The 72,089-nt window shown below is 36.2% G+C and overlaps 1 long non-coding RNA gene and 1 pseudogene across 2 annotated transcripts; one reads left to right on the forward strand and one right to left on the reverse strand.

The window, feature by feature from the left end:
- Window positions 1-33,582: 33,582 nt before the first annotated feature.
- Window positions 33,583-37,717, reverse strand: LOC130459837 (uncharacterized). 2 transcript variants are annotated; one of them, XR_008919505.1, is made up of 8 exons: window positions 37,279-37,717; window positions 36,626-36,695; window positions 36,430-36,478; window positions 36,209-36,275; window positions 35,607-35,707; window positions 34,783-34,842; window positions 34,465-34,546; window positions 33,583-34,128 (listed from the first exon to the last, which is right to left on the reverse strand). It is a non-coding gene; the product is annotated as an uncharacterized lncRNA (long non-coding RNA). The 2 variants fall into 2 exon arrangements; XR_008919504.1 differs by having other exon boundaries at window positions 37,268-37,716.
- Window positions 37,718-65,829: 28,112 nt separating this feature from the next.
- On the forward strand, window positions 65,830-65,930 carry LOC130460290 (uncharacterized; annotated as a pseudogene).
- Window positions 65,931-72,089: the final 6,159 nt, after the last annotated feature.

The raw sequence follows: 72,089 nt of genomic DNA on the forward strand, positions 1-72,089 counted from the left end.
GTACCATGTTTTCGTTTCCGGCAACATCTACGACTTGGATAATATTTATATTTCCGATACGATCCATATTTCCGTTTCCGGCAATATCATCGTTTCCGGAGTATTCATTTCTTGCCTTTGACGATCTCAGCTCCCACTGAAACCAAGATCCGTCGATTCCGAATATCCATAGATGGAGTATTTAATTCCATTAAATACTTGATCCGTTTACGTACTATTTGTGTGACCCTACGGGTTCAGTCAAGAGTAAGCTGTGGATTAATATCATTAATTCCACTTGAACTGAAGCGGCCTCTAGCTAGGCATTCAGCTCACTTGATCTCACTGAATTATTAACTTGTTAATTAATACTGAACCTCATTTATTAGACTTAACATTAAATGCATACTTGGACCAAGGGCATTATTTCCTTCAGTCTCCCACTTGTCCTTAGGGACAAGTGTGCATTTCCTAATTCCTTTGTCGCTCGATGCTTGCTCTTGAACATAAGGTAAGACTTGTCATCCTTATTACGTCCAGAGGTGTTTCTCGGTTTCAGAGTTCAACTGATCAAATAAACAGATAATCATAACCTATGATTCATCCGAGCACGACCATGCATTTTACAGTTTCTAGCTCTCCGAGTGGCCTTGTACAACTTTTAAGCATCTCATCCCGATTTATGGGAGGACGATCCCAATCTTGCGATCTTGAGATTAGACTTCGTTTGATAGGTGATTACCTGAGCGTTGCCTTTATAGCCTCCTTTTACGGTGCGATGGTTGGTCAACGTCAAAGTAAGCAGTTCTCAAACAAGTAATCTCAAATCACTCAGGTATTGAGGATTTATTGTCTAATAATTTTAATGAAATTTACTTATGACAGATTTTCATCTCTTACAGTAAAGTTTCATAGGTCTGTCCGATACTAGCCTTCCCAAAGTAAGTATCTATGCAAATGATTACGACATTTCCATGTCCACATAGTTCAACAAACAGAACTACTAGTCATCTTGCATTCTAGTCGTCTAACGTTTTCTATGCGTCCATCTTTATAGAAAACTCCGACCAGGGACCTTTTTCAACTTTTGACATTCAAGTTCACTTGATAGACATTTCTTAGTCACAGGACTTGTCCTGACAGTCTATCTTGAATATATCATCAAATTGAAGGGACTCATCATTTAATACTAAACCAAGATTAAATGGAATATGAAAATACATTTCATATATGATAAATGTTCAACACCAATGTTTTACTACCATTGGCCTCAAACCCATCTTTAAAACAGTTCATGGAATTCAAAGCTATGCTTGATTTCCAGTGCTACAATGTGAGTGTTGCATCTCACTTGTTGCATAGGTTTAGTTATCATGTTTTGCCAATCTTAATATCCTTTCATCGAATGTTCGTCGAGATAGGATGATAAGATCTTTTGAGTTTGTTTATTATGTGATCTAGTCTTTCTTACTTCGATAGTGGTTCTACGCATTTTGCAATGAAGAACCATCAAGTCAGCAGACATGTGATCTCCCCAAGTTCAGTGAAGAACTCTTTAACATAAACAACCCTGTTTCATTGCTTCTTAGGCAATAATTACTTTTACTTCAACTGTATAGGTTGCTAGTGATGCTTTGTTTGGATTTACTTATCCAATCAGTTCACAGATATGTGGAAGATTTTCCATTTGTATCTTAGAACATAGAAATTAATATTTAATTTCCCACGCAACAACTCATGGTCTCCAATCCATGTTGCCATTTTTTAAAACACGATGCTCTGTAGCTCGTCCTTGTCAATGGTTAACTCCAAAGGAATCTTGCTTGATCCTTTGCTAGTGTTTATGCGTGTAGCATCAATATTTAGCATATCTTTATTTCCTTGAATCAAGAACTATTCCTATCTACCTTTTTAAGTACCATAAGTATTCTTGATCTCAATCTAGTTGATCTTCACTTAGATCAATAGAGATTGGTATATGTTCGTCATGCCTAAAGTCATACGATACGTTTTTGGAGATCCTCATATTATATCATACATGATAAATTCCTTTGCAGAATAATTCCCAATTTAATTCGATTCATGTAACTTTAGCTCATTCTAGTTTCAGTAGATACTAAATCCAGCTAAATTCTTTGACATATAATACAGGTTAAGAATCTTACTTAGATCCTTTGATGTTTAACTTAGTAAATGCTTATACATTGTCCAAACATCCTTTACTTAGATTTATTCATATGGATCGAATATCTCCAATGGAGTCTTTCGTGTTTGATTTAGTAAATGCCATTACTTAATCTAAAACAATATCATAAGATCTTTGTAAATAGATCTTAATACCTAGTATGTACTAAGTTTCGCCTTGGTCCATCATTGATGAATAATTTTAAATCTAAGTCATTAGCATTTGAATGTTATTTCACAATAGAGAGATATGTGTGTGATACACATAGGACCAATTAAGTTTTACGTACTCCCACTAAGCTTCTTATATATCTATAAGAATCATATACATTTTATGAAACTAAAATACTTATTAGCTTCACTAAAATACAATTCCAATTCCCAATTGCTTGCTTAAATCTGTACTTAGATTTCATAAGCTAGCTTTCCTTTTCAAGCATTTATTTGGATCCACAAATCCAATGACATACCATGTACATAGTTTATTCCAACATTTGATTGAGGAATACGTTTTGTCATCCAATTGCCATATGTACCAATATGCAATCATTTCTTGATTTATAGACTTGAGCATTATGATTATGCATGAGGTTTCAACACAATCCATGCCATGAATTTGCTTGTAACCTTTAGCAACTAATCTAGCTTTGTGTGTGAACACAATTCCATGTTTGATGGTTTTTATCCTTAAACGGACTTGCAACAAATAGGTGTGAAACTATTCTTGTAAATCAACAAAACATCAATTTTGTAATCAAAACATTGGTTATGTTTTATGGCCTTTAACCATCTAAAACATTTGAGTCTATATATGGCCTCTAACCATTTTAGGGAATCTAGGTTTCGTCAAAGCTTTCTTACAAGTCATAAACTCATTAATCTACATGATAATAGTTTGACTGCAAGTTGTAGGTTTCTTCACTATCAAATAGAAGAATCGCATAGTGACCTGAACTCCATGTTTCTTCACTATCTAATAGAAGAATCTCATAGTTTCAGTGACTTGAACTCTATGCCTACTAGGGTATAGAACATCGATCAAACAATAGAATATCAACAGCCACTTGAAAGTCCTTTGAATATTCTGTTCTCCTTGAAGCACTTGTAAAGTCTTCTAAGAGATGTCTATTCTTTAAAAGCCACTTCTAAAGTCCTTAAAGAATACGTGTTCGGATTTTCTAAAGAACTTCGGAAAGCCTCCGGAATGTCCGTTTATGTTTGTTGTTCGCCTCGAAGACTTTCGAGGTCTATTTTCTCCCACTTGTCATTTTGGAAACGAATCTCCAAAAGGACATCATTTCGAGCAAACAAACATTATGTTCTCAAAAATTCGTGGTAGAAACAATACCCTTGTGTCTCATTTGAATAAATCACAATGAAACATATATCTATTCTTAGGCCTTAGTTTGTCGAATGACAAACACTAAGCTCCCACTGAGTTTAGGAACTCTTTAGATATATTATGAAAAGATATTCTGAAATTACTTTTCAATAGCTTTGACGAATTTGGTTTAGTTTGGTGGTAGTTGAGAATTTTGTTTTAGAAATTATAGGAAAGGTCTTTATGATTCATCATTGATCGAATCAAGTACTAATTGACTTCGATCATTCCAACTTAGATATGCCATATCTTATGGAGCTAGATCTTGAAATTACAACACACAATCATTGATGATCATTTTGGTCTTAAGTAATCATTAACATGATCTATCCTAGATATTTATGATTTCTTACCATGCGGATTTTGTACTTCTGAATCTTTGAACTAGCCAAACGGATTCAAACTTATATCACTTTGAGTAAATAAACCTATATTCACTCAAATCTATGTGAAATAATAAAGTCATAAAATCTTTCTTTAGCTTTTAACTCTATCGTCTAGGCGTTCTAACAATAGTTCATATCTTTTGTTACTTTCAACAAGTAAGACTAGTTTGTCTTGAATTGATCTAGAAATCAATCAACTTTCAAAAGTCCATCAAAATAGAGCTTATGAATGTTAACTTGTTTATATGGTCTAAGCAACAATGCTAAAGGTTTGTGGAACTCAAATCAAGAGATTGATTTGAACCTAGTAAAGTTCTTGTTGTTAAAGAGTTGTTTGTTTTAATCAAGCATATTGACTCAGCCCGTAGATGACCATTTCATTCAAATAAACAAACAAACATTGTTTTTGTTTTTCTTGAATGTGAGTCTTTCTGTGTTTGAAACAGAAATTTAGGTATGCTGATTATGGAACAAAATAGCCATTAAGTTCCAGCCTTTGAAAGGACTTAAAACAAACTAGATGACCCTACAACTAATGTAGCATTGCCATGCTTCATTTCCCACTTGTAGGGCAATAGTGTAGCCTAGCTTCCATTGTTTGAGTTATTACCGAAGTAAAAACCTCAAGCGGTATATGATACCAAGGAAGTTTGATTGCTAGGTCACTTCTCTTTAAACATAAACTTATAGGTAGAAATGGAATCGTAAATTCCTTTCATTTGTTCCTTGTCTTCCTATTTCTTGTACCCTTTCTTATAGTCTTAAGAATTGACTTCTCTAGTGTTGACTTTTATACTTTGTTAGACATGTCCAATGTCACTCCATTTGATTTATGTTGAATATTTTGTTTCAACTAGATGATCTTACCAGAAGCTTCTAAAGTTCTCTAAGCATCGATTTATTCGAATGTCTAGGGACTAGACTCATTCGAGGATTTAAGTGGAAAAAGGTTTTAGGTTGTTAACCATTGGTAAAGCTAAGCGTTTAAACTCAATGCTTTATGATCTCAAAACTACAGTGTATTTTGAATTCACAAGCACCAATTGGTTTTCCATTCGACTTTGATACTCGAAAACAACCATAAAAGTCACTAAAAGAAACGTACATTTTAAATTGCTCATTTTCTCTCATTTCCGTGAATCGTTCTTGGATTCTCTACCAATCGAGGAAATTTACTCTTACCTTTCTAAAAGGATTTACTGCAGTGCAAGATATTTAATTATAAACAATAATTAAAACATACATTGAAGCATGCAAAGTCTAAACATTTATCATGAATAATAACTTGAAAATTAAAGCAATCATGCAATTCAAACAAGTTATTAGCATTTTATTCGAATTTATTGTTCCGGCAGGTGTGAATAAAATGATTCCAAGACCCTAAAACCCATTGAAGAATTAAGCACATTATGTATTTAGACTCAATTCTAAAATCTTTTAGGTAAGCAAAAGCCTTTTGCTAATAGTCTAGAAACTACTCTTGGTTGATAGGTACGTCTAAGAACTTATTAGGTAAACCTATCGATTTTGCCACGACATAAAAGGACTCCTTACTTATATCGTTGAGTTTCACCAAAAATAACATGTACTCACATTATTTGTGTACCTTACCCCTTTAGTATCGATAAGTAACACCTCGCTATGGCGGAAAACTATTACTAAGATCGATGTAAAGGATATCCAAGTAAGTGTTATTTTGGCATGGCACCTTTTAACTCAATTTTTAAGTTTGGAACTTAAGGCTCTTACTATGTTGGTTAGATTTTAAGTGAACTAAAATCCTTAATCATGCAACATAATCAAGCTTCGATCTCATGCATATTTAAGACATATTTAAAAGCAATAAATAACTTAAAGCATGCATAAGATAAATGTGATCTAGTATGACCCGACTTCATCTTGAAGCTTCAACTTCAAAGTCCGTCTTGAAAATGGTTGGAAATTTTGTCTTGAATTTCACCGTGGGAGGCGCCATTTTCTTCAAATAGGATAAGCTATAATTAAACTAATTACAACTATTTGATGGTACGCAGACCATATTTGAATTTAAAAAACAAATTTGGTGCTTTAGACCAATTACATTCAAATTAATGGTACGCATACCATATTTTCTATCCTATTTGGGCCATACTAGTCACTTCATAACCTGCAAAACAGTACATATACAATATATACCATTCATCCATTCAATATCATGAATGGCCCACAAAATTGGTTAGTTAAAACACATTGTATGCATCACATAAATATTTGCAGCAATTAATCAAGGGCATCAATAATCTACTAATTATTCAGTCCTTATTAATTCTAATCAAGTTGTTTACCCTTAAAGGATTTGTAGACCTAATCAAGAGTTTATGACTAAAATTGCTCCCACTTAAACCAATAAATTCATATGCTTTACTAATTTTAAACATAAAAATGTATTTCTAGTCCAACCGGAAACATACAAATTTAATTAAAATTCAAAGCTCATATAAATTTATAATTGAATCCATTTATTTAATTTATTTTTCCGTTGAATTAAACGAATTTAAATTAATTCAAGGTTTAATTTTAGTAAAATAATTAGTATAAATAAAATTTATAATAATTATAATATTCAAAATTAAAATCCGAGAAGATAATTTAAATTATTAATTTTAAAATTAATTAAATTATTTCCGAACTGAAAATTTCAAATTAAAATTCAAAACGACTCAATCGTAACACGACGAGCACTTGGGCTTGCGCCCAAGCCCCGTCGACCGATCGTACAACACCACGCAAGCAGGCCACACGCAACGCAGCAAGCACAGGCCACGCTGCGCGCAGCCCGCTCGCTCGTCGCGCCTGCTTGCTTCGTGTCTGCTTGCTTCGCTGGGCGCGGCAGCGAGCGCTGTGGCGCAGCACGCTTGCTGCCCACACGTGTCTGCTCGCTGGCTTGCGCCTTGGCCCATGGCCCTTGCCTACTTGCCCAATGTGCGCACAACACTCGACACAAGGGCAGCGTGCTGCCTTGTGCTCGTGTGCCATGGCTCTTGCTCGATGCATTGTACCGCATGGGCGACGAGCTCCCTTGCTCGTCGTCGCGTGCCCGCACTATACCACACCCCTTAAGGGTAACACGTAGCGTCCATTGCTTTGTGCGTGCAAGATTTATGGGCGTGTTATATAAAAATTTAAAATTTTAATTCAAAATTAATGACAAATTAATAAATCATATTAATTTCATAATTTTAGGGCGAAAAATCGAAAATTTATTAATCAATTAATTTCCGATTAACATGGATTCAAATCTAGGTCATAAAAATTAAAAAATTAACATAAATTAACAATTTTTATGGTGGATTTTAATCATGGATACCTAATTAAATTATTAATTAATTATGAAAAACAAATCAATTCTTAATTATTCGAATTTCAACAAATTAATCATAATTACAAATTAGGTTGTATAATTAACAAGTCTAGGCATTCAAAGTTGTTAAACATATACTGTAAGTCAATCAAAAACTCAAGATTTATCAACAAGAATCGCAAATATTCAATTTAACATTTTAAATTTACAAACTTTTGCGTTCGAAAAACTAAAACCTCCGGAAAGGCATAGTTAGGCTTCGAATTTGGGAATTCTGGGTTCGGCCGAAAAATATTGTTTTTGTCAAAATTTTAGAATGCTTTTTACATGCGGAATTGACATAAAATCACTCGATTTGGATGAGTAACGAAGAAACTGCCGAAAAACTGCGTACATATAATTAAATAAACGCAATTTGCAATGAATTACTAAAATTAATCACCGCTTTAATTCTTTGCAAATTTGTAAAATTTAACCATGTTCATGCAATTTAGATTATGAAAATAATAAGAGGCTCGTGATACCACTGTTAGGTTATGATACATATGAATAAACATAAATCATGCGAAAAAAAACATAAAGCCAGGAAACATATTATTTACACATAATCATTTAGCATAATTCAGATGCATACACTTTGTAGCGTGCCCTCCCTAGCTGCGCCCGAACCGAACAAGAACAAGTCTTTAGGACTCCAAGTGTCGTCCCTCCGTAGATAGTCCATAGCACGCCCGGATCCGCCTTAAGATTGACCAACTAGAATCGCCCTTAAGGTACTATAAATTTCGGCTAAATAGGGCAAGTGTTTGTGGCTGATTTTTGCTTGAAAATCATACCTTTGAGTACTTCAATCCTCGATGTAAATATGTGACCCTAGACACCTATTTATAGAGTTATGGAAAAGGACTTGGAATCCTATTAGGATACCAATTTATTTAATTAGAATTTTATCAAAACTCTATTAAACAAATTCTATCTTTATTAGGATTAGGATTTAATCATATGACGAATTCCGATAGCATTAGGATTCGTCACAAACACGAGCACACACACACGCATGCACGCCCGCACGCAGGCCTTGCAGCCCACGCCGAGCGCACAGCGCATGGGCCTTGCTTCGCAGCCCATCTTGCTTTGTCGTGCGCGCGCGCCAAGGCTTGCCTGGGCCTGGCCTTGCGCTGGGCCTGGTCGAGCACTTGGCGTGGATGCGTGTGGCTTGCTGGGCGTCGTCCTGGCCTCGTGCTGGGCCTTCGTCTAGCAAGCCTCATCCGATGCTAATTCGTACGATACGCTTTCCGATTAAATTCCCGATTCCGGAATTCATTTCCGATACGAACAATATTTAATATTTCCGATTCCGAAATTAATTTCCGTTTCGAACAAATATTTAACATTTCCGTTTCCGGAATTATTTTCCGATTCCGATAATATTTCCGATTCTGAGAATATTTCCGTTTCCGGCAATATTTCCGATTCCGGCAATATTTCCATTTCCAATAATATTTTCCGATACGTACCATGTTTCTGTTTCCGGCAACATCTACGACTTGGATAATATTTATATTTCCGATACGATCCATATTTCTGTTTCCGGCAATATCATCGTTTCCGGAGTATTCATTTCTTGCCTTTGAAGATCTCAGCTACCAGTGAAACCAAGATCCGTCGATTCCGAATATCCATAGATGGAGTATTTAATTCCATTAAATACTTGATCCGTTTACGTACTATTTGTGTGACCCTACGGGTTCAGTCAAGAGTAAGCTGTGGATTAATATCATTACTTCCACTTTAACTAAAGCGGCCTAGAGCTAGGCATCCAGCTCACTTGATCTCACTGAATTATTAACTTTTTAATTAATACTGAACCGCATTTATTAGACTTAACATTAAATTCATACTTGGACCAAGGGAATTATTTCCTTCAACATACTGCTTATTTGAAACGACATCCTAAGCTGGAATTTGTAAAGGCTTGGCTTGGAAAGTGTTTCTCAATGAAAGGCTTAGGAGAGGCACAATACATATTGGGCATCAGGATCTATAGGGATAGATGTAAGAGGATGATTGGACGACTAAGCCAAATCACTTACATTGACAAAGTGCTCGCTAGGTTAAGTATTATGGAAGCCAAGAGAGGCCATCTACCCATGTCACATGGCATATATCTAAGCAAGACTTAGTATCCCAAGACATCTGATGAGCGTAGAAAGATGAGTAGAATTCCATATGCTACGGATATTGGATCTATCATGTATGCTATGATTTGCACAAGGTCGGATGTTTCGTTTGCACTCAGTGCAACGAGCAGGTACCAGTCATATCCAGGTGAGGCGCATAGGACTGCTGCCAAGAATATTCTAAAATACACGAACAGGACAAAGGATCAATTTCTAGCCTATAGTGGTACAGATGAGCTGATTGTTAAAGGCTATACGGACGTAAGCTTTCAAACTGACAGAGATGATTCAGATCACAGTCTGGTTTTGTGTTATGCCTTAATGGCGGAGCAGTAAGCTGGAAATGTTCTAAGCAAAGCACTATTGCGGATTCTACAATTGAAGCCGAGTACATTGCTGCCTCAGAAGTAGAAAAGGACGCTGTTTGGATTCGAAAGTTCATCGAAGAACTTGGGGTTTTCCCCTCCATAAAAGGACCAATGACTTTATATTGCGACAATAGTGGATCCATTGCCCTGGAAAAGGAGCCTAGGAGCCACCAAAAGTCCAAGCACGTACTGCGGCGATTTCACATACTTCGAGAAATCGTTGAACGGAAAGAAATCGAGATTTACAAGTTTGGAATTGGCGACAACGTCGCGGATCCATTGACTAAACCGTTGCCACAAGTAAAACACAACGCACATGTAGCAACCATGGGAATCAAGCATATTGGAGAATGGCTTTGATTTTCTACGTTTTTTTTTAGGACATGTGTTAGATCTGTGTTTAAAACAATTGGTTTAACCACTTCATATTTATGAAATTCTTTATTTCATATTCATTTAATTTTGGTTAAGTTTTAAATGAAAAGTCAAGTGATTCAAATTATTCAAATGGGATGTCAAGATGGATTCTTTGACAAAGAAACACCCATAAGTGAAATTAAATATTGAAGTAACAAAGGATCCCTAATCCAGGTCATTGAAAGGTTGGACAGCCAATGACTAATGAAGATTAGATTGCAAGTAGATTTTTAGTTCAGTTTCTTGAACTAGACGGGCATGTTATGTCTGAAAATCTTTTTCATAGGTACTTATTGGATCTTGTATCGGATGGACCATGAGAACACTTTAAGAGATTAAAGTCATGTCATAAGTAGTTCTCATTAATGGTGATTAGAACTATTCCACAAAACATGAGTAATTATGATTTCTCATTTGAAGATTAGTTCACTTTGATGCTCGCTAAACGTCACACCGTAAAAGGAGACTATAAAAGCAGTTATTAGGCGCACTATGAATCAAAGTGATTGTTCATAGATTGCAAGACTGGATTGTCCTCCTATATTTGATAGGATATGGTGTTGTTGTGTAACATGTCCTCTCAGAGAGTTAGATACTGTCATAATGCATGGCCGTGCTCAGAATGGTTAAGGCTTAACCTTCTGTAAAAGTTTAACAGTTGAACTCAGTAATCCGAGAAACACTTCTGGACCTAATAAGGATGGTCTGGATCTTACCTTATGTTCATTAAGTAACACTAAGCGACAAAGGAATGTGAATGCCCACTTGTCTGAATGACAAGTAGGAGTATGAAGAAAATATCTCCTTCACGCAATGTGCATTAGTTTAATACCAAAGGTTCTGATTAATTACGAACAATTAATTCAGTGAGATCAAGTGATCTTAACAGCTGGCTGGAGCAATGTTTCCGATCAGTGAGTTCTAATACATATTAGGCTCACAACTTACTCTTGACTGAACCAATGAGATCACACCATTGGCATGTAACAAATCACCGGAATAAACGAATCGGAAATTCATTTAATAGATTTCCGGGAAAATAGTTCGGAAAACACAAATATACGATATGACATTGGATGGGAATTGTATATCGTATTGCGTATATTCGTAAGCTAGGCGAAATGAATAATCCTATAGTACGACATCGGATCGTCAAGTACTATACGATAAATAATCCTATAGTACGACATAGGCATTGGACGCAAATACGAGAAGGCAACATTGTCGGCCCAACGAGCAAAGGCGCGAAAGCGCCCAAGGCCCACTAGGCGCAGTAGCGAGCCAACGCGCAGAGGTCCAAGTCTCTGGCTGAGCTCGCGGGAGTGCACGGATCAGCAGCAGCAGCGCACACAACACGACCTAAGGCCCAGCACCTGTGTGGATGTGCGTGTGGGCTTGCGTGGGGATTGCTGGCCTGTTCTTGGCCCTTGTGCCTTGGCCGTTAATTTTCTAACCTAAGGGTTATAACATTAATCCAAAACAAGTTGTTTTTACCACACTACCCTAATCAGACTCTAACCTAAGGCAAGAGAAACCCTTAACTCTCTCTGTACGTCCATTAGAATTGTTCTTCCCTAAAGCATACTATCTTTAGTGACTTCTAAGCAATCGATCTCAAGACGGATCTGAACGTGTCGGTGAACCATGTAGAGGAACGACATCTGGAGTTCTTATTCATGTTCGTGATACGTTAAACTAGGCAAAACACGCTACAAATGTAAGTATTGCTTGATCTGTACTTTATACATGCTTTATGGCTTTGGGGTTATTCCACTATCATGTTATACATTTAACTTTAAACCCCTACAGACCCATTATTTAATAAACTACAAAATTAAATGGGAAAATGAAATTTAATTTATTTCTATGAATGGTTAACCATAATGTTTTACAAAAGTATTCAAAACTTAAAATTTTCAAACATTGAAAGATATCAAAGACATTCTCCAATATGCTTGATTCACATAGATGCTTTGTGCGAGTTGTGCTTCCCTTGTGGCAGAGATTTTGTCAATGGATCTGAGATGTTGTCATCGATTCTAATCTTGCTCATCTCGACTTCTTTTCTTTCAACGAATTCTCGTAGAAGGTGAAATCTACGAAGTACATGTTTGACTCTTTGGTGGTGTCTAGGATTCTTTGCCGGTGCAATAACTCCATTATTGTCACAATATAGAGGTATTGGTCCTTTAATAGAGGGTACTACGTAAATACACCAAGCTCACCAATGAACTTCCTTAGCCAAATTGATTCCTTTGCTACTTCATGTGCAACAATGTACTCCGCTTCATTTGTAGAACCCGCAATAGTGCTTTGCTTGGCACTTTTCCAACCTACTACTCCTACGTTTATGCAAAAGAAAAACCAAGACTATGATCTGAAATTATCTTTGTCGGTTTGAAAGCTCGTGTCTATATAGCCTTTAACAATCAATTCATCATCTCCACCATAAACCAGGAAATCATCTTTGTGCCTTTTAAGGTACTTCAAAATGTTCTTGGCAGCAGTCCAATGTGCCTCTCTTGGGCCTGACTGGTATTTACTCGTAGCAATGAGTACATACGAAACATCTTGGCATGTATATATCATAACATACATTATTGAACCAATCAATGATGCATATGGTATCTTACTCGTCGTCTTCGCTCATCTGGAGTTTTGGACACTAAGTCTTGCTAAGAGTCATTCCATGAGACATGGGTAGGTAGCCTCTCTTGGAGTCAGCCATTTTGAACCTATCAAGTACCTTATTGATATAAGTACTTTGACTAATTCCAATCAACTTCTTAGATCTATCTCTGTAGATCTTGATGCCCAGTATGTACTGAGACTATCCTAGATCCTTTATCGAAAAACATTTCCCAAGCCAAATCTTACAAAGTTCAACATAGGAATGTCATTTCCGATAAGTAATATGTCATCGACATATAATACTAGGAAACCAATCTTGCTCCCACTGACCTTCTTGTATACACAAGATTCGTCTGCGTTCTTGATGAAGCCAAAGTCACTGATTGCTTCATCAAAACGTATATTCCAGCTCCTTGACGCTTGCTTTAATCCATAAATGAATTTATTAAGCTTGCATACCTTTTTAGCATTCTTTGGATCCTCAAAACCCTCAGGTTATGTCATAAACACAGTTTCTGCTAAAACATCGTTTAAGAAAGCGGTTTTGACATCTATTTTCCATACTTCATAATCGTGATATGCATCGATTGCTAACGTTATCCGAATAGACTTTAGCATTGCAACTGGTGAAAATGTTTCTTCGTGATCAACACTGTGGACATGCCTGTATCCTTTTGCAACCAATCAAGATTTGAAAACTTCTAGTTTTCCGTCCTTGTCCTTTTTCAAATTGGAAACCCATTTGCTTCTATGGCTTGGTAGCCATTTGGAAATTGACCCAAACCCAATCTTGGTTTTCAGACATGGAGTCTAATTCAGATTACATGGCTTCTAGACATTGCTGGGAGATACGGCTCGTCATATCTTGTTTGTAAGTCGCAGGTTCATCGCTTTCCAACAATAGAACTTCATGGCTCTAAGACATTAAAATACATACGTATCTTTCTGGATGAGACCTATACCTTGGCGATCTACGCGAGGCAACAACTCCAATTGGTTCTTGAACCTCACCAGATACTTCTAAAGATCTATAAGTTTCAACATGAATATCATCTTGATTATTCTCTAGAGTTTGTTGTTTGACTGGAGGTTTTTCGAGGTCTACTTTTCTCCCACTTGTCATTTTGGAAATGCGTTGTCTTTCCAAAAAGATACCATCTCGAGCAACAAACACCTTTTTCTCAAATGTATTGTAGAAGTAATACCCTTTTGTTTCCTTTAAATAGCCCACAAAGATACATTTGTCAGATTTCGGTTGAAGTTTGTCTGTAATTAATCGTTTGACATATGCTTCCCAACCCCAACTCTTAAGAAAACATACTTTTGGAGGCTTTTCAGTCCATAGTTCATATGGAGTCTTTTCCACAGCTTTTTACGGAGCTCTATTTAGTGTGACTGCAGCTGTATTTATTTCATGTCCCCAAAATTCTATTGGAAGTTAGTCTTGACCCATCATTTAGAGAACCATGTCTAGCAAGGTTCTATTCCTCCATTCCGTCACACTGTTCCATTGTGGTGTTCCAGGAGGAATCAATTCTGACAAGATTACACAATCTTTGAGATGCTCATCAAATTCGTAGCTCAGGTATTCACCACCTCTGTCAGACCGCAGTGATTTGATCTTATTGACTAGTTGATTCTCTACTTCACTCTGAAATTCCTTGAATTTGGCAAAGGATTCAGGCTTGTGCTTCATTAGGTAGATATAACAATATCTACTGAAGTCGTCAGTAAAAGTGATAAATTAGTTGACACCACCTCTAGCATCTGAACTCATTGGTCCACATACATCTATATGGATTAAACTCAATAGTTCATTTCCTCTTTCTCCAACTTTAGATAAAGGTTCCTTTGTCATTTTGCCAAGTAAACATGATTCACATTCACCATAATCCTCTATGTAAAATGGTTCTAGAATTCCTTTTTTCTGAAGTGTTTCCATGCGTTTCATGTTAATATGGCCTAATCGACAATGCCACAGATATGTGAATCATTTGTTTTGGCCCTTTTAGTATTTATGTTATAAACACTTTGTCGTGATCTAACACATAAAGTCCATTTACTAATATTGCAGATCCATAAAACATTTCTTTAAACTAAAACGAGCAACTATTGTCTTTTATTTCAAAATGAAAGCCCTTAGCATCCAAGCAAGAAATAGAAATAAGGTTTTTTAGTAATACTTTGAACGTGGAAACACTCTTCCAGTTCCAAAACTATCCTAGAGGGCAACGACAAATGATAAGTGCCTACAGCTAATGCAACATTCCTTTCTCTATTTCCCACTCGTAGGTCGACTTCTCCCTTTCTAAGCCTTCTACTTCTTATTATTCCCTATGGATTGGAACATAAGTGTGAGAAACAACCTGTATCTAATACCAAGGAAATTGAATTAGCAAGTTTACAGTCTATAACGAAAATACCTGAAGATGGAATAATTATTCCGTTCTTCTTATCTTCCATTAGTTTGAGGCAATCCCTTTTGTAATAGCTAATTCCATCACAATAGAGACACTTTGAAGTGGATTTTTCCTGCGTTGCCTACCTCATACGATTTGACTCTGCATTGCCCTTGGACTCTCCACCTTTCTTGAATGTTCTCCCTTTAGCCTTGAGTAAATCCTTGTCTTCATAGTCGAGTACTATTTTAGCAGAGTGAACAAGCCGAATAAACTCACCAACGGTTTCTTCTCTTGGTTCACTCATGTAAAGTATCTTGAAGCGAATAAACCCATCATGAAGTGAATTAAGTAAGATGGAGACAACCATCCTCTCGCTCATTGGTGATCCTAGTGGACTCAAGATTTCAAACAATGATAGCATGTAGTTCACATGATCTCTTAGTGGATTACCAACCCTTTCTTTAGAGCGAAGGATCCGAGCATGCGTTTCTTGGAATTCCATCCCGAAACATCTGTTTTGCGAATCAACCTTCAATCCTTTCATTGATTAGATCAACTCATGGACATTTAGGTGTCTTTTCTCCGTGCTTCCACGACAGATATCCCTCAAATTCTTGATGAGCATATAAGTTTGTAAGCCACAAACCTCCTATGCCAATCACTAGGGATGTTGCTCAGCATGAGACTCATAACCTTCTTGAGATCCGCTTCCCATGAGGCATGTCTTTCAGGGGTCATGTGTCTTGCATAAGAGCTTGGAATAGGTTTGAAGAGTGCATACTCAATGTCATTGAGTTTTACCACCTCAACAAGCTTCCTCTCCCATTCAAGAAAATTTGTTAGGTTCAACTTGATCATAAGTTCCCAACCGATGATGATGTTTTGATTGAATGCCATAGTTCAGAAACTACAATTGATAAGAATAAACAAGTAAATAACCATTCATACATGCTCTTAATAAAATTAAATTCAAACAATCATGAACAATTCAAAGTTATTAAGCATTTTATTCAAGTTTAAGTGTTCCGTTAGGTGTGAATAAAATGAATTCAAGATCCTCAAAACCATTTAAGAACAAAGCATGCTTTGGCTTGTCTTAATTCTAAAACATTTTAGGTAAGCAAATCCGTTGCTAATAGTGTAGGAGCTACTCTTGGTTGATAGGTACGTCTAACTACTTATTAGGAAAACCTATCCCATTTGCCACGACATAAAAGGACTCCTTACATATATCTTTGAGTTCAACCAAAATAAACTTGTACTCACAACTAATGTGTACTTTACCCAAAAAAAATCAAGAAGTGACACCTCGCTTTGGCGGAAAACTATCACTAACTTGACATAAAGGTGAGAAAGTAAGTGTTATTTTTGAATGACACCTTTTAACTCAATTTTAAACTTTGGAACTTAAGGCTTTTACTATGTTAGTTAGATTTTAAGTGAACTAAAATCCTTAATCATGCAACATAGGTAAACCATAATCTCATGCATAATATAACGAAATTTTTAAAGCAATAAATATCTTAAAACATGTATAAGATAAAATTTGTGATCTAGTATGGCCCGACTTCATCTTGAAGCTTCTACTTCAAACTCCATCTTGAAAATGGATTGGAAACTCCGTTTTTGAATTTCACCATGGGAGGCGCAATTTTCACCAAATACGATTTACAAAAAATTAATGGTACGTAGACCATATTTTAAAAAAAACCATGGTACTTTTGACCAAATATTACATTCAAATTTAATGATATGTAGACCATATTTTCTATCCTATTTGGGCGATACTATTTACTTTCTGCAACCTGCAAAATAATATATTTACAGTATACCATTCACCCCTTCATTTATCAATGAATGGCCCACTTAGCAAGTTAGCAGAAAATATGCATCAAATAATAATTGCAGCAACTAATTAAGGCTTAAGAAATCCACCAATTATTTGACCTTATTAGTTATAATCGAGTTTATTAATCCTAAGGTAGTAAGGACCTAATCAAGATTTTAACCAATATAAATAAAAGCTTCCACTAAAACCAAGATTTATATGCTTTACTAATTTTAAAAATAAAAATGTTTTTCCAAGTCCAATCGGAAAAAACATATTTAATTAAAATTAATCATAATTTATTCAAGGTTTTAATTTTAATAAATAATTAGTATAAAATTAATTATAATAATTAAACTAATAAAAATAAATTCCGAGAAAAAATTATAAGCACGAAATAAATTTAATCAAATTCGTCTCTTAACGAAAATTAAAATTATTATTGGGCCACGGCAAGGCAATGAGCACGAAGCCCATCCCCACCTAGGCCACACATGTGCACCAACAACCACGCTAGCTCGCCCAGCGCTTGCTGGCCCGCATATCACTCGTCGCGCACAGCAACGCAACAGGCAGCAGCGAAGCAGTGCTCCCTGGCTCCCTTGCTCGCGCGCTGGGCAGAGGGGCTAGGCGTTGCGCGCACGCGAGTTCCCTTGCTCAGCGTCTCGCTCGCCCACCCTTTGTGCGTTGCTTGTCGCCCTTGGCTCCACACACACAGGCAAACACAATAGTTGTTGTGCGCACCCATGCTACTCGCCATCACACAACTCAGTACACAACACGAGCATCCATCGCTCATACACTGTGCACCCAAGCCAGCAACAACGCCAATGAAAGGGCTTCATACGTTCGTGGCCCTTGCGGCTTTTTTCATATGTGAAAGATTGTGAATGAATTATAAAATTACATATTTTATATTTTTTTCAAAAAATTATGAAAAATTAATAAATCATATTAATTTCATAAATATTTAGGTGATGAATCGAAAAATTCATTAATTAAAACAACTTTCCGATTACATGAACTTTGGGGATTAAAACTAGCGTTCATAAAATTATAAAGATTCCAACTTTAACAAATTATAGGTGGTCTTTTAGTCATTAGATACCAATTAAATTATTAATTAATTATGAACATCAAAAGAATTTCCAAATTATTTGAAATTCAACAAATTAATTATAAATACAAATTAGCTAGCATAGTTAACGAATATAAATATTAAAATTGTTAATTATACACAGTAGTGTAGACATCTAATTCGTGTATCCCCTAATGGGATGATGACGAAACCATTATCTTTGCTAGGTGGTTGGTGCAACTCCGTGCGGAAGTCCCAATTGCCAAGATATATTCCAAAATCCAATATCCAAAGTCCAACTCCCGAGTCCATTCCCATTTCGGAATTCGGTATAAAATTCAATTTCCAAAACTCAAGTTCAAAATCCAAACACAATCTCACCTAATGGACCTCTCCATTGGTTTTACAAGGCCATTTCAAATCAAAATGGGCGTCGATCTACAAATCCGAGCATGTTGGGCCCCGTCTTGTAAAACCGAGTCCAGATTCAATTCCCGAATACAAAAAGGTGGTTTTTTAGCCGCAATCCTTTTCCTTAATCTCCAAGCAAAGAGCTCAAACTCAAATCCTACAAAAGGTATGATGCCAACTATCAAAGGGATAGTGTCGTCGTCCTTTTTTGTCGGCTTCTGCCACATGTTATTAGCGTTGGGTGCTGCTCAGGCGCCAGGCGTTGGCCTGCTTGTCCTGTAGCAGGTTAATCTCCTATATAAACCCCTTATTTCCACCGGACAAGAGGGAGAGATTTTGAATACAAGGTCGTAATCAAGAAATTTCCTCTCAACAAAAATCAATACAAAATACAATTCAATCTTCAAAACTTCAAGAATCCTACAATTTTTCTAATATCAAGAGCAATTGGGAGTTCAAATCGGAGGCATAACCTAACCCTAAAAAGGCGATGTGGTTTTGCACCTAAACGGTGTTGTACGCATTACAATAATTATTTTTCAACTTGTAATGATGCTTTACTTGTTTATTGCATCATCACCCAACATGTTAAATAAAACAAAATAAAAAAAGGTTACATCACGCTTAACAAAGATATTTTTTGGACAAACCAGCCTTAGGTTCCTTAAATTAACTATAAAGCAAAGTGACCACGTACAAGTAGAAATTTCAATGATTCTAAAATGCATGATTCAACCAACCTAGTGCCATGATTAGGATTTCGCAAAACAATCCTTGTCTTTTATCCGAATGTATTTCTGAAAACCTACCAAAAATAAGTGGTTCGTTCTCGTACCCGAATCTCACACATTCGGTTTCATGATTCAATGCCTTGTCCATAAAAAGAGTCAACTTTGTTCCTTCCAAACGGGACGCTTAATATGATTGGTGGCGACTCCATCAAAGTCCAATATTTGAAAGTCGTAGGGGTCTTTATGTAGACTTTTATATATTGAGTTTAGATATTTTAAATGTTCAAAACCGGTTAACGTTGGACAACTCTAGATTTTGGCTCCCTTTGATCTGTTGGGGTTGTAAAAACCATGTCAAAACTACCAGTTTTCCTCTTCAATAAACCGGGCAAAGTTTAGGTCTTTGATGAGTCCTAATCGAAGTTCAACAAAATTCCCTTAACTTGCATTTCGAAATTCAAAAATACCAATTTTATGAAAAGCAAAGTAGGTCATTTATTAATTGAAGATTATTAAACAAGAGTAGAAAATATTAATTTTTAATATAATTAAAACTATAATTATGCATTTGAAAAACTAAAAAAGACAAAAAGTGAAAGTTAGGCTTCGAACATGGGAATTCTGGGTTCGGCCGAAAATATCCCAATTTTGTCAAAATTTTAAAACGTCGTTTACATGCGGAATTCACTATAAAAACATAACTTTCGGATGATTATTGAAAAAACTGCCCGAAAATCCGACGTATATATAATTAAATAATCGAATGAATTTGCAATTAATTACACCAAATTAATTGACCCCTTTAATTCTTTGCAAATTTATATAATTAATCCATATTAATGTAACTTATTATGCAATTAGTTAGAGGCTAGTGATACCACTCTTAGGTTATGAAGAATTTAATGTCATGTGGAAAAACCATAAATGCCAGAATCCAAATTACATGCACATAATCATTTAGCATAATTTAGTGAACATACTTTGTGATGCGTGTCTTCCCTTGCTTCTCCCGAACTGAACAAGAACAAGTTAGAACGCCAAACCTCTTCCCTCCATAGAAAGTCCACAATACGTTAGGATCCTCCTTAGATTGTACTAACTAGGATATAAAATAAGGTTTATGATTTCGGTATATCACTTTTAGGTGATAGGCAAAGTGGATTGATTTGCGTGTTCTAATTCATGACCATATGCCATATAATTATAGAAAATAGGAATATCCCTATGAGCCAAAACCCTATAACGAATTAGGCAAGTTTTGGGAATTCACCAAAACCCAAAACCCTATAACGAATTAGGAAAGTTTTGGGAATTCACCAAAACCCAAAACCCTAAAACATTAGGGTTTTTCGGCTGCTTGCATGGCAACAAAACCGCCCAGCCGTGGCCTTGCTCGCATAGGCCCAGCCTCGTTGGCCAAGTAATAGGCGCAGCAACGCTGGCCCGTGTGCTAGGCGCAGCAGCGCTGGCCCATGCACGCTGGCCAGTAGCGCTAGCCTAGTTGCTAGTGCGCTGGCTCGCTTGCCAGAATACTAGGCGCTGCGCTTCGGCCCATCGATGGATGGGTCATTGATTCGTGCGATGGTCTGTCGCTCGTTTCGAGCTTCCGATTTGTTTTTCCAATTCCGAAAACTATTTACGATTCGAACAATATTTACGTTTTCCATTTCCTGATTTCGACAATATTTCCGATTAAGGTAATATTTCCGAATCCGGCAATATTTTTATTTCCGATAATATTTCCGATACGAACCATGTTTCTGTTCCGGTAATATATTCGACTTCTATAATATTTATATTTCCGTTATGAGCCATATTTATGTTATCGATATTATCTTCATTTCCGGCAAATATTCTTTTCTCTGCGTTTTGAAAGTTTATTTAGCTCCCATTGAAACCAACATCTATCATTTCCGAATATCCACACTTAGAGTATTTACTGAATACAATATTCACCTAAATACGTGATCGGTTCACGTACTATTTGTGTGACCCTACGGGTTCAGTCAAGAGTAAGTTGTGGCATTAATAACATTAGTTCCACTTGAACTGAAGCGACCACTAGCTAAGCATTCAGATCACTTGATCTCACTGAATAATTAACTTGCTTAATTAATACTGAACCGCATTTGTTAGACTTAGCATTAAATACATTAAATGCATACTTGGACCAAGGGAATTATTTTGCTTCATGAAAAAGTAACCTATATGTTTTAGCTAATCAGCCAAATAGGGTCGCTAACCTATGCTACTCCTCATGCCGTCAATCGATTAGTCTTTTCTGACATGTTTGTCAGCAGATTGGAGTCAATATTTATTGATGTCTTTTGTAATTCAGTGATTAGCAGATATTTAGTTAAGCTTTAGATTATTTATGATAAATTATGGAACTACTCAGTACAAATGTTTGGTCGTTTAGGATGGCACTTACCAAGGTTTTTGCCGTTTATTTGGCACTTATATAACATTCTATAGAGACGGCTTTTAGCCACTTTTTTTAGTCTTGCCGGCAACGTATTCTACGGGGTCTGTGGGGCTTAACATTTTTTCTCAAGGGGTTACTTCTGCGTGTTTCCTTTTGACGCCCGCCTCGACCTGTTCTTTCTTCCATGTCGTCAGGTTGAGGGTACTTAGATAACAATCTCTTGCTTGCTGATGATCACCATGAATAGTCCTAATCTTTCTGTCGTTGCATACATACTTCATTAGAATTAGATGGTTGACTACTACCACCTTGATTTTGTTTATTCTTGGACGGCACAATATGACATTGTATGTCGTTAGATATTTAACAATTAGGAAGTTCACATTCATTTTGATGTCGTCATTGCGTCCTCCCATCCTTACGGATAATGATATAAAACCTATTGGGTGAAAGATGCTTCCTCCAAAACCAATGATGAGAAAATGGATCCTTTCAGTTGTCTTTGGATCATGAGCTAAATGACTCAAGCACTCAACACTCATAATGTCGGACGAGCTTCCAGTGTCGACGAGTATACGCCTTACGCTTATATTAGAGATCGTGAGTTCTATGACCAATGGGTCATCAAGTGGGGTAGCTATTCGTCCACCATCAGACTCACAAATTTCTATTCTTGGGAAAGGGTCCATTGGTGAATTTCCTGAGAGCATCACCTGTCGGAATAGCTTAAAGTGATCGGAACAGCTGACTTGAGCAATGCTTCCGATCAGTGAGTTCTAATCCTAATTAGGGTCACAGCTTACTCTTGGCTAAACCTATAAAGTCACACCATTGCAAGACGGATCTGAACGTGTCGGTGAACCAAGTAGGGGAATGACATTTGGAGTTGTTGTTCTTGTTCGTGATTCGTTGAACTAGAGAAAACATGCTACAAACGTAAGTAATGGTTGATCTGTACTTTATACATGCTTCCTGGCTTTGGGGTTATTCCGCTATCATGTTATGTATTTAACTGTAAACCCCTATAGTGGTATCATGAGCTACATGTATTTAAAGTACTTATTAACATGTTATTATGTTTGTGATTATGTCGAAATTTTTAGAATTAATTCGTAACTTTTCGAATGTTTGTCTTGATTATTGGATGAATCGTTGAAAAAAACTTCTATGTTCATAAATTGTCGAAATTTCGATATTTCTGACCCAAATCTGATTGGAAACGGCATTTTAAGATCATATAACGAGAAAAGAATCTCAAAAATAGGCCCCGGAGTGCGATTTTTTGGGCGTTTTTGTTAATTAAGGAAATAAATCGTTAAATTTGGAAAAAAATGCAATTATTTGCTCGACCTAATGAACTTGGAATTAATTCAAAATTTTCCCTACTGTTCTTTGGTATATTATGAACTTATGGTAATTTTCCCTACCTAATTTAATGAATTTTAGATCGAAAAATAATTTTATTAATTGGTATGATCTGAATTTTTATTTAGGTGAGACGGGGAATATGATTTCATGGTAAAATTGAAAATTACAAAATTCTTGGATTAAAATTTTGATTGGATTCGTTAATTTTAATCGATCACCTAAATCAAATTTGATTAAAATCTAATTTTTAAATGTTTAGAACGATTTAAAATTTTTCATTGGATTATCAAAATCATTCAAATTTTTGTTGGTGTTCATCGTACGTTAAATTTCAATATATGTTAGCCAAGATTTATAAATTTCACGAATTGGATTGTTTGAGATTTAATAAAGTCGCCCATTTTATCATTTTTCGTAATTAAAATGATTAGTTTGGTTAATATTATGAAAAATAATTTTCGTGCAATTTTCGTTTTGGTTATTAAAAATTCATTATAATTTTAATAACAATCGGACGAGCAGCCGCTTGCACGAAGCCAGGGTTGTTGTCCGTGCGAGACAAAAGGGGAAGGCACGCACACGAAGGCAGCAATGGGCGATGGCCTTATGTGCAGTGCCTGCTTGGTGCGACAAGGGTGTGGCTGCGCGCAGATCTGGGCGAAGCCTCAGTCGAGCTTGCGGCACGCCGGACGCCCAGGCCAGCAAGCGCTAGGTCGAGGGTGCTGAGAAGCGACGCGAGCAGCAGCAGCAGCATGGGCGCGAGTGCATGTGCGATGTGATGCCTTCGTGCCTACACGTTGGGCCTTGTGCCTTCGCGTGGGTGCGTTAGTGCGATTGCACTGGGCGTTGATGGGTTGGGCGCTTGCCTAGCCCACAATGCACATGATTGTGCGGTTTTTGCTTCGTTTTATTTCAAGGCCCAATTTTTGGGCATTTGGGCTTTTTTTGCATGAAGGGGCTAACGGTGGACTTTTTTACTATTTTATTTTATTTGACTTGGGCAGAGCCGCGAGTTTAATTAAAATTATATGGTCCTAATTAAATATTGGTTTAAGTGGGAGTCGTATAAATGAAATTATTTAAAATAATTATTTTTAATTATTTTTCGTAGGGCACCTTTATATTAATTAAATTAATTTTTGATTAGAATAATTCTAAGGATTAATAATTCGGAATTGATTAATCTTTTAGGACGCGTTTACTTGAAAGTGGTTTTTTAATAAATCATGTAATTATTTGCATAATTTAAATGGGTCATTCGTTTTAGGACACGAATGGATGAATGCATATATATTATTTTATATATTGCAGGTATTGAACGTGACTAGTATGGCTAATCTAGGATAGTTAAATACGGTTTGGGTACCGTTTTATCTTTGAATGTAATGTTTTAAATATGGTCTGTATACCATTGAAGTTTTGATGTAATAATTAGATTATTAAGTTCAAGTTCTTCTAGATTATTTAAAATTTTAAGTTAGCTTTTGAATGCAGTTCAAGAGGATGCCAAGCTAACTTGGTGAAGGGAATATTGGATGCTTCAAGACCAAGTTTTGGGCCATACTAGTTCACCAAAGTTATTTATGCTTCTATATATTATTGAATGTATATTAAGCATGAATGCGTTGTTTGTATGTTTGATTATGATTTAATTCACTAAGTAATCAAACCAACATAGAAACAACTAGGTCTAAAGTAATATTGAGTTTATAATTGCCTTCCAAATCAAGAACTTACAAAAATCTAAGGACCTAAGATAGTAGGTTTCCTCCAAAGCGAGGTGCTATTTTAGTATACTTAGATGGTAAGGTATCCCAATGGAACACGTTGATTGTGGTTTTAACTCAAATAATATTGGCATATGTTGTGGCAATGGGATAAATTATGGTATTAATTTATTAACCAAGAGTAATTTAGAGATTCCTAGCAATCAGTTTTGCTTACCTAGAATCTTAAAAGACTCAAGACAAGCCAAAGCATGCTTACGAATTTAGGACTTTTAGGGTCTTGGAATCGTTTCATTCATTATGGACCATGTTTTGATTGCATGAATGAAATTAACATATAGATTATAAATCGTGCATCACACGGGTACTATTCTAGTGTATAACTAAAATAAGTTCTAATAAGTTAAAATAAGGCGGTTTAAGTTCGGAAAAATAAGTTAAAATAAAGTGAATATAAAATTCACCCTCAATTTTGACCACAGATTATTATACCTTCAAAATAACTGATCAAAATTTCAAATCTTTACATCAACTTTAATGTCAAACGTCTATTTATTTAATGAAAATGATATCCTAAAGATTTCGTACTAAATAAATGACAAATTAATTAATTTCTTGTCACTCATAAATTGAATGCAATAACTGATTAATGAACATGATATCCTATCCTACAGATATCATACTTAACAAATGACAAATTGAATAATTAATTTCTTGTTATGCATAAAATGAATTAAATAAGTGAAATTAATGTTCATTCATAGACCATTATAAACACCATGATATTGTATTGCTTCATATTCACAAACAAAAAATGTTGAAGCTTCCATTAATCTTAATATTATCTCTAATAATCATAGAGCAGGCGTTGGTTATAGCTTTTACTCCTTTTCGTGTACGTTATTGGGTTAAAATAGAGAACGCGTTAGACGAGAACGAATTAAGCGTTCTTGATGTTCATTGTAAAGGTGGTGCACACTCTGCAGATCTAGGACTTCAGCATGTTCCATTAAATGGTAATTTCAATTGGAGTTTCAAAGGTACTAAGGTGATTTACTATTGTAGTGTGGTACGGGGTAATCGTGACCATATTGTCTTCACAGCGTTTGATCATGACCCAACCTTTCTAGATAAATATTGCGGTGGGCGTCATTGTTTCTGGAAAGCGGCTAATGATGGTTTATATTTGTTCAATATTAAGAAACAAGAATATGTATTTTTGAGAACATGGGATACAATCCCATAGAACTTTGAACTAATCCTTTGTGAATCAACAACTAAGTTAATAAAATTATTACTTGCTACAACTTTTTTCTTGTGGTCTTTTCGATGTTTCTCTATTTCTCCTTGCTTTCAAGATTTAGAAAAAAAATAGATTCTCAAGGTCTTTCTCAAGGTTAGAAATGGCTTTTAAATCAAAGTTTAATATTCATAGTCCTATACAAAACAAGCACATTTGTGATTGACGGACTCAAATCTCGTACCTTTTATAAAGATCGTGTGACAAGGTATTTAAACTCGTCATAATTCAACATACAAAATATATTAGCGGCCCTCTTTCAATTGCCTTTTACGATGGCACTAATCAATTATGATAACCCCCTTTCATCACGAGCTTATGAAGAATTATCCAGTCGTAATTGATCTTCTAGGACGGAAAATCTCGTTATAATTGATTTCTTAGGCTTCGTTTGGTTTGATGTTAAAACTTTTTCATGGAAAACGAATTACCCCATTTTCAATCATTTTACATTGGTTAATTGGGTTTGACAAGGGATGAAAACAATTTTCCATAACTCCCACAAACGGGGCTAGTCAATTATGACGATCCCCTAGCTACGAAGGTCTTCGTTTTAGCCAAGGTCTTTGTTTTAACCACTCCCAACCATTTGGTGGTTGATGGGGCTCGACCGTGTGGCCTCTAATTCAGAAGGTGAGTTCCCCACCAACTCCACCAACTTACGTGGATTACAAGGTACTCGTACATAAAATGTGACGGGAAATCCAGTCGTTGACCCATCATAAAAGACTAATTACGACGGGATTACCCGTCACAAGCTCGTCATGAAAGGCGGTCGTCATAATTGTCTACCCTGTCATGACCCTGTCGCAAAAGCTTATTATGACAGAAAAAATTCCGTTGCAAAAGCCTATTATGACAGAGGAAAATCCCGTTGCAAAAGGCCAAACACGACGGGATAACCGCGCGTCGCGAAAAGCAAACTATGACAAGCTCAATCCCCATTGCAAAAGACCGTGATAATGATTCTTATAGAACCTTTTAGTTTATGATGCACTTGTTAGTTATGAATAAATATCAATGATTACTATATATATAGTAATGCCATCAACAAATCATCAAAATACCATCAAGTTCATTTCTCGTTTTACAAAATCCAACCTACATCAACGACCCATGACTAAAACCACCACAACAAATTGTCTGATGCCCAAGAAATAAAAAATAAGACCACAATAAAACTAAATTTGACTATTACAATTAAAATAAAATTCAAAGTTTACAGTAGATAGTAGAAAAGTGGCACATTAGCACAACAAGAAGCAAGGAAGCACATATCAGCAACAAGGAAGCACATAGCAGCTCGGACATGAGAAGTAATACAGAATGATTAGAGTATTTAGTTAGTAAACAATATCTTCCCTACACCGGGGATATTTTCTGCATGATATATCCAACTACGAAAAGAAAACGGAAATACATCTAAAAATCAGAAGAGCTGGCTCAAAAAAGCTCATCAAACTTGTTGCGGCAGTCGGAACGATAGCATCAAGGATTGTTAGAACATGAAATGTACAAAACATTCCAAATAATGAACTTGGGAATTGAATTAATGCAGTTACAAAAGCATGCTTCGGAAAATTATCCATTGCCAGACTAATCCCTGATTATATCAATAAACACAAGCCACCATCATATTTTAAGCCAAATCAACAATAACCCACCAACTATTGATATTCAATCAACTTAATATTACATCAATCTTGCAATCCTAATTAAAAAACTAACACCCATTCCATAGTTCAACAGAATTAGAAGGCATTCCAAGAGAAGGGGGGAAAAGAAATTGACACAATTAGACGGTCTAGTACTTTGTTGACTATATGTTTGAATCAAACATTACTTCACTTTAGGAGGACGCTAGGAGTGCATATTCTTAACCAAATAAATACTAAAGAAGATGTTGAGATGAAGAATTTTGGAAATAAACGTACTGGAATACAAACCTGAATTTACAAGTATAAAGAAAGGAACATGATCAATCCCACCTTCAACTTACATACCCTGGAGTGAATCATCATTTATGTCGTAAGCTTTTCCATTATAGATTCAAATTGTTTGTGCGAACTATTAACTGAATCAGGGCAATGGAAATCATACATGTTGTCTCACTCTTACTACTGAATATAGGCCTATATGAAATTTCAATACATAATTAGAACGACGGGAAATAGGTACCACAACTCATATATAGCATGTGACAATTCTTTGTACCTTGAAAAAGGTAAAGCAAAGAAATTAAACGTCACAAGATAGATGGAGAAAATGCATATCATCATCAAATTCACAGAGGAATAAATCACTTGATTAAAAGAGGGAGATTTATAGTATTTACCTTAATCATCACTAAAAGCATCTAGAATGGCTTGAAGTTTTCCCTCAAATTTTTCTTCAATTTCATTTAAACGAGTAGTGAAGGTTCTGTTTTTTGCTTCCACGTGTTTTATTCTTCCTAGTAACACTTCATTAACTTTTCCACCTTGTTTTAACTTCATTTCAAGGTCAAATCGGTTTGGTATAGTTCCTCTTAAATCCTTAGGCTTGATAGAACCACCATAATCAGCCACACATCCTTTATTTTGCCTCCCAAAATATTCTTCGATCTATGACATCAAATACCTCCATCTCAGGAGTTTCTAGAATTATCTTCTTGATCTTTTCCTTTAAGAATTAAAAATCAAGTTAGTTGCAAACAATTTCAAAATCCTCTTATGGAACTTAAGAAACAGAGGGGAAGGAAGATACAATAACATGTATTTCCGCAGTTTCGGGCTTCTTTAAGAAACGTTTTGTTTTGTGAGTGTCGAACCAAAACTTCTCAAAACTTGGAGGATTCTCATAACTTCCACCCTACAAAAATTCTATAAATATATCACACTTCTAGAAAACAAAGTAATTGATATAAATATTATTTTTGTATGGATGTCATATTACCTTGTCAGACGTTATATGTCGAATTGACTTACGTCGCGTACGCTATGGAGTTAATAAGGAAGAAAAAGTAAACTGATTTGGGAAATTGAGGGAAAAGTGACATGTAACACTTTATGACCGCCTACAACAGGTTTATGACCTGTTAAGCGAATTAAAGTAGTTAAGTTATAAATTTTGGATGATTTAAAAAAATCTCATATGTAGGCTTAATAAAAGAAAATCGGCCAAAAGTTGAATTAATATTACCAAATTTTCCAACCATAAATAAAAGTAGGTAGTTGATATTCCACTTAATACTCCTTTCATTTCATAAATGTATCAGTTACGTTTTTAAACATATGCTAACTTTGACTTAAAATTTTTACAAGTAAATAAAAAGTGCTACATAAATGTTACTAAAGTTATGAAAATAGAGAGAAAGGGAGAGAGAGGAAGAGAATAAACAATCACATATATTATTGTAGAGATCAAAGTAATATATATACATACATCACAAAAGATAAGGATGTCAGGGGTATAACAGGCATCCACAATACAATATATTTATAACACTCCCCCTTGGATGTCCATTATCTAAAACAATACAATGACCTTGTAATGTACATAAGATGATTCCACATTAAAAATCTTACTAAGAAAACCCTGTGAGATAAAGACTTAGTGAAGGGAAAGATTACATCACTCATCATAATACACTTAAAATGTTGCATCGTTAAAAACCTTACCTAGAATACCCAGTGGGACAAAACCATTGTTTAGGAAAAAAGAGTGCAATGCGTATTTCTCCCCCTAATAAATACATCGCTTGTGATATTCTAGTGCAATGAATCTAAAATTATTGAATAAATTTTCAAATGTACCAACAGGAAGCTCCTTGAAATTGATTCTCCAATATTTGACTTGATTTTTCAATTCTCCACTTGAATAGTTGAGGTGAATATTTATGTCACCAATATTTTGAAAGTAATACCTCATTAGATCAACAAAGCTTAACATGAGATAAATACATTTTCTTGTATATGATAATACAAAATGTATCCTTACATATTGGACATATATAATAAACCTTTATCTGGAGGTCATAAATGGTAGTAATCATCAATGTTGATGAAAATTTATCTAGTCATACTTTCATGGCAATACATGATAAATAATAATATCACCGTCCAACTTAGGATATATATTATATAACTAATAATGTAATTTATGGTTCTTTTGGACCATAAAATAAAACTCAATGCAAGGACAATACATACATACTCTTATCTTAAATTTTGAATTTACTCATATTTGTACAAGAATTCTTTCGTGAATAAATTAATGTGTATATTTCGTAACTTTCAAGTACTTAAGCTACTGATTGAGAACTTGAGATGACATTTTAAAAACACTCTTTTAGAGTTTTGATAATATCTCATCAATGTTGTGGCATTCATATGTCAAACATAAAGGGCTAGATGTAAAGAGTATCATGTATATGTTCTTCAAGAACTCTTCTTATTTGCATGACTCATAACATGTTATTAAACCAATATTAAATATTTAATTTTCAACTACTTGCCCAATGAAGCAATAATCTCCTCTTATAAATTTTCATAAAATTGCAAATTCGTCTTACTATTATTTGGATACATATTCATATACGGCATCATAATAGTTTTGAAACATGTAATATGAAATTATAACTGGATAAATCAAAATTATACCATGATAAAACATAAAACAAACTAAAAGTATGATGAATGATGCATTTACCTATTAACTACACATGTATATTTATGCAAGACTCAAAATGCAAAACACTGTACAATGTAGATATTTCAAATCCAAAATTTGTTGGACTTCAGGTTCATGATCTCATTTGATTATTATAGTTATGTCTACATCGAAATAGACATAGATTTACGATCCTCTATTCAAAGTCCATTTTTTCTCGCATATGCATTATATTTCGGTTCCATCATCTACCGGTATCATCAAAGTTCTTCACACATATATTTTACATGCTATTCATCAATCAATGATATCTGAATACTTATTCAATAGGTACCTTCATATTTTCTCATGGGCCATCTATTATAGTACAGATATCTATACCACTTTAAGGGTATTTCATACACTATATATTAGTGTTTTCTTTATTTTTAATAATATTATCAACTGCGCTATCTTGCCTTTTTCATATAAATAAATCTATATCTCATCACTATGTTGGAACTGTACATATAATATACACTTCAAGTGTAATTCAATAAATATTGGCAAGATATATATATCGATCTCAACACTTAATATATGTAGCATCGAGCACTATGACCATTATACATCTTTATGACTCTAGAAATGTAAAATTTAACATAATTAAGTCATAGATATTTATGTCCAAATATATTTGGAGGACATAAAGTTGGAATGTACACTTTATCATATGGGGATCAATCTATTATCTTTCAATTTTTCCAACTTATTCTAGCTTGTCTCCCCCTAAGTTGGGAAAATATTTTCCATATATATTATTGGGCATAAAATCTTTCACCAACTAATAATACACTTTTGAACGTGTATTTTAATAAATGTTTCATACTATCGTTATCTTCTGGAGATTAATATTGATCATGGGGAGTAGATGCAATATGCAGTTATTTTTCTTCATATTTTCTCTTTTCGTGCCGACGTATGCTTGCCCCAATAAAGAGATTTACGATACTTAAATAAATCACAAAATACTTGTAAACTTGTTGGTGATCTTCAAATCACCTACTATCATTCTGGTTAACTTCAGGTCACTTACTATCATATCATTAAGCAAGTTTTCAAAGTCATTAAGGTCTCTTGTATTTATTTTCTCAATCGATTCATTATAACTTTTCGATTGAAATACAACTCAACCTCATCATTATTTCTTGCCTTTGAATATGTATAACATATGAGGGAGCGTCAGCACATAAACTTTTATTTGACAAGAATTTTCAAATTCTCATGACGGGTGTTCTTAAACCCGGATGACTTGGATTATCACATCACTAGTCTTATAAGCACGCGATGCGTGCGAGATTATACACAAACTAAAATTATAGATGGAAATATTAAAGAGGCAAACAGTTTTACAATTCAGTTTGTTGAGCGTGGCCTTCTATTTTCTTGTTGAATAACATGTTGAACGGCCAGGAATTTTCTGTGTGTGGATGAAGTTCTGAAAGGCTTTGTTTAAAGAGTATGTTCTCATTTTCTCTGACCACTATTTTAGTTAAGGTGGAGTCGTGAAGGCCTGCGAGAGTAGGAAATTTAACGCATTAGGATGACCTTGGCCTGGATGATTTAACTTCATTTGTTACACCTACGCCATATTTCTCCCCCTCTCTTTTATCTCCATACTCGAATAATCAGTGTTGATAGCATTTATGAAAGAATATATTAGAAAGTCAATAGTCTTTAGCATTTATTTTGTAATTAAATTATTAATTCGGTTACCGTAATTGTAGCTCAATTACTTGATTGTAGGCTAATTACATTTTTGTAAATATGGCAGTTTTGTCATCCTAATCAATAAAGAAATTAATGTTTACATTATCAGATTATAAGAAAAATCAAAGCATAAAAAAGAACGAATGAATGACTTTGAGCTAATACTTTGTCATGATCCACTTTGAACGAATCTCTAGCACTAAAGAACGACTTTATATGTACAATTAGTTCGAATCTCTAGCATATATGAACAATTAGCACTAAAGAAATAATTAGTTTGTTTTCTATTTACCTGCATTATAAACGTTTTACTCCAGTTTATATATATCTGGCAGTGGGTTATAATAAAAAAGAACTAATGAACATATTTGCCTCCCCCTTTTAATGCCAGAGACAGCTGCGGTTTATATATATTTTTTTTTAATAATTTGTTTTTTAATTATCTAGGATATAATGGATAATTTCAAGGGGACACCAAAAGTGGTTTTACGAAAATAAACTCAGCTCTTTAATTATATAATAGAGATACATATATAATATCATATAAAATATTTCATTCGATAACTGCTTGTTATCTTCCCAAAGTGATCAATGTAATTATAAAATATTATAATTTGGAAATATTCTGATGTGATATAATGACACAAGCTTGTGTCTCATTTGTAATAGCAAGAAAATCTAACAAAACTTATGAAAAGATAGCTTATACTCTTCTAGAGTATTAATTGTAATTATGGTCCATATCAATTTCAATAAACATATTCATCTTTTTTCATTTTCACGATGACGTCAATATCATAAACTCATACTCGTGTTCATAATTTATGAACAAAAACCTATACCACATTTAACATCCATGTATCGTTTTAATCCATATACAACTATTTTGTAAAGTTAAAAGCTATCTCCCCCTAATCCTTGCATATTTTCTACTAGTATTTTATGCACGCGATGCGTGCGGTGCGTTCAGAATTTTACAAATATTAAGCACTAAATCATTCGCAAAGTTCATATTTTGCGATAGGGGGTCATACCATACTCGTAACCTTATATGACAAAAAACTTAAAATAGAAGGAAGCGATACGTGCGGATTATATAAAAAGTTTAAATTGTATTACAACCACTAAATATAAAATTAGATAAAAATATGTTCACAAAGTTCATATTAAAAAATTAAGGTTATTAGATTGGAGGTATTGGAACTGTGCATGTAGGACGTGTTGAGACTGGTGTGTTGAAGCCTGGTATGCTTGTTACCTTCAGTCCTACTGGACTGACTACTTTGTAAGAAGTTTCAGGAACTTTCTGGATTTCTTCTGCATTAGTTACTTCTTCCTTCTGCTGCACAGGCTTGAAGATAGTTCATGGGGGTGACATGGCAACTTCTTTGTAGGAAATTTCCTTTGAAGCCATTGATGCAGTAAGAGTTTTCTTCGATTGAACTCGAGTTCTTGATTTTTTGGGTGGAGAAGACCCCTTCAAGCTCATGGTAAGATTTCTTGAGTTCCTCCTTTTGCTGCCGCTGCTTCTATCCGTTTGAAGTGATCCTCGTTCAAGCTCATTTCTCCATAAAATGCTTCATAAAAGAATCCCTGTCCAGTAAGTTGGAAATGTTAGAAAGGGTGGTAGACAGATAGACAAAGGCTTGGAGATGCATTAGGGTAAAATCATCATACATAACAAAGAAAATAAACAATATAGCGTTATGGAAATATACAGGTGATACAATATACAGGTGATAAACTCGATTGTTTATGTGCAAAATAAAATTGAAAGGGGGAGTAATATCTAACTACACCAATATCGCATAGTGCATTTAAGAACTATGTGAAGTCAGTCTACAGACACATAAGTAATTATAATGCACAAATCTAATCAGAAAGAGTAAGTTAAGTCATTCGACATAGTTATAACGACAGAACAGATACCTTTGAACACCTATGTTTCTTCTGAGCATCTCCGCCCTTAGGATCATGATCAGGACTAATAAAATCAAGGAGATCTGATACACTGTCAAATGGACCAGGTTTAAATTAGTCAATACCTTAATAACAGACAAACTGGTTTATAGATTATCAGATTATCAGACACACTGGTTGCATCAATGTAAATCTGTTGTTGGAGAAACAAAGTAGTCTCAGCCTAAGTGCAAACTCATAATTCTAGTTTACAAACTTTTAATAAACTTCACCTGTATTACATTGGAGTTGTAAGCTCCTACAACAGTTGAAGCAATAGAAACTCACCGGAAGATACCTTAAAACATTCTTCATGATAGCCATAGTACAACCTACGCAACCTGCTCTCTGTTTCATCAGAATAAACAACAGCTGTTAGTGACTGCAAGGTAAATATTCTGATTGTGTTATGCTTTTTTGTAAAAAGATTCGGCAATTCTGTTAAATGAAATGAACTGCATTGCAGAAATAGAGTCTTAACAGCTGCAGTATTCTGGCGACATCATATTTCTAAGAAGTACACGGTTTAACATGGTAGCATACAGAAATTTCAGCAATGTGGTATAAGACATGTATGATGCAAGAAAAGAATTATAAATTCAAAATCAGTGTTTCATTCATAGAGTTATAGTTCTAGAATCTATATCGGATTTCTTGAAAAGTACGCGAGCTAAGAACCATCCAATAAGCCAATCAATCATCCAAAAATCAAATTACTACAAACCCCAGATCAGATTACTCCATGTTTGACGAAAATAAGAACTCATATTTATCCATTAAATTCCAAAAATTTCATAAAACAACAAATTTGGATCATATTTTAAATCCTGGAAGTTTCCCAAATTCTCAGGCATTGTAATGGTCTTTGTGTTCCAGTTATCTCAAGGATTTTATGCCCATTTGGCTTTGGCTAAGAAAATGATCTAGAAGTTAAGTTAGTCTTACCTGCAAGAACACATTCCCTCCCCCCTCCATCTAGTCTGGCTACCTATAACTGGGTCTATTTAGATGTTTGGTGGTTCATAGACTTCCTACTTTGTTGAAGCCTGGACAGTTTTAATAAAGTGCATCCACAAACACTGCGAGAAGAGTAGACTGAGGATGGACATTACCAGGAATTCCATACATGTGAGTATGCCAATTTCCTCAAAATCCTATCATCAAAAGTCTGAAGCTCCATGAACGATTCCATTGTCTCACCAATAGAAACAATCTGCAAACAGATCATATTGCATTGTAATACTACCACACAAAGTAAAGAAATATTACAATGAGATATAAACAAATCATATTACATTGTAATCGTTTGTTAACTTAACGAACTGTCCATTTGGGAACTGAAATAAACAGGACACTTGCAAGTTTCATCAATAATAAAACAACCATAGCAAGCAGGCATATATACACTTTCCAACTGATCATCGCAAAGACTACCAACCAGAAACGACCAAAAATAAAGGTTATCCAACATCCAAGTTAGATATGGTTACATATGAAGCACCCATAATAACCAAGGTTATCCTACGTCTTCCTGACAGTCACAATAAATTGAAAGATATGCCAATACAATCAAAGGGCCCAGGAAATTCATTGTGAAAGAAAAAAAGAGAGCAAGCTCTAGATAATTAGTGGATGCAAGATTCCAATTTACTTTTTGCATGAAAAATACAGAACTGTAAAATATTAAAAATAGAAAAGAAAATGAATGCAGTACCTTGCGAAAGGCATTGTTCACGGCGAGCATCAAGCTTACACTGGTTCAATTTCGCCGGCATATTCGCCTGTTACATAAAAAAACTCCATTGTCAGACCAAAATCAAACAAATTACAATATGAAATAAAAATAAAAATTCGAACCGAGAAAGCAAAAGCCGAGAAATTAAAATTGAAGCACACTAAAGTATGAATTTACAGGGCGGGGTAAAAGAAGAATACCACTTCACCAGGCAGAAAAGCTCTTTATCTGAATGGTCAAACGAAACACCTGAAACATCAAAATTAAGAGAATTTAGTGACGGAAACGTAAAATTAGGGTTTTGAAATCGGGTTTTTTGGAGAGATTCAAGAGTAGTAGTTCAAATCAATTAAAAAAAATCATAAATTGAAAACAATATAAAGAAAAAGAACGAACCTGGAAAGTAATCCCCAAAATTCAATCAAAAATTCAATTATGCGAAGACAACCCAGATCATTCTTCAACTCTGAAAAAAAGAAGTCATGGATACACTCTAAAGATTAACAGCATTTCATAAGCCTCAAAATACAGAAAAAATTATCATAAGTCTTGGATGTCTATGATTATTAAGTCTGGAATCAAATTAAGAAACAGCATTTCACGATTTTAGTCCATGATTGATAGCTTCAAAGATAAACTCGTGACAATCATCTCAACCTAATTATTCCAAATAACTATTTTGAAAATTTTCAACGGCAAAAGACGCATAAATTGTCATGAAAATGGCCAAAATTAGCAAAATTATTACGATCAAACAAATTGAAATTGCAGCGAAATTAAAATATCAAATCATAGCAATCGAAATCGCTAATTCACTTAGGAGGAAAATAGGAAGGCTGAAATTTGAGCAGGTAACTTCTACTGAAGAAATTAAACTCCCAAAATGCAGGGAAATCAAAGACTAATCAGCAAATTTCCAGAAATTGGGATTAGTCAAAATGAAACAAAGACATTTCAACAAATCACATATTAACAAACAAATTCAACCTAATTTACAAAATACCCAAGCAATCAAGAATTTCATATACTATTATTCACCTATGTTGTACTTCTCTTCTCTGGTGATGTTGAATTTGGCGAATTGCTCTGTACTTCTCTTCGCTGGTGATGTCGTACATCTCTTCGCTGGTGATGTTGAAGGGCAGATTTCGAACATATAGAACTCGGTTTACTTTGGAAGGTAGCCGAGTGGTGGCTTTTCTCAAGCTGATCGACATTGATTTAGGGTTAGAGTTTGAGAATGAGGTTTTGCTGCGGGGAGGGTTTTCGAAATTTGGGGTTTTTTTTAGGGCTAGAGAGGATGGGAATGAACGAAGGAAGGGTAGACGATTCTATTCGGGATGAGAGGATTTGAGGAAGACGAAGAAGATCCAAGGAGAGAGAAAACGGGAGGAAAACGGGGAGGAAGGGTTGAATGTACGCTCCTCAGATTGAATGAGCTGTGTAGATGAGGAGGGTATTTTGGACATTTAATTTGGGGACACGAAAAGTTAATTTACTATATTAACCTCAGTTGTTCTTTTATATAATAGAGATTCTTAACTATTGTAAGAGAAATTGTTCTCCCCACTAAATACATCTTATCATAATCTATTCTCATTGATGTATGAGAGAGAATACATATACTTTAATAACCAGTTATTTCCTTCGGGAATATTGATCAAGAAATCAAAGCGATTATAATATATATATATATATACATATATATATGTGTATATATATATATATGTATGTATGTATATATATATATATATATATATATAAAACTTTTATATTGCTCCACGAAACATTAGCGGTTACTAAAATTAATATTGCCTGCTATATTGCACATCAAATCACGCGTATGATCATGAAGCAATGATAAACACTAGTTGATCATTCAGTTAATATTTTGCAGAACGGCTGCAAGAAGTATGAAACACATCAAATAAACTCTGTAACTAATAAAACAAAATAATTATTATAAGCATAATAATCATGATCAATCAGAAAACCAAATTTCTAAATTCATGTTATATGCATCCATACACATCAAAAGATCCGAAAAAGTTCATTTTTTTCATAAAAAAAATAAAATAAAATTTCGATCCATAAAAGATAATAGTATAAATTATATGCATAGCCGCTCGTTAGATCTTATCGAGTACTACAATGTATGAATGAAAACAAATCATACGAAACATTTGACTAACCGTAAACCATTAAAATTACTAACAGATTATAATGCTTGTAAAACAATTCGATGAATATAATTATCATGAAAAATATTTGTCTAACGGATAATGATGTTCTTCTCCCGGTTGGATTTGATTCTTGTTGTTACATATTCTAGTTTGTTCAGTCGCGCTTTTCTTTGATTTCCATCAACGGTTCACGATGGTGTTGATAACATGTCATGACAATAGAGAGAGGGGGAGAGAAAGGAAGAGAATAAACAAGCACACATCTTATTGTAGAGACCAAAATAATATATATACATACATCACAAAGGATAAAGATGTGAGGGGTATAATGAACATCCACAATACAATATATTTATAACAACTAATATGTTGTTGGATTAGTCACTGTGTATGTTTTTATAATATCAAAATATGTTGTTGGATTATTAGTGATCAAAGTTGTGCATTGAAAATTTATTTAATCAAATTCATGTATTTATTTATAAAGGATAGAGTACATTATATAGTAGATATAAGCGTTCGATGATCTCAAATGAGAAACTCCCTCAGTTTTTACTTGACGGACATGTTTCACTTTGTGCACAGATTTCAATACATATTTAAACATAAATTTATGTTAAACTCCGTGTTATAAAAAAATTATAAAATATAAATATTGTGAAAGGATATTTTTACCACCTTAAAACAATATTTAGAAAATTATTACCTTAAATTTTTCAAGGGCATATAAAATTACTAGTAGTTAACTGTTTCAATTGTGTTAGTATTTCAGTCAAATGGGACGCATATGGCCGATTTTTTCCATTTCCCTTCTTTTTTTCTTCCTTATCTCCACGAATTCATTATCCTTTTTATGCTATAATTTTCAATCCTTTTTCATTGACGTGACCAAACAGAATATGTCATAAGTTGGTGTTACATCTTGTGGTTGTAGCAACCATGCATTTTAGTACATCATACGGTACTGTACAATGTGTCAGAGTTAGTTTCCCGAGCCACTCAGATAACCTCTTTGACACCTTCTACGTATCATCATTAAATTAACATTGATCTATAACCAAATGAGCCCAATTGATCCACCGAAATAAACTTTTCTCCTTAGCTTAGGTATAAACCTAACATCCTCAACCTTACATAAGCTGCTACTTGAAATCTTGATCATCACATACGTGATATCTAACTATTCATCATATATATGCATTGTCCACTTCTCTGAACTTTCCCCACTCTTGATGTTTCGGAAAAACTCCTTGCACTGAGAAAAATAAATAAAGCCCCCGAATCAATTAGAGAATGTTTAGTAAACACCAAGAGTTTGGACTTCAACCAAATAAAACTAATCTTATATGCGCGCAATGCGTGCGGATATATGAAAAAATATTTGCATTATTATATCTCAACCTGAAATAACATGAGGCTTTATAGAATATTGTATGGTAATTCTCCTGCTCATCAATCTATAAAGTTTATAAATTGGGTGAAAAGAGACCATGATAAGAAGCGGGTATGAGGCAGTCTAGGAGTTTGTGACTATGTGAGTAGAGGGCTACTATCAGGGAGTAGGCGGGTACAAAAGGAGGTTTGATAGTTGATAACAAATAAAAATTATGGAAACAGCAAAGGGATCGAAAATGATAAAGGTAGCGACATGCTACCTTTAAGCTGTGTCACAATGATGACATGACATGCTTATGTGTCGTGATTTTTATTGGAAGTTAAAATATTTAACTTATATAACCTATTATACATTTTACAAAAAAAAAGGTAGGAAAATCTTAATATTCATTACTTCTTTATATCGACTACCTTATTTACATATTGTCATAGTAAAAATATTGCATTTATAATAAAAAATTTCCGATAACACATAACCTACATGTGAAGGAAATATGTCCTTCAACCAAGGTGCATTTAGTCTAATACCAAGGTTCAGATTAATTGCGAACAATTAAGTCAGTGAGATCAAGTGATCGGAACAGCTAGCTGGAGCAATGCTTCCGATCAGTGAGTTCTACTGAATATTAAGATCACAACTTACTCTTGACTGAACCTACAAGGTCACACCAATGGCATGTAACAGATCACCGAATTAAATGAATCGGAAATTCATTTAATAGCTTTTCGGAAATTAGTTTGGAAAACATAAATATACGATATGACGTTGGATCGGAATCGTATATCGTATTGCGTATATTCGTAAGCTAGGCGAAACGAATAATCGTATAGTTCGACATTAGATCGTCAAGTACTATACGATAAATAATTGCTGTAAGGCATTGGACGCAAATACGAGAAGGCAACGCTGCCAGCCCAACGAGCCAAGGCGCGCAAGCGCGCAAGGCCCACTAGGCGTAGCAGCGAGCCAGCGTGCACAAGGCCCATGCCTTGGCTGCGCGCGCGCGCATGTGAGGAGCAGCAGCAGAAACGCACACAGCGTGGCCCAAGGCCCAGCGCCTGTGTGGTGCGCGCGTATGGGCTTGCGTGTGCTGTCCTGTTCTTGCCTTTGTGGCCTGGCCGGTTAGTATTATAACCAAAGGGTTATAATATTATTCTACACAGTTTTCTTAATCTAACATATTTCAGTCGACACACATAAAACCCTAAGCAGGAGAGAGAAACCCTATTTCTCTCTTAGCCTCCATGGATGTGTTCTTCCCAAAAGCACAAACTCTTGAATGATTGTCTAAGCTACGGTTGTCAAGACGGACCTGAACATGTCGGTGAACCAAGTAGAGGAACGACAAGTGGAGTTCTTTGTTCGTGTTTGTTGACAGATTACTAGGGAAAACACGCTTCAAATGTAAGTATGCTTGATTTGTGCTTTATACATGTTTCCTGGCTTTGGGGATTGTTTCCACACATGTTATTATGTTTAATTGTATTCCCCTACAGTGGTATCAGAGCCTTATGTACTCAAAGCATATTTTAGCATGATTTATTTATTTTTGCTGTTGTCGAAATTTTGGGAATTTTTATTGAATTTTCGGATTTATTATGAATTATAGGATGAATTGCATAATAAGGTCTAATTTCAAAAAGAATCGGTTTTTCAAATTTTTCAAACCCTAATCTGATTGAAAACGATTTTCTAAGATCAACTCATGAAAACGGAATTTCACAAACAGGCCTCGAAGTGTCTTTTTTTGGGCGCTTTTGTTAATTTTTTAATAAAAATTAAAAGTGTCGGAAAGTAATTTAATTAAACGGTCAACCTAAACTACTCGGAATGGCTTGAAATTTTGACACTATGTCATTGGGTATGTTCTTGATCTATGGTAAACGTTTCAGATTTTTCCGATAAGTATAAATCCTAATTTTGGTTTCCCCAAATTCGTAAAATTTAGATCTTTAATTGATTTTTTAAATAATTTAGATATAATAATTCGGTTAATTGGGAAAGGGAATATAATTTCATGGGTCAATGACTAATTTTAAAAATTATTGGATTAAAATTTGAATGGTTTCGTTAATTTTAATCGCACTTAAACCTAATTATTAAAATCTGAAATTTAAATGTTAAAGAACGATTTAAAGTTTTGGATTTTATTATTTAAAAGTTCAAATTTTTGGTTGATTCGTTCGTTCTTAAAATTTGAATAATGTTAGCCTTCATTTAATATTTTACGAAATTGGATTGTCGTTAATTTTATTAAACCGTAAAAAAACCGTTGTTTTTCGAAAATAAAAATCGTAACTTTTTATGAAAAATAACATTAATGCAAAGTTCGTGAAATTAAAATAACTTTTTTTTAATTAATTTGGTCTGTAGTACGAACCAAAGGCACAAACACAAGGGTGGGGTGGACGTGTGGCTCGACGAGCAACGCGGGCTGCCATGCTTGTGCCGTGCCTCAGCGACGCAGGCAGCAGCAAGCGAGCTGCGTGCCGCGCGCACTGGGCAAGGAAAGGGCAAGCAAGGCAGGCACCTTGGCTTGCGAGTGCTGCGAGCGAAGCGAGGCACGAAGCCTTGCAACGCGCCGCGCAGCGACGAGCACAACGAAGCGTGCAGGGCAGCACGGAGCTGTGGGGACGCGCGCACCAGGCTGTGGGGTGTGCGAGCTTGCTCGTGTGCCTCGTAGGCCACACAAGCGCTACGATGGGATGGGCGCAAGCCTAGCCCAATCATGCACTTGGACAATTTTTTTAAAAAAATTTGTTTATTTCGTTGGGCTTGACATGTTTGCATTAATTTGGGCTAACGGGATATTTAATTTAATATTTTATTTACTTGGGCCGGGCCGCGAGTTTTAATTTAATATTTTATAATTAATTATCCGGAATAATTATTGGTTTGAGTGGGAGCCACTAAATGAAATTAAAATGAAATAATTATTTTTATTTAGTTTTGTAGGTCGCATAATTTTAATTAAATTCAATTTTAATTAGAATAAAGTGTAAGGATTAATAATTTGGAAATTGATTAATCTTTTAGGACGCGTTTATGTGAACGTGAATTTTAATTAATTCATGTAAATACTTGCATAATTATATGGGCCATTCGTTTTAGCATACGAATGGGTGAATGCATAGAATGTATATTTTATGTAATGCAGGTACTCCAAGTGACTAGTATGACCATTTAGGAAGTTAAATACGGTCTGCGAACCGTTCTATCTTTGAATGTAAAGTCTTAAATATGGTCTGCGTACCATGAAAATTTTGATGTAATTTTATTATTTTCAAGTATTTCTATGTTTAGAACTTTAAGTTAGCAATTGAACGAAGATTCAAGACGATGCCAAGCTAACAAGATGGTGATGAAGATTGGATGCTTCAAGACAAGAAGTTTTGGGCCATACTAGTTCACCATTTTATTTATGCATTTGATATATATATATATATATATATATATATATATATATATATATATATATATATATATATATATATATATATATATATATATATATATATATATATATATATATTATGCATGAATGTATGTATGTATACTTTGCATGAATAGGTTGTTTCATATGACTCGATTAGATTAAGTTCACTAAATAATCGAACCAACATAGAAACAACTAGGTCCAAAGTAATATTGAGTTCAAAAGTTGCCTTCCAAATCAAGCACTTACAAAAATCTAAGGATCTAAGATAGTAGGTTTCCGCCAAAGCGAGGTGCTATTTTAGTTAACTTAGGTGGTAAGGCGTCCCAAAGGAGCACGTTGATTGTGGTTTCAACGCAAACAACAATTGCATTATGTTGTGGCAATGGGATAAATTATGGTATTAATTTATTAACCAAGAGTAATTTGGAGATTACTAGCGATAGGTTTTGCTTACCTAGAATCTTAAACTACTTAAGACATGCCAAAGCTGCTTAAGGATTTAGGACTTCTAGGGTCTTGGAATCGTTTCATTCATTTTGGACCATGTTTTATTTTTTTGCATGAATGAAATATTTAATAGCTTTGATGACTGCGTGAATGCTTTTATTTCAAGTTATTAAAGTATGATAAATGTTTTCTTTGCTAGTTCATTCCGTAGAATCGTAAATCTTCATCTTTATTGCAGTCGGATAATAGAACTGCGATATTTCCTCGATCGATTGGTAACTAATTTTGAGAGCGATTCTCAAAGAAAAGGAGAGTGAGAGCGTATCTTGAATGTTGTTTTCTTATAGTGATCTTCATGGTTGTTTTCAAACTAAAATTTGAATGGTAGACCAATTGGACCTCATATATTCAGAATACTGGGTAGTTTTGGAATAATGAAGTATTGAGTTAAAGACTCATGTATAACCAATGGTTAACAACCAATTTTCTTTTGATTCGATAATGAACTAGACTCATTGGATGCGGTCATTCAAAGTGAATAAAAGAAAGGGACTTTGTAAGCATAACAAAGTAAGAAGATCAAGCAAAGAGTAAAATCTTTAGGACTATAAGAAAACGTGCTTGAAAGGATAGGAAAGGGGAACAAAAGAAATGAATTCAAAATTCAATTTCTACCTTGAAGTTTATGTTAAAGAGAAACGACTTAGAAAATAAACTCCCATGGTATAAGATTACTGCTTGAGGTTCTAACTCTTGTTAAGAACTCAAATTCCGGGAGCTAAGTCTGGTAATTGACCTACAAGTGGGAAATGAAGCAAAGTTGTGCTACATTAATTGTAGGGTCATCATGTTTGTTTTAAAGTCCTTCTAAAGGCTGGAACTTAATGGTATTATGTTCCATAAATCATCATAATCAATTTCTGTTTGGACAACGGAAAGACTCACATTCAAAGTAAACAAAAACATTTGTTGAGTGTTTATTTGAATGAAATGGTCATTTAAGGGTTGAGTCATATGATTGATTAATAAACAAACGTATCTCTTCACACTCAAACTTCAGAAGGTTTAAATTAAACATTTTGATTTGTGTTCCACATATCTTAGGCAATGTCATACGACCATATCAACAAGACAACATTCTAAGATTACATGGCATGGATTTCTGAAAGTTGGTTAATTTAAGACACGTGGGTCTTGCTAGTTGAACATGACATAGAAATGGACTATTGTTAGAAGTTTCTAGACAATCAAGTTCATGGGCCAAAGATGGATTTTATGACTTACCTATTTCACAAGAATTTGAGAAAATATGGCTATATTTACTCAACGTGAAATATGTGAAATGCTTCAATGCGATTCACAAAAGGGTATAAAATCAACTTGGAAAGAATTTTGGAACATCTAGGCTGGGTCAGGGTGATGTTTGCATGAGCCAAGAAAGATTATCTAGATTTTTTATATGGCATTATGACAATCGAAGCTCCATAAGAATATGGTATGTCCAAATGGAGAAATCAGAATCTATTCGATTAACGATAATCACGACTATTTTCCTATATAGTTTCTAATTACACTCTCAAGTGACTTTCACACTAAAAAAAGTTGTCAAAGCTAAGGATAAGATGTCATAAGGATTGAACTTCGGTTCAGTACATCTTTTCACTACATATATATCTAGGGTTGTCAAACCCAGTGGGAGTTAGTGTTTACATCAAACAAACTCAAGAATAGATATATGTTTCTTTATGTGCGACTCATAGAAACAAAAGGTATTGATTCTACCACAAATCTGAGAACATATGGTTGTTGCTCTAGATTATGTCTTTTAGGAAACCATCATATTTCCAAAAAGGCAAGTGGGAGAAAATGACCTCGAAGTGACCTCAAAAGAACTTCGAGTCAAGCAACAAACAAATGTAGGATACTTAGGAGTCTTTGGAAAAGCTCCATACTTAGAAGCCTTTGGAAGAGTTTCAGGACTTGAGTAATGTCTTTATAGTCACTAACGTTTGATGTTCAATACCTAGGTAAATCGTATAAGGAATAGAGTTAAACCAAGATAGATACATAGATATCTTGAGTAATGAAAACTATGAAGACTTTGGAAAGTGATTCAAGAACATACGACTTACAGGTTAGCTACGACGAATTAAAAATTTCCAAGTATGGTTTGAGGCCATCAGAAACATAAGTATGGTTCGAGGCCATACAAAATGGTTTGAGGCCATTTTATCCGAAATATCTTCATCTTAAAGAATTAAATCTATGATTTGGTTGATTTGCATAAAGGGTTCACTCCCATTAGTTGCAAACATGTTTTCTAAACATAGAACGTTGATTTGCATAAAGGGTTCACTCCCATTGGTTGCAAACATGTTTTCTAAACATACAACGTTGATTTACATAAAGAGTTTAATCCCATTGGTTGCAAACATGTTTTCAAAACATACAAAGATGATATTGTATACACATACAAAAGAGAAGCTAGATTGGTGGTTAAAGATTGTAAACAACTTCACGGCGTTGATAATGTTGAAATTTTTTTCACCAAGTCGGAATGCTTGAAATATTTTGGATAAATCTAACAATCATTGCATATGGCAATATGGCAATTGGAAAACGAAACACCTTCCTCAATTGGACTTGTAGAAAGGAATTGTGTACATCACACAATGTAAAAGTTTTGGATGCTAGATAAAAGAGCAAGCTTAAAAGTTTATTCGTAGATTAAAGCATGCAAGTGGGAATTGGAACATATTTTTTAAGGCTATTGAGCAATCATGGCTGTATGAAAATATGGATCATTTTGTAGATGAGGAGTCTAGTGGGAGCTAAGTCAAGTTTATTGGTTCTATATATATGAGATATATATCTCTCTATTGAAAATGACATTCAAATTATAAATGGTTAGATTTGAAATATTTGTCAATATTAGAACCATGGCGAAACTTAGAACATACTGGGTTAAAGATCTATTGGATAGGATCTAAAGCGTTGTTTGGATTCTGTAAAAGTAATTACTAAATCAAACACAATGGAGAGACTCAAAAGAGACTCTCAACCCATATGAGTAAGTCTAAGTTATGAATGCTTTAACTAAGTATAAAGCTAGGCTGTTATCACTAAAGTTAAGCATGAAGGACCTTGAAGAGGTGCCTTCACCTTATATCACATGGCAATGCCAAGATTTTAGCAAGATTCAGTGTCTCTTGAAACAGAATGAAGCTAAAAGTTACATGGATGGATTTTAAAATGCGAATGGTTTTTGCATTACAATCAATCATGTATAATGTGATATATAGATCGCCAAGATAACTCGTGAACATTTGATCATGATGAGTTTATACCAATCTCTATTGATCTGGATCAAAGATCATTGGAACAGTATCAAGAACATCCAATACATTTGGATATGTAGGATGAGCACTTGATAAGAGGAAGTGAAGATAACTAAAGTTTTGATGCTACATGCATTTGCCTAAGCAAAAGTTGAATCTTGTTGTTAGGCAAACCACAAACAAACACGGGCAATTAGGCGTCGTGATTAAAAGGTGGTTACATAGGTTCTAAACCATATGTGATGCATGGAAAACTGAATCAATGATTAGTTTCCAAGTTCTCAATTGAAAGATGTATCTCCCACATCTATGTGAACTGGTTGGAGCATTCCAAAAGGGAAGCATCACTTGAAATTCTACATAATTGAAATGAATTCATTGTTGCCTAAGAAGAAATAAAAGGGAATTGTTTTAGTGGGAGTTCTTCAATGAACTCAAGTTGATCAAAAGTCTGCTATCTGGATAATTTTCTATTTTGAATATGAGAATCATTCTAACACCAATGAAAGACTAGATCATTCTATAAACATATTCAAAGATCTTTTCATCTTACATCGAAATGCTTTCGATAGAAAGGATGCTAAGAATAGCAAAGTATGATAAACTAAACCTCTGCATTGAATGAGACACAACATTCATATGCAGAAATGGAATCAAGTTTGAGTTCCATGAATGTTTTAAGTATTGGGTGAAAGGCCTATATCTGTAAAACATTAAATGCTGGATTTTGGGTTTGAGGCCCACAAATTGGTAAGCATTTGGTTAAAACATTTATCATTTATGAAATTACATTTCATAGATCATTTAATCTTGGTTTAGTATTAAATGATGAAGTCCAAGTGATTCAAATCATTCAAAAGGGATGTCAAGATGGATTCTTCGGCAAAGAAACACCCATAAGTGAAATTGAATTTTGAAATCACAAAAGGATCCCTAATCTAGGTCATTGAAAGGCTGGACGACCAATGACTAATGAAGATTAGATCGCAAGTTGATTTATAGTTCTGTTTCTTGAACTAGATGGACTGGATGTCAGAAATCATTTGCATAGATACTTATTGAATCTTGTATCGGATTGACCATGAGAACACTTTAAGATATTAAAGTCATGTCATAAGTAGTTCTCATTAATGGTGATTAGAACCATTCCTCAGAACATGAGCGATTATGTCTGCTCGTTTGAGAATTAGTTCGCTTTGATGCTAGCTAAACGTCGCACCGTAAAAGGAGGCTATAAAAGCAGTTATTGGGCGTACTATGAATCAAAGTGAGTATTCATAGATTGCAAGAATGGATTGTCCTCCTAAACGTGATAGGATATGGTGTTGTTGTGTAACAAGGCCTCTCGGAGAGTTAGATACTGTAAAATGCATGGCCGTGATCAGAATGGTTAAGGCTTAACCTTCTGTAAAAGTTTAACAGTTGACCTCTGTAATCCGAGAAACACTTCTGGACCTAATAAGGATGGCTTGGATCTTACCTTATGTTCAGTAAGTAACACTAAGTGACAAAGGAATGTGAATGCACACTTGTCTGAATGACAAGTGGGAGACTGAAGGAAATATGTCCTTCAACCAAGGTGCATTTAGTCTAATACCAAGGTTCAGATTAATTACGAACAATTAATTCAGTCAGATCAAGTGATCGGAACAGCTAGCTGGAGCAATGCTTCCGATCAGTGAGTTCTAATGAATATTAAGCTCACAACTTACTCTTGACTGAACCTACAAGGTCACACCAATGGCATGTAACAGATCACCGGATTAAATAAATCGGAAATTCATTTAATAGCTTTTCGGGAATTAGTTTGGAAAACATAAATATACGATATGACGTTGGATCGGAATCGTATATCGTATTGCGTATATTCGTAAGCTAGGAGAAACGAATAATCGTATAGTTCGACATTGGATCGTCAAGTACTATACGATAAATAATTGCCGTAAGGCATTGGACGCAAATAAGAGAAGGCAACACTGCCAGCCAAGGCGCGCAAGCGCACAAGGGCCACTAGGCGTAGCAGAGAGCCAGCGCGCACAAGGCCCATGCCTCGGCTGGGCGCGCGCGCATGTGAGGAGCAGTAGCAGCAACGCACACAGCGCGGCCCAAGGCCCAGCGCCTGTGTGGTGCGCGCGTATGGGCTTGCATGTGCTGTCCGGTTCTTTCCTTTGTGGCTTGGCCGGTTAGTATTATAACCTAAGGGTTATAATATTATTCTACACAGTTTTCTTAATCTAACATATTTCAGTCGACACACATAAAACCCTAAGGAGGAGAGAGAAACCCTAATTCTCTCTTAGCCTCCATGGATGTATTCTTCCCAAAAGAACAAACTCTTGAATGATTGTCTAAGCTACGGTTGTCATGACGGATCTGAACATGTCGGTGAACCAAGTGAGGAACGACAAGTGGAGTTCTTTGTTCGTGTTCGTTGACAGATTACTAGGGAAAACACGCTTCAAACGTAAGTATGCTTGATATGTGCATGTTTCCTGGTTTGGGGATTGTTTCCGCACATGCTATTATGTTTAACTGTATTCCCCTACAACATGACCCTTATATGTACCAATTAAACTCCGACACGTAAGATGGCGACAACTAAATATTGTCGCAACTTGCGACCTTTATCACCACCCGGAGGGGATTAAAAATTTAAGGGAGTGGAAATTAAGGGACTATAAATTTTCATAAATTACGAAGCGGATAATTTAAGATTCAAATTTAAGGTGGTTAAATATTATTTTAAATTTGTTGTGACTTGTGGCTATCACATTGCAAATGTATTTCATGTACTAAAATTTAAAAGATTTTATTTTCTTATTTGCAATATGGCGTTAAATAATCAGTTTTTAGAATTATTACAATCCATTTTTTAAATGAAAAAATTAAATAAATAATCCCACCTTTCACTCATCTTCTCAAAATAATCCAAACTATCAATTTGCATATGTACAATAGACCCAAAATGGATTAATGACAAGAAAAAAAGACTTTGGATTATTTTGAAAAGATAACCCCTAAAGTTTGGATTATTCTAAAATAATCCAAAGTTGGGATTATTTTTAGAAGATGTGTGAAAGTTGGGATTATTTATATCAATTTTTCCTTTTTTAAAATTAATTTAATTAAATTGTGAACTTACTAAGAGTATTATATTCTATTCTATAGGGGACATTAAAATATAATTTACTAAAATGATCGACCTCGGGAGTTCCCTTATAAAGTAGAGATATAATATTTTATCTTTTCTCTTTCCCCAACACCAAACCAACCAGAAATTTGACTACTGCGAGGGGGCTAAAATGTGATGCAATTTCCAGATGCCTTTCTTTTGCAAGGATGGGATGCATATTGTATTTGATAGTCAACTATTCCCTCACATTGTGGAAATTTGCAATTAAGGAAGATATGTATCTTATCCTTCATTAACTAGTTTAAAGGAGCCGCCATATAGTTTTAGCCTTGTCAATTCTAAGTAATACAACAACTAGTATGGGCCCGTGCTAATGCACGGGATATCTATAAAATTAGAAAATAAATAAAATAGTGCATTAAATTTGAAACTCTTACTTTGTACATTATAATGGTTATAACACAAATAGGGAGTAGTTATGAAATTAATAAATCAGGATGTATCTATGTTGGTTTATATGAGATACTTTTGTTAATGATGTTAGACAATTGTAATGTTGTTAGATGCCTAAGATAAAATGTCAATTAATGATAATAATGTAGCATAAGTTATAAATTAATTGTATGGTTTAACCATTTAACTGAAGTACCTACTATTTTTCTTTATTAAACTGATTAAATATGCATCAAATGCGGAATTAAAAACATGGCGTTTTCTATATTTGTTAGATTGATTCGAATTATTTTTCAATCTATTTCATAATTTTTGAAGATTTGTTTCGAAATAGTAAGTCATTATATTTATGTTATTCAAATTTCAATTATAAAAATATGTCTGTCATTATCTTTTTTCCTCATTTGTTTGTATTATATTCCATTCAGTTAATAGAAAATTTGCTATTCCCTTTTTTGTAAATGGTTTTTCCCCTTTTATTGTTAGTTTGAATTCTTTTTTTTCCCCTTGATTGATTAGTGCTTGATAGAAGCATTAAAGTTATGAATTGATTAGTTTCTTTTTGAGTGGGTATGACGTGTCATTGACGTGGCATAGGTGAGAAAGGAGTATTGGGGGTTTGCTCACCCCTCATTAACCTTGACTCTGCTTTAATTTTATAGATTTAATGTTTCACACCGTAGTAATTTTCAAACATTTGTTTTAATTTTAACCAGATAAATTATTTAATTAGTCGTAAAAGATTACAAGTAATACAACTTTCAATGCTTTCACAACAATTTAATGCTTTTTCAAACATTTGTTTCAATTTTAACCGAATAATTATTGAATTAGTCATAAAAGATTACAAGTAATACAACTATTGAATGCTTTCACACCTTAATAATTTTCAAATATTTATGGATCTTTTAATAATTATGGATCATATCCATATCTTGTGAAATAAATGCAACATAGTAACCGTTGACCACTATTCAAATGCCTCATTCCACCACTATAAATTAAAGGAAGGAGGGCAATGAGAAAGATAAACCCTTCCCTCTTAGGAGTATCTTTTACCCATAAAACAAAACCTCAAAAAATAATGTTGAAATTTTTACTAGCCATAATACTGATTTTAGGATTCAACGAGCAACCACGGGTAACAAGTCAGGGCATATATCCAAATCGTTATTGGTTGTCTATAGAGAACAGAATAGGCCCGGATACTCTCAATGTTCACTGCAGGGAAGATGGTCCTGAAATTATCGATCTAGGGTTACAAGAGTTGCAACAATATCACACTTTCAATTGGACATTCATAAGTGTTGTTTGGTCAAGCATACATTATGGGTGTCACTTATCATGGCCTTCTCGTGGACATTTAGATTTCCAAGCATTTATTGACACACCACAATTTGTAGATGGTCTTTGTGGGGGGATTGAATGTAGTTGGAGGGCAAGCGAAGATGGAGTTTATTTGTATAACAATAAGAAGAAGAAATTTAACCGTCTTTATCTATGGGATAAACCTTAATATATAATCAATCAAGTTCTGTAACATGCATGAATTCAATAAAGTCTTCCGTTATGGTACTACCTCCATTTTTTTAACGTTTTGCCCACTAATTTTTTTTCTTTTTTTCTTTCTCGTAGTCTTTGATTCATATTTTGTGTCATTGATATCTAATTAAAATTATTTAATTGTAACCAGGAAATTTTGTTATTTATTACCTTAAAAATACAAACTTTTATATGAATTACTTTAAGAAAATGTTATTTTAATTTAATATCTTAAAATATGTTTTATTTTGTAATTATCACCCCTTTAAGGTTTTTCATTTTCAAATTAAGATACGTATTTAATTTTTAATCATTTTAAGTGTTTTAATGCCCATTTTCTCCCCTTTTTGTAAGGATTTTTAAAAAAAATTGATATTTCAAAATATATCGTTTTATATTTCATAAATATTGTAAAGGTTCACAATATGTTTTACTTTGTTTGATCATTTAAAAAATTTCGAAAGCACGATATCTATAGAATTCGTACATATTAACGAGGAGAGTGAGTTTTGAATTAATTAAAACGATAAAAATTATATAAAAAAAATGAAAGAGTAAATCTGTAAATGGCAGTGATTCCAAAACAAAAGCATGCTTTTGAAATATGTAAATAGTAATGATTCCAAAACAAAAGCATGCTTTAAGGTAGTAAATAAGAAAAATAAAATCATAATGTAATTAATTTAAAAGTGGTGTATTTTTAAGGTACTAAATATCAAAAAAACCTTGTGAAAATTATGAAAAGTTCATGTTTTGAAGATATGTAATTTATGACGAATCTAACAAAATCATTGATAAAACGAATTTGTTATACAAGTATACTTGTATAAGTCATGGTCATACTTTCTTTATTTTGATCCATAATTAGTACGTAGTACTCCGCAAGTAAGTATGATAGAATGCTCTATTAGGGTTCTGGTTTTTCTACTTTTCGCTATTCGTTTACTTTGACTACTTTGGTTTTTCTACTTTTCACTATCCGTTAACTCGTTTGTACCCAAAGTAAACTTCAAAGTCCATAGGCCCGAAAATTTCAAAAAAGGTGGCAACACAAGGCTACTAAGCCTAGGACTACAATAAGCATTAGGGATAAAGGCTACGGGAAGCTAAGAAATTAAGAAATGCTTTGTTTGTGTATTGATGATGTATTTTGATTGATGTTTCTTAATGTATTTATACCCTAGATGAAAACAGTTAGTGGCGGTTTGCAAGAGAATGGGAGTTTGAACCCGTAACTGCTTGGACGGAGAGAGAGAGGGAGGTTGTACGATCGTGGCCACGTCAGCCGTAAATCTCCCTGTAATTGGCACTGGCTTTTCTTGCTTATGGGCTTCGCTTTTCCATTGGGCCTTACCTTGTTAGGCTACTTTACTCTTGCTCTTTGACTTATACCTTGACCGACCTTGACTTAACCATTGACCCTTTGTTATTTTAGGACCTTTGACCTACCATATACCCTTGTTAAGGGTCAGTATTACAATGTATATAAAAAATGCCCCCCTAATTTTATAAGGAGCATAGCGTACTTATCCAAATTACCCCCTTAGTGAAAAAGGATAATTAGACTGAACATAATATGGGTTGTATGACTCCCACATCTGACTCTGAGAATTTTTGTTGTGGAATTACCTCTTTTTTCGGATGTATACCAACGATAATTCTCTGACTTTGGTTTTGATTCGTTGATTGACTCTTAGGGAAAACCTACCATCTTCTCAGTAAGTCCCCATAGTATGTCACCTTGAGAGTATTTTTGTTTCTTAGCGGTCCAAATTGATTGATTTCTCCTTCTTCTTCATCGATAAGTTGCCATGGGATCATCTGCTTTGCAATGTACCGATCTCATAGCCGACAATTGCATTCGTAGAACACAACATCAATTTTTCCACCCTCCAAACAAACATAGGCAATTTTGTATATTGGATGTCTTTCCACGACGGTTATCCTGATGAGTGCGTGCATTGGGCGAGACGGATACTAAATTTTGACTAAATCTCTACCCCTCGCATACCCTGACGGTTGATTTGTTATCACGATTGTTCATTCGTGTAAACACATGGCTGTTTAAAATGTTGAGGCATCACCCTAGTATCGTTGCGCTTGGCCCAATTCCTTGGTCCTAAGTTGACTCGACCATCCGAACATTCCCGAAGTGTTTCCAGAAGGCAAGCAATCGAGAGAGTTGGTAATCTCGCACGAATTTTGCTTAATAGTTTTTTGGATATCCGGCCATGGACATATGGTGGTTGATATATATACCTGGAAACTTAGTATTTCCTTTGATCTCTATGAATTTTTTATTATTGGAATGATTAGGGATAAATACCATTTGGTTCTCTCGCATCCCTTTGAGTAATTCCATTTTCTTGAAATCTTAGGGATTACTCTTGTGGAATGTTATTTGCAAATTTGAAGCTTATTTATAAATGTCAACCGGTAGTTTCCAATTTTTACGAACAATAACTCCCACTTTCTTCACTTAGTGGGGTGGTTTATGAGATTTGTTGAAAGTCCCGTTAACCCACATTTTAATTAACTTCTTACACTTTCATGGCCGTTTGAAGTGTAGAGAGTACGTAAATAAAACGGGAAATAGCATTTTATTATCACGGATTTAAAATACATAGATTTAACATTGATAAATAAAATCTACAAGGTACTTGAAATTTAAACTGTAAAAACTACTGGTGGGCCATGTTTTTCCTTACGCTTTTTAGAAAAGAGGGATGCGTGCATGTGCGAAGTCGACGATAATAATGGCCCTCTCTGACTCCAGGTCGAAATCTTCGAATTCCTCATCGCTGCAAGGAGCGAGATGGTAAGGGTATTGATATCGCCTTAGCACTTTATCGTCCCAACGTTGGCAGGCACACTTGTATTACTGTAGCGTGAACCTCCCATCGGGCTCTCTGAACAGAATGACATCGTAATACTAAATTCGCATAAAGAACATCCTTATGGAGAATTCGTGATCAAGAGTGGGTTGGAGATATTTGGGGACTATCTCCTTTCCCCAAGCCTTACAGACCAGAGATGCATTTGCTTGTGTGGATGGGTCTAGACATGACCAGATTTGCCTTGCCAGGTCAAGATTGGCGCCTACTTGCATGGCGCTCTCTTTTCCGGGTGAGTTTGGGAGTGTTTCCACCATGTAGTTGACGCCAAACATTTGTTTGTGTGCTTCCTCAAAGCGTTTGGTGGCCAGTTCATCTCTGGCCTTCTTGAATTAAAGAAGGATGTCTTTCTTGAGATAGTGGTTCTCCCAGACGTTAGGGTAGTCATCGTTAGAAACGAATTCCTCATCAAATTCGAACTCATCATCGAATCCGAATTCTCTAAAGAACTCTTTATAGAATTCCTCATTGAAATCCGCCATTTGTGTTTAGTGAGAGGAACGAAGGAATTCAGTGGTGTGAAGGAAGTTTTTCTTAGTGTTTGAATATGATTTTATGTGTGAGGATGGGTGTCCTTCTGAAAAAATTCCCCTTTATATTTATAGAGAGGGAAATGGAGGACAATTAAGGGTCACTTCGGAAGTGAATCGTCATGTTGCTTCCCCTTTCCCGTGGTTTTGAATGACTTTGGGAAATATGAACTTAATTCATCATTTATTGGTTGATTAAATGACGCTTCGTTTTTCGTATGGGATTAGTAAGAGAAGTTCCGGATTCTTCCTCTTTTATAATCCTAGGTACTAAATATATTTTTACTTAGATAACTAATGAAAATATATTAACAACACTTGTTATACAAAATATGTTGTATCCTGCTTTACATATTATGTGACGCACTAAAACTATTCACAAGGCATGGTTGATGAGTCATATTTGTATAGGGTACTTTAGGCGCTTTAGGTTGCATTATTAGACATCTATATCATTTTAGTTGCATTTAGGGTCACATTTGCATAAGTTATCGTTGTCGTACTCTATTATGCCCCATTTGTGTTTTCTTTAATATTTCAGGTGATTTTACTGTAATTTGGATCCTTGCAGAGTGTTCTGAGTTGATTTGGATGATGAACGGATGGGATGTTGACTCGAGGATCTTTACATGTGTCTAGGGATAATTTTGAGTCAATGACGAAGCTAAACGTTATTTTTCTAAGCATCAAAACGGACAAGCGTTCACTCTTTTGATGATATCTTAAGTTCTCCATGTCGGAATGAGACGATTTTATTGGGCTAGAAAGAGGCTTAAAGAGCTTTCTAATGATAGGTCGCACGTCCCTATGGGCATTGTAGAACAAGAGTTATGACATAAATAAGGTGACTCGACTATCCGATTCGCCCATGATAAGGCATTTTTCCGTCGTTGAAAGATAAACGCCTCAATCAAACAAAATTTATAAAACCACTAGACTAACCAACTATATCAACTATAGTGGCAAGTAAAGGGATCGTCCCAAAGAAACGATGGTTCTTGAGTTTAATTGTCAAGCTAATTCGAACAAGAGGTTTGATTTGAATTATCACTAAGATGCTAAACTAAGAATTAAACTAGATTGAATCAAGGAAGCTAAACGTTACGGAGTTGGGGATAGTCTAGGGAAATCGGGGGAAATGAACTACCATATAGTAATCATGAATGATGCAACGAAATAGCACATAGGGGAATGAAAACTAATGACGTACTCGCCACCTCTCGGATAGAGCACGCGAAGCAACCTAGCCTATGGAAAGCTCTCGCATAGTCCTAAGCTAGATTAGCAAGCATATAATAGGTGCTATCATTCACTTGCATGAACTAGGCTCACAATGTCTTGCCAAACCTAAATCATACATTCCAATCTAACTCAATCAACTAGCATTTGCAACTACTACTCAACTGATCATGGAAAATCCTAGCACTAAATCAATTTAATCACATCAATCATTAATCAATTAAATAATCAAATTCCCCTAATTAGGCCCTTAGATTCTCCCCTTTCCCTAACCTAAATCTACTCACTAGCCATTCTAGAAATCAAGAAATCCATTAATTCTACACTAGCAAGCATGAAATTGAAGGATTAAGAAGAGAGAGTCAAAGACTAGAACAATCAATTGACCAATCAACAAGAGAATTAAGAATCAAAGTAACTAAGTAAAATCAAGAAGAATTCAAGAATTGAAAGAGTTATAGAACAATCAACAATCAAAATAAAAGCAAGAATTAAGAAATTGAATTGAATTGCACAAAATTAGAAGAAGAGTTTAGAGAATTACAAATTGATGCTTCAATGGAGGAGAGTTTCTCTCTCTAGAAAAATGCTGAAAAACTAACTTGTAGAATCTAAATTTATCAACTAAAATTCTACTCTTAACAAAATAATCGAAAAATCTATTTATAAGTTTCCCCAAATAGAAGCCAAAATTCGAATAAGAGCAGCCCGCGCAACCATTCGGTCGCACAGACCTTTTGTGCGACCGAACGTAAATGAGTCATTCAAGCGCATACTGGGTCCTGTGCGAACGAAGGCAGCGAAGAACATTTCCTTCGTCATGTGCGACCGAACGAATAACCATGTTCGGTCGAATGGGGTTTCTTTGACTCATAATTCCTCTACGGCACGATTCGCTCGAACGAAAAGCCTTGTGTGGTCGCACAACTCTTGTGCGGTCGAGTTGATGACCTTGTGCTGTCGCATCGAAAATTAGGGACATTCTGATCCCAAAAACCAAACCTATGCGACCTAACAACAGAGCACGTTCGGTCGTACAAAACCTGTGCTGTCGAATTGAAGGCTCTGCGATCGCATCCCAAATTAGAGACCTTTTGATTTCAAAAATCAATCATGTGCGACCGAACAACAGAGCACGTTCGATCGCACAGAATTGGATATTCCTTGTATTCATTTGCACTCCTCTTTTCGGACGCACAAACCATCACTCGATCGCACAAGCCCTGTTTTGGCTTGATTCTACTTGTTTTCCATCAGTTTTCATCATAATCACCTATAAACCACAAGATGGAACGAAACTTATAAAATTCACACAAAAAGCTATTAAAAACTATAAAAAAGTATAAAAACTAACATAAAATCCTAAGCTAAGAGAGACATAAATGTCCCTCATCAAACTCCCCCAAGCTAAGAGTTTGCTACTCTCTAGCAAACTAAACTCAACTAGGAAAGAATGAGCAACTAATCGAATTCCAAAAAATTGACAAACACAAAAAACCAGCAAATCTAATCAAGGCAAGACTAAAAATGAAAAGCACAAACCAAGAAAAGAAAGAAAGAAAAGAAGAGGAAAAGAAAAGAGAAGAAAAGAAATTAAACTACAAAATCCAAGATAGGGCCTTTATTATGGAACGAGTATAAAAGAACACTAACATTACCAATCAAATAGATGAGTACACGCTAACTAATGTCCTAAATCGAGTGAAAGATTCAAGTGTCAAGCAAAGAGAACTAAGGCTGAACACTAATCAATTCCCCTTCAACCGACCATACCACGTCAAATCTCTAGATCTTTTCCACCCTTGAGAGTAGCGTCTCGAGACACCGCGAAGGCGCCGGAGAAAATAAGATAGGCTACCCGACATCTTAGCATGACAATCCCATTCCAAAAAATTGACGAAATCCTCCCTCCACCGACAATGACTCAACTCAAAAGGGTCAAGAGGACTTTTAGGGTGTAACGTAGGCCAGGGGTAAGGTGTGGAACAAATTTGATAATTTGGTGCTCATACCTAAAGTGAAGCGCAATGAGAACTCAACTCAAGAAAAACGAACCAAATACAAACTCATACCACCTATTTGGGGTACCCCCAAGCTTATTCAACAACAATTCTAAACTACAACTCTTTTTGCACTTTTCTTGATTTGATTTTCTCCTTTTTTTTGTGTTTCAATTGAAACTTTTCTCATGCCTTGTTTTTCTCTATTTTTGGCTTTTTCAAAACTTTTATTTCTCATTTTTTATTTTGGATCAGGTATTCACTATATACAACACATTTTCCAAACTTTTCCATTCATACCAATAAACATCATTCCTCAAATATGCATAATCATTCCAAAACCAACAAGAATCATAACTCTAAGCTTCACTATCACTTCTAAGGGTGAAAAAAAAACAAAGGCTATTAGGCTTATAATGTGCTCCTAAGAAATGAAGGGTCAAGGCTCAAATGGCTAGCAAGGGGGCAAATGCAAACAAAAACATATGAGAAAAATAGAAAATAAAGTCCTAAACTAAAAAGAAAAATAGTCACCGAAAGAAATGCCTCTATCGTCCCCTAAAGTAGTTCGGTCGCGGTCTCGGGAAGGAAATAGTCAAATTTGGGAGATAAGAAAGTCAATTCCAAGGATCCATGCCACTCAATATATGTAAATGTGTTTGGGCTAATTTGAACATGAACCTCACAAGGGAGCAAATACCACTCTCTCCGGTTTCAAATCACTAGAGAGATCGACACCATCTTACCACAAGCCAAGGGTTCAAGACGCATGCTACCCAAAATTCTAACCAACTTCCTTAACACCAAATCCTAAATTCGACCCAAGACATTAAAAACCGTGTAAACATCTACCAATTGGGAATAAAAGCATTCTAGTCTACAAGTTCCAATTTTATTTGCCCAAATCAAGAATATTGCCTAAGGAAACCTAGAAAAACTTGCCTTGACAAAAGGAAATGAAAAAGAAGAAAAAGAAAGAAAATAAGAAAACACACCAAAAAGGAAAATAAAAAGAAATAAACAAAACAAACGAAAAGAAAAGAGACTAAAATCAAACTAAAAACAAAGAACTAACATATACAAGTGCACAAAATGGTATGGTTTCCAAGATATGAGCATCACAAATAGGCAATTATACAACAAAACTCCCCCCAAGCTAGAAATAGGCCATGTCCTCAAGGCCTAAAACTAAGCAAGGAGGGGCACAACTACCCATCCAACCAAATGCCCTATATGCAAGATGCCCGTCCCAAAGAATGCATGTGAGATAGAAGGATATTACCGGAAATGTCGTGGGAGCAAGTCCCGCAAAGAACCGGTAAAAACCAAACAAACTCACCAAAGAATCGACGAACAAGGCATAGGTGGAAAATGGTAACGCACATCAACGAAACCAAATCATAATGAACACTAAAAAACAATCAAGAAAAATGTTAGTAGACAAGGCCAAATGACCAAAACAAACACAAAACAAGCAAAACCCATCATCATATATACAACCACATGAAGTGGCAAGAAGTTCACACCAACAAACATCAAACACTCCCCATAGCAAACCCCTACTCCGCACTTCTCCCCCAAGCTAATCACAAGCATACCATCACATCAAGATGGGGGAGAAATGGAGTGAACCCTAAGAAGAAGGGCCCGGGGAATGCCCCTTACCCTTTGCATCATAAATCCTCCAATGTTCATCCCGCTCAAGACGATAAGCAAGAGCCGCGTCATCGGTGAACGGGGTGAAATTGAAGGTGGGGTCCACATCGGGACCCGTAGCGTCGGTATAGGGCGGCCAACCATATTCGGGCACAAGGGGGTGGCTCTCCTCGGGGGCCATCCCAACCACCCATGTATCCCCTAGGCCACCCGGTGAAATCCTCGAGCCACTCACTAGGCCGATCCACCGGTGGGGGAGTGGGGTACATAGGGTCACCACGGTAGTCACTACCGCTCATCAAAGTATAGTCATAGGGCAAAAAGGAGGGGGGAGTGACACCGGGTTGGGATGGACCCGTCCAATACGGGTAGGTGGGTGTACGCTCCTCATTCCAACTAGGGATGGGCCCTTGTTTGGGAGGGTGGTAAGGGTAGTTGACATAGGGGGCAAAGTCCCCTTTGTCAACATGAAAGTCGTACACCCGCCTACCGTAGTAGGACGAGTCAAAATCGGGAAATGAATCCCCCGTGCGGCTCCCTTGAGAAGCAAGAGAAGCCAAGACACGTGCTTGGTCCTCTTGCCCTTGCAAGAGAGTCGCAAGGGTGGATTGCAAACCCGTCATGTCAAAAGGAGAGGAGAGAGGTATGTTACCCATATTCGGAGGAGGAGGACTAGGAGACCGAGAGGGAGCTTGAGTAGGCTCGGTAGTGGTACCGGTAGGCTCGGAAGTGGCGACGGCGGCAGCCTTGATAAACTTTTGATGCCGCGGAAGCAAGTATCGGACATTAGGGGACCATGAAGTGCTGGGCGGGTGCGGAAGAAAGCACAAATCGTTCTTCCGCACAAGCCAAATCCATTGCGCCTCATTGGTGGTGTAGTGGAGCCAAGTAGCATTGAACATCGCCCGGATGTTTAAGACCTCACCACCGGCCACGGGAGGTAAAGCCGCCATTTTCTTGGCATGAGGGTTGTTCGGTAGAAGCCGAACAATAAGAGCAAGCATGCCGCCAAGGAGGATGTCGGATTTATTCAAGTGGCTATGACGATCCGGGAAATGAGAAATTGCCCGATATCAAGTACCCCTTGCTCCTCTTGTGTGGCCAACCATAAGCCACCAAGTTCCGTGCCCGACAAGGCACCAGTAGCACCCTTAGAGAAAAGGGCATAGATGAGGAGCCGGCTCATGATGCGGATGGCCGGATGATGGAATGCGGAAGACTTGGCCGAGGCGGAGAAGAAATCCCCATCGTCTCCGATGAGCTCTCTCCACCAACGATTTTCATCATAGGTGTTAGCACATTCGGCCCTTGGGTTCGTGATGAAACCATGGTCCGAGTCGAAGGAGAAGAGGGCATTGATTTGATTGTGGTTCAACTTGTATTGGCGACCGAGGACTTGGAAGCTCAATTCCACCACACTATCACCATCCTCATCTTCTACAAGGTTCTTCCGAGCCGAGGAGAGGAACTCCAATGTCAACCTTTTATAGGTTGGGGCACTCATCTTTGCGAACTCTTCCCACCCTAGGCCCTTGATCAACTTGTCAGCCTCGGCCTCGACCCCCAACTTACGAACACTATCCCGATGGAAGAGCTTGGTAGGCTTAATTGTCCTCTTGGAAAGGAGCTCGAAGAAGTCCCAAGACCTTTGCTCGGCGAACTCAATTCCGAAAGTTTCCATGTTCGGCGGGGTTGGTGCCGTAGTTGCCTTCCTCTTTGATGAGAGGTGGTCGCGGTTGCGGTGGGGTTCTTCTTGGAGCATTTTGGTGCCATTGAGATGAGTGGATGCTAAGCAAAAATCTACAAAACAAAAAGAAATAAACCAAGACACACAAAGAAGGGTAAACTAAGTTAGTTCACAATCTAGGACAAACGAACTACTACAAGAGCTAAGGTTAAACTATCTTCATCAATTCATCATCAAGCTCAAAACATTACACCAACTCCTCAACAAGCTTAAGCTAACCACATTACTCCACAACAATAACCGCAATCAATCAAACAACACTTCCACAAACAAGTATAGTCAAGGGAGCTCAAAATCTCACAAAATCATCTCATAACGTCTAGAGCTTAAATGGAACAAGGAATTAAACATGCATAGCTCATCTAGAAAATTAGAGATTAACCACAATACAAACATGCATCAACAAACACCCAAGAATCAATTATTTCAGAAAAATCAAAAACAATATGAACATGGTGAAAATGGAACGAAATACAAGAATTAAAGGAAAGAAATCATCACCACAAGCAAAGGAAGTAGTGTAGGATCGATCCCAAGTATCCTCAAGAGCTCCAATTCACCACACACGCAATTTCACAAAAACCCTAGAATTTGGAGATTTTGCAAAAATTTGAAAATTTAGGGATTTTGGGGGTTGGGATGAAAGAGATTGAGAGTATTTGATGAATGGGAAGTGAAATTTGTGAAGGGAAGTGAATGAATTTGATGAGGAGTAGTGGTAGCAAGTGAGAGAAGAGGGAGCAATGGAGAGGAGAGTATGAGAGGAAGTCAAAGAAAAGAAGAAAAAATGGGAGGGCTCGCGATTTTTGAAATTAAAGACTTCAGAAACAGCTCCGCCAGGCTGTGCGATCGAACAGATTAAGCCGTTCGATCGCACAGACCTGTGCGATCGAACAGAAAGAATCGTTCGGTCGCACAGACCTTGTGCGATCGAATATCTGAAACTGTGCGATCGCATACCAAAAACTGGCCATTCTGTCTCAAAAACCTGGTTTGTGCGATCGAACGACAGAGCATGTTCGGTCGCACAAAACATGATTTTGCAAATGTTCTACAAGCTTCCCCTTTAAATCGAAAATTAAACTAATTAATGGAAATTAATGCACAAAATCTAACAAAAACTGAAACTAGGAGTTAGACAACCGGGTTGCCTCCCGGTAGCGGTCGTTTAACGTCATTAGCTTGACGGACCCCCCCAAAAGTCAAGGGGGGTCAAACACAACAAACCTCGGGTCAACACTAGTCAACAAACTTTTCTTGGCCTCCTTGGGCACAAACCCCTTACCCAAACCACCACTTAATGAGTGGGGACCAAACCAAGTCCTTTTAGGCATAGGATTGCCTTGCTTGGACTTCTTACTCATACACTTCTTACCATTAGATGCCGGAGTGAGTGACTTTTCATCATTAAGATCCATCCCGAATGTGTCGGGAATGGTAATGACGTCATCATAGGGATCTCCTTGCACAAAGGAACTCTCTTCCACATCCTTCTTCATCTTCCTATCAATCTCAAAATCACACTCAAGAACACAAGCAATGTTAGAAGCAATGGCACAAGAATGATTGTGCTCAACACAAGCAAGAGTGTCAACTTTCATGTAACTTTTCATTTTAGAGCAACAATGTTCATCAATTGCAAGCTTGAAACTAGCCTTGGCGTCTCCCGCTTTCAAAGTGATTAGTCCTTCTTGCACATCGATAAGAGCACCCGCGGTGGCCAAAAATGGCCTCCCCAAGATAATAGGGGTATGGGCATCCTCATCAATGTCCAAGACGACGAAATCCACAAGGAAAGTAAGCTCGCCAACAACTAAGGGAACATCCTCAACCTTGCCAATAGGATACTTGACCGAACGGTCGACAAGTTGCAAGGTGATGTTGGTTGGGACAAGATCTTCAACGTCAAGCTTGGAAAACACCGAATAAGGTAGTATACTAATGCTAGCACCCAAATCACATAAGGCATTGCTTATTTCAAGCTCCTTAATAGCACAAGGGATAGAAAAACTTCCCGGGTCTTTGAGTTTGGGTGGCATTTTGTTAAGAATGATAGAACTAAAATTTTCGGTGAGGTTCACCGTCTCCTTTACGTCGCAATTCCGCTTCCCATTCAAGATTTCCTTGAGAAACCTTGAGTAGGTAGGCATTTGTTTCAATGCTTCCGTAAAGGGGAGGGTGATGTGCAAATTTCGAAGAACATCAAGGAATTTTGAGAATTGCACATCCAACTTGTGCCTTATAAATCTTTGGGGATAGGGAAGTTTAGGAGTGGGGAGAAGTAGGAGAGTTGCCTCCTTTGGTATAGGAGTTTCACCTTCATCATTGATGGGAGGCTCCTCTTCTACCACATTTTTGTCACTAGACTCAATGACTCCCTCTTGATCCTTCCCATTGGGCTTAGAAACCTTACTAGCTCTAGGAACATCATCTAAAATCCTCCCACTCCTTGTCACTATGGCATTCATTTGCCTTGGAGCATGACTTTGGGGTGGGAGACTAGCATGCGCATGATGTTCCCTAAAGGTATTTGCAAGTTGAGCTAGTTGGATCTCAATCATCTTCAAGTGAGTGTTGGATTGCTTGAATCCATCCTCAAACTCGACATTCTTCTTGGCTTGCGCCCCCACAAACGACTCCGTAAGAGCCTCAAGATTAGACTTAAGAGGCGGGAGTGGTGGAGGTGCAACGCCATAACCACTAAGGTTTGCTTGATATTGGTTGCCAAAGGTCCTCGGTCCATTGAATCCGGGAGGTGGAAATTGAGATGCACCATAAAGACCTCCCGAGTTCAAAGGATAACCCCCACTTGAGGCACCCCTAAATTGCCCATATGAGTAGTTATAACCCCCTCCATCTTGATGGTTGGGATTATAACTCCCTTGGTTGTATTGGCCTTGATTTCCAAAACCTTGAGATTGATCATAGGGCGCTTGGCTTTGATAGCCTTGTGCTCTATAGCCACCTCGATTTTGGCTATCACACCCACTTCCTTGGCCATAGCCTTGGTGGGGACCATACATGGAGGGCCCTCTAGGTTGCCTAGCAAAATTAGGATTGATAGGGTTATCATTCCTAGACCTCTCATTTACGGCATTAGCATACTCTACATCAAACTCGCCTTCATACGAAGGGCCATAATCCACAAATGACAAGTTATGAACTAAGGGGCATGCATCGGGGGAATGACTATAGTCTTGGCAATTTTCGCAAAAGAAGGTGCCCGGAGGCATTGAGCGATAAGAACTAACCTTGCCCTTCCCCTTGGAGAGAAGAGTGGCCGAGGGAGGAGGGATTGTAGACAGTGATGGCGGTTGGCTCGGTGTGTTTTCGAGCTTCTCCAAGCGTGAGGTAAGCTTCTCTATCATTCGTGCTTGCTCTATGGCGTACACCGAACCCTTACCACCTTCACTCCTACCTTTCCCATCATAATTCCTTGTTCCTACATGCCAAGATTGGTAGTTTTGAACTACATCCTCAATGATTTCCTCTATTTGATCCTCAGTTTTATTTATAATGGGGCCTCCCGCGCCCGCATCAAGACTTGTCTTCGAACTTGGACTCAACCCCAAGTAGAATTTTTGGAGCAACAACCATTTAGGAATCCCATGGTGAGGGCATTCCCTTTGGTACTCCTTAAAACGATCCCAAGCTTCGAAGAGTGACTCATCTCGCTTTTGCTCAAAGGATTGAATCTTGTGGCGACACTCCGCCGTCTTCCCATGCGAATAGAACTTGTTTAAGAATGCACTTGTCACTTCGCTCCAAGTGCGAAGTGAGTTGGGCTTGACCTCCTTGTCAAGACAATCACTTGCTCGCCCAAGTAGAGAGAACCGAAACAATGTCAACCTCACATAATCCGATGTGACACCATTGTGCTTGATTGTGTCACAATAGTGCTCGAATTGTTTGAGATGTTCGTGAGGTGATTCATTACTCTTCCCACAAAAGGGGTGGCTTTGCACCAAATTGATCAAGGCGGGCTTGATCTCAAAGTTGTTGGCACCCGTTGTTGGGGCTTGAATACCACATGTAACTTCGAATGCCCCCGGTATTCCCAAATTCTTAACCGGGAGCGCCATGTTCTCAAAAACTTGCTCACTCTCTTGTTGTTCCTCACCAACACTCAAGGATGCGAATATGTTATTGCTTGATGAGCTAGACCGTACACGCCTTTGTCTCCTAAGTGTCCTCTCCAATTCGAGGTCAAGGGGATGGAGGGTCCTTTGACGAGCACGCCCCCTAACAAGCATACAAACTCAAGAAAAACCGTGAGGAATGCTAAGGAAAAAGAAAGCTAAGCGAAATTGCAATGTTTTTGTATTTTCTAATGATGAACTAGTCTCAACGTAAACTCAAAAACAACAACTGTTCCCCGGCAACGGCGCCATTTTGATAAGGCGTTTTTCCGTCGTTGAAAGATCAACGCCTCAATCAAACAAAATTTATAAAACCACTAGACTAACCAACTATATCAACTATAGTGGCAAGTAAAGGGATCGTCCCAAAGAAACGATGGTTCTTAAGTTTAATTGTCAAGCTAATTCGAACAAGAGGTTTGATTTGAATTATCACTAAGATGCTAAACTAAGAATTAAACTAGATTGAATCAAGGAAGCTAAACGTTAGGGAGTTGGGGATAGTCTAGGGAAATCGGGGGAAATGAACTACCATATAGTAATCATGAATGATGCAATGAAATAGCACATAGGGGAATTAAAACTAATGACGTACTCGCCACCTCTCGGATAGAGCACGCGAAGCAACCTAGCCTATGGAAAGCTCTCGCATAGTCCTAAGCTAGATTAGCAAGCATATAATAGGTGCTATCATTCACTTGCATGAACTAGGCTCACAATGTCTTGCCAAACCTAAATCATACATTCCAATCTAACTCAATCAACTAGCATTTGCAACTACTACTCAACTGATCATGGAAAATCCTAGCACTAAATCAATTTAATCACATCAATCATTAATCAATTAAATCATCAAATTCCCCTAATTAGGCCCCTAGATTCTCCCCTTTCCCTAACCTAAATCTACTCACTAGCCATTCTAGAAATCAAGAAATCTATTAATTCTACACTAGCAAGCATGAAATTGAAGGATTAAGAAGAGAGAATCAAAGACTAGAACAATCATTTGAACAATCAACAAGAGAATTAAGAATCAAAGTAACTAAGTAAAATCAAGAAGAATTCAAGAATTGAAAGAGTTATAGAACAATCAACAATCAAAACAAAGGCAAGAATTAAGAAATTGAATTGAATTGCACAAAATTAGAAGAAGAGTTTAGAGAATTACAAATTGATGCTTCAATGGAGGAGAGTTTCTCTCTCTAGAAAAATGCTGAAAAACTAACTTTTAGAATCTAAATTTATTATCTAAAATTCTACTCTTAAAAAAATAATCGAAAAATCTATTTATAAGTTTCCCCAAATAGAAGCCAAAATTCGAATAAGAGCAGCCCGCGCAACCATTCGGTCGCACAGACCTTTTGTGCGACCGAACGTAAATGAGTCATTCGAGCGCATACTGGGTCCTGTGCGAGCGAAGGCAGCGAAGAACATTTCCTTCGTCATGTGCGACCTAACGAAGAATCATGTTCGGTGGAATGGGGTTTCTTTAGCTCATAATTCCTCTGCAGCAAGATTCGCTCGAACGAAAAGCCTTGTGTGGTCGCACAACTCTTGTGTGGTCGAGTTGATGACCTTGTGCTGTCGCATCAAAAATTAGGGACATTCTGATCCCAAAAACCAAACCTATGCGACCGAACAGCAGAGCACGTTCTGTCGTACAAAACATGTGCTGTCGAATTGAAGGCTCTGCGATCGCATCCCAAATTAGAGACCTTCTGGTTCCAAAAATCAATCCTGTGCGACCGAACAACAGAGCACGTTCGATCGCACAGAACTGGATATTCCTTGTATTCATTTGCACTCCTCTGTTCGGGCGCATAAACCATTACTCGATCGCACAAGCCCTGTTTTGGCTTGATTCTACTTGTTTTCTATTACTTTTCATCATAATCACCTATAAAGCACAAGATGGAACGAAACTTATAAAATTCACACAAAAAGCTATTAAAAACTATAAAAATGTATAAAAACTAACATAAAATCCTAAGCTAAGAGCGACATAAATGTCGCTCATCAGCCCACAGCCCACAACGCTGGCCCGACTCATGTCATTGGGCGCGAAAACCAGCGACCGACCAGCGAGCCCGCTTGTTTCTGCGCCCATCTGATTCCGCGTGGATCCGTTGCCTCCCTTCTCCTGATCGTTCAATTAAATATTAACTTATGTACTTATTATTATTTTCCTATTTTGTTTAGAATTTAGGAAGCATATAAATACTTCAAGGGAATTACGTTATTTCCCTTATGCTTTTATTTCCCTTAGAATTTTGAACACGCGTTATTTTTTGTTCTCTCTTCCGTTGAACCCAAGTTTTTTCCTTTCTTCAATTCATCAATCTAGAGGTAATTTTATTATTGTTTTTGCTTTAATTCATTATTATTGTTTTCGTCCCTTAGATTAATTTGTCCTTTGATTATGGAATTCATATTTATTATCTCTTTTATGTTTGCTAATTCAATTATAAGCGAGTAGTCGTTTTCTAGGGCTAAGTAAGGGAAGCCATGTGTATACCATGATTGTTATGCATTAAAGTTTGTAAATTTATAGATTATTGCTTGAGTAATTCCAATTGATTTGTTTTAATTGTTGATTCATGTAATTGGCCAATATCATGGATTGATTATCTAGCTAATAGGAATTAAAATTAAAAGATCATATTCTTAGAGGCTTGGTGCAATTGCCAATTCTAATTATGCTAGCGACCGTATTGCATATGTTGGATTGAAAGTGTTAAGACCCGAGGCGTAGGATTAACATGTACTTTAATTACTCGGCTTAGTTTTTTTCATTGTCAAATTGATTTGGTTTCTTGGATTGGCATAAGCATGGTGGACCGAACGTATGCCCTAGACCTTTAATTCATTGATAATTTCTCATTTACATTATTTCTTTAGTTCTATTATTTAATAATACTCAAAATCTACTTTCGTTTACTGAAATAGTTTATTTAATTGGGCAAAAACTAATATAACTTATCTCCCCGTGGGATCGACCCGTATTTGCTAAGTATCTGCTAACAACTGACACCGTGCACTTACGGTATCACTTTTTAATTCATCAAGTTTTTGGCGCCGTTGCCGGGGAGACGACTAGATTCTATTAGTTTTAGTTTGATTATTTGAACTGAACTGTTTTCATTGTCTTGTTGGAACTTTTAGTTCCAATTGAGGCAAATTTCACTGCATTTTCTTGTCTGTTATTTATGCCCAGGTCTTCTAGAACGGGTACCTTGGTTCCTCGCGATCCTAATCTTGGTAAGACCCTTCGGTAACTTAAAAAGGAACAATAGAAAAAAAAAAGTAGTCAGGGTCCCTAGACTCACATACTCCACCGAGTCACACGATGTCTAAATCCCTGAAATCATATGGGGTGCCTTCCTCGAGCAGTGTTCCGATTGGGCTCACAATGCCAATTATTGAGGCAATCAACTTTGAGGTCAAGCCCGCTCTAATCTCTATGGTCTCACAAAATCAATATGGTTGTCATCCATCCGAGGAACCCACCAACCATTTGCAGAGTCCGGTTCAACCAACTGTGTGGTACTATCAAGCATCAAGGGGTCACTCAAGACCAATGGAAAGTTATGTTGTTTAGCTTTAGCCTTCGTGATAAGGCTCAAACATGGTTGAACGATGTAAAGGAGACAAAGTGAAGTGATATTTCACAAGCCTTTCTAGAAGAATACTTTCCACCCACCAAGACTGCTGAAATAAGACACATGTTGACTACCTTCACACAAGAACCTGGAGAGTCACTTAGAGAAGCCTGGGATAGATTCAAGGCATTGCAGCGGTCTTGTCTGCATCACAACATTGAAAAATAGTTCTTGGTTCAGATTTTCTACCATGGTTTGCAAGATTGAAAAATAACACAGTTAATTCTGCGGCTGGGGATGTTTTTCTTTACAAAGAAGTGGATGCGGGTTATGATTTCCTTGCCAATCTTGCTACCAATAACTATAGCACCACCAGAACCATATCTAAAAGGGGCAAGATAGACGTTGAAGCTTATTCTCTATTTTCCTCACAAGTCGCAGCCTTGAACCTAAAGATCGATGCTTTGAAGGCTCCTCAGTCTAGTAGTCCCCCAATGAGTATCAATGCTATGTCTAGTGTAGCTCCAGTGATAATTTCTTACTGCGAAGCATGTGGAATCCAAGGTTACTTTTGTCATGAGTGCTCTTATAGTCCGCAGGATACCACGCAAATGGAGCAAGTGAATGCTTTTCCACAAAGGCAACCCGATGACCCATATTCCAACTCATTCAATCCATGTTGGAGGAATCATCCAAATTTCTTATATCGGAGCATTAATGTTCAAAATCCTCAATCCCATCAAGAATGGTCCCAACCACAGTTCCATCCACCTCAGTCACATGTTGTTAGGCCTCCATTTCCACAAGAAGCCTTACATAATTCTCCCCCGGGATTTAATAGAATTCCACACCAAGGCTATCAACAACAACCTCCGCAGAGAAATACTACTCTAGAGCCTAACATGAGTGATTTGTATAAGCTCATACAAAATATGCAGAAGACCTCAGAGATTGCTCAAAAGAATCACAATGAGAGCATAAAGGAGTTGAAGAATCAAAATAGAATATTGGAGAACCAAGTTGCTCAACTCGCTGATACTTTGTAAAAAGGCAACCGAGTAAACTTGCAGGGCAATCTACTCCGTCTGAAGATCACACTAGAGAGAGTGCTTCTGCCATTATTCTTCGATGTGGTACTACATATGATGCTCCCTCGATACCTACTGATTTTGTGGATATTGAAAAGGGGAGAGAGGAGGCTAGAAGGAAGAAGGAAAGAGTCAAGGAGAATGTTACTGATGATTCTCCCCCTTTTGTTCCTCGATTGCCATTTCCTCATCGACAAAATAAGTCAAAGGGTGATCATCAGTCTGGTGAAGAGGCATATGTTGAAAGGAAGACTGTGGTTGTAGGGGTTGAAACCCCGGGCGTTACTACTTCGGTTGAGAAAAAAAACGAGAAGGAAAGCGGCAATGAGAAGGTTGTTGATTCTCCCCCTTTTGCGCCTACACTACCATTTCCTCACCGAATGTAGAAAAAAAGGTTGATCAACAGTTTGGCAAGTTCTTGGCAATGGTCAAGAATCTTGAGGTAACGATTCCTTTCACTGATTTAATATCTCAGATTCCTGTGTATGCAAAATATTTAAAGGAATTGATCATAAAGAAAATGGACCTTGGTGGTGTAGAGAGAGTGGCGCTAATTGAGGAGTGTAGTGCTATGTTACAAAACAAGTCTCCTCCTAAACTAAAGGACCCCGGTAGTTTCTCCATCCCGTGTCATATAGGTGCTTTATTCATTGATAAGGCTCTATGTGATTTAGGTGCTAGTGTCCGTCACCCCCCTCTCAATTTATAGAAAGGTGAACATGAAGAATTAAAATGTACCGCGATTACTCTTCAAATGGCCGACCATTCTATTAAATACCCCTTAGGTGGTTTAAAAGACGTCCAAGTGAGAGTAGGTAAATTCTATATTCTTGTAGACTTTGTTGTGCTTGACATAGTAGAGGACACCCAGATTCCAATAATCTTAGGAAGACCATTCCTTCATACCGTGGGGGCAATTTTTGATGTTAAGAAAGGGAAGCTAACCTTGACTGTAGAGGATGGCAAGGTGACCTTTAACTTGTCTCATGAGTTGAAATGTCCAATGCAAGAAGTGTCTTGTTCTTTGATTTCCTCAA

This window comes from Spinacia oleracea, chromosome 4 (genome assembly GCF_020520425.1).
Source record: "Spinacia oleracea cultivar Varoflay chromosome 4, BTI_SOV_V1, whole genome shotgun sequence".
Taxonomy (NCBI): Eukaryota; Viridiplantae; Streptophyta; class Magnoliopsida; order Caryophyllales; family Amaranthaceae; genus Spinacia; species Spinacia oleracea.